At 29.5% G+C, this 72089-nt stretch overlaps 9 protein-coding genes across 11 annotated transcripts; 6 read left to right on the forward strand and 3 right to left on the reverse strand.

Moving 5' to 3' along the window:
• The first annotated feature begins 10006 nt into the window (after positions 1-10006).
• Positions 10007-20386, forward strand: LOC135961647 (hemicentin-2). 3 transcript variants are annotated; one of them, XM_065513177.1, is made up of 8 exons: positions 10007-10025; positions 10553-10656; positions 18392-18649; positions 18714-19036; positions 19154-19549; positions 19632-19793; positions 19858-20035; positions 20118-20386. In XM_065513177.1, the coding sequence occupies exons 2-8, from the start codon at positions 10593-10595 to the stop codon at positions 20258-20260; spliced, it is 1524 nt and encodes a 507-aa protein (XP_065369249.1). In that variant the 5' UTR covers positions 10007-10025; positions 10553-10592; the 3' UTR covers positions 20261-20386. The 3 variants fall into 3 exon arrangements, with proteins under 3 accessions (XP_065369249.1, XP_065369250.1, XP_065369248.1); XM_065513176.1 differs by lacking the exon at positions 10007-10025 and having other exon boundaries at positions 10515-10656; XM_065513178.1 differs by lacking the exons at positions 10007-10025; positions 20118-20386 and having other exon boundaries at positions 10506-10656; positions 19843-19976.
• Positions 20387-22612: 2226 nt separating this feature from the next.
• Ide (Insulin degrading metalloproteinase) lies at positions 22613-27170 on the forward strand. Its single transcript, XM_065511080.1, has 17 exons — positions 22613-22771; positions 22874-23050; positions 23118-23252; positions 23319-23589; positions 23666-23894; positions 23963-24165; positions 24239-24324; positions 24388-24502; positions 24578-24715; positions 24783-24989; positions 25072-25422; positions 25496-25727; positions 25805-26011; positions 26082-26239; positions 26314-26448; positions 26530-26739; positions 26799-27170. Exons 1-17 carry the CDS (start codon positions 22692-22694, stop codon positions 27039-27041), a joined length of 3177 nt encoding a protein of 1058 aa, XP_065367152.1. The 5' UTR covers positions 22613-22691; the 3' UTR covers positions 27042-27170.
• Positions 27171-28180: 1010 nt separating this feature from the next.
• LOC135959786 (cytoplasmic dynein 2 intermediate chain 1) lies at positions 28181-32095 on the forward strand. The gene is made up of 3 exons (XM_065510857.1): positions 28181-28186; positions 28628-30943; positions 31013-32095. The coding sequence occupies exons 1-3, from the start codon at positions 28181-28183 to the stop codon at positions 32093-32095; spliced, it is 3405 nt and encodes a 1134-aa protein (XP_065366929.1).
• Positions 32096-32864: 769 nt separating this feature from the next.
• Positions 32865-33401, reverse strand: LOC135960370 (lysozyme 2). Its single transcript, XM_065511645.1, has one exon. The coding sequence runs from the start codon at positions 33356-33358 to the stop codon at positions 32930-32932; it is 429 nt and encodes a 142-aa protein (XP_065367717.1). The 5' UTR covers positions 33359-33401; the 3' UTR covers positions 32865-32929.
• A 502-nt stretch (positions 33402-33903) lies between these two features.
• LOC135960273 (lysozyme 2-like) lies at positions 33904-34413 on the forward strand. The gene has a single exon (XM_065511517.1). It carries the CDS (start codon positions 33922-33924, stop codon positions 34348-34350), a length of 429 nt encoding a protein of 142 aa, XP_065367589.1. The 5' UTR covers positions 33904-33921; the 3' UTR covers positions 34351-34413.
• Positions 34414-35780: 1367 nt separating this feature from the next.
• Positions 35781-37267, reverse strand: LOC135961875 (uncharacterized). The gene is made up of 2 exons (XM_065513511.1): positions 37095-37267; positions 35781-37036 (listed from the first exon to the last, which is right to left on the reverse strand). Exons 1-2 carry the CDS (start codon positions 37179-37181, stop codon positions 36071-36073), a joined length of 1053 nt encoding a protein of 350 aa, XP_065369583.1. The 5' UTR covers positions 37182-37267; the 3' UTR covers positions 35781-36070.
• Positions 37268-37417: 150 nt separating this feature from the next.
• Positions 37418-40030, forward strand: LOC135961874 (mucin-2-like). Its single transcript, XM_065513510.1, has 3 exons — positions 37418-37502; positions 38192-39545; positions 39626-40030. Exons 1-3 carry the CDS (start codon positions 37461-37463, stop codon positions 39805-39807), a joined length of 1578 nt encoding a protein of 525 aa, XP_065369582.1. The 5' UTR covers positions 37418-37460; the 3' UTR covers positions 39808-40030.
• A 2962-nt stretch (positions 40031-42992) lies between these two features.
• LOC135962242 (uncharacterized) lies at positions 42993-45529 on the forward strand. Its single transcript, XM_065514062.1, has 2 exons — positions 42993-43097; positions 43158-45529. The coding sequence occupies exons 1-2, from the start codon at positions 43086-43088 to the stop codon at positions 44439-44441; spliced, it is 1296 nt and encodes a 431-aa protein (XP_065370134.1). The 5' UTR covers positions 42993-43085; the 3' UTR covers positions 44442-45529.
• Positions 45530-54156: 8627 nt separating this feature from the next.
• LOC135962496 (uncharacterized) lies at positions 54157-54844 on the reverse strand. The gene is made up of 2 exons (XM_065514453.1): positions 54582-54844; positions 54157-54516 (listed from the first exon to the last, which is right to left on the reverse strand). Exons 1-2 carry the CDS (start codon positions 54758-54760, stop codon positions 54282-54284), a joined length of 414 nt encoding a protein of 137 aa, XP_065370525.1. The 5' UTR covers positions 54761-54844; the 3' UTR covers positions 54157-54281.
• Between the last annotated feature and the right edge of the window lie 17245 nt (positions 54845-72089).

Genomic DNA, 72089 nt, shown 5'->3' on the forward strand with positions numbered 1-72089 from the left:
AAAGCTTTACATTTAATTTCATGTATACAATGTTAACATACGTTGTTTCATTTAAAAGTTATGCTCGTTTTAATCCATCCGGAATTTAAGTGGCCACTTCTTTATATTGAAAATACTGTTATACTGAAGATGTTTTATAGAAAATACTGTTATATACAAGATTTTTTTATAGAAAATACTGTTATGCTGAAGATTTTTATAAAAATACTGTTATACTTAAGATTTTCTATAGAAACTACTTTTATACTAAAGATTTTCTATAGAAAATGCTGTTATACTGAAGTTTTTCTATAAAATTTACCGTTATATACAAGATTTTCTATAATAAATACTGTTATACTAAAGATTTTCTATTGAAAATACATTTTTTTATTGAAGTTTTTTTTATATAAATACTGTTATACTGAAGTTTTTCTATAAAATATACTGTTATATGCAAGATTTTCTATTATAAATACTGTTATACTAAAGATTTTCTCTAGAAAATATTGTAAAAAACACAAGATATTTTTATAGAAAATGCTATTAATCATTCTTTGTCTATAGGAATTTGTAAAATACTGAAAGTTGTATACAAAGTATCAAATGAGTATAGGGAGGACCATGGTACTCTTATGAAATCGTATAAAAAAAGTACGATCGTATCAATTTTTCCCTCCCTGGTTAGGAGTTAACATGTTAACTTTTACAAGTTAACTTTAACGTGGATAAAAATGCTCCCAATTCTAATTGCGTTTTCTTTTCTGGCATAAATGATGACTTTATTCTGCCTTTTTGTGTATAACGTATTTTTTTCAAATAATGTTGCACTAAAAAACTGAAATGCTACATGTTTCACTTTTTAAACAGCAGTTCTCGTTATTGTTTTTGAAGTTCGTTTGTTTTAATGAAATAGTTTTTGTATTTTTTTGATTAAAAGTGTTAAATAAAAAAAACAAAAAGTGTAGTTTTTGAATATTTAGAAGCTTCATAAAAGAAAATTGCATAAATGGCAATGATTTTTTTTAAAGTTACCTTGTAACCGTTTTCAATCGGTAGCCAAATTTTTTTATTTCAAATCTAAGCCAAATACAATGAAATAAAACCTATTTGTAATAGATTTGAATTAAAGAAAAATGGAATCATCATTAATTAAATTTAATTAAGCTATTTTTTTAATGAATTTGAGTTAAAGAATACTTAAGTTATTAATTCTATAAAGATAGGTTTTGTGTAAAAATTAATTAAGCATATCAATTAATTCATAATTATTTAAATGAAATTGAATATAATTTTTATTAAAAATTAAGGCCCTAATTTTGTAAATCACGTCACCAAAGTGATATTTATATGGAAAACAAAACAAAATTTTAAAAATTTGTTTTTGTTTTATATACAAAATTTTCAAATTATGAAAGGCAAACCAACGCTTGAAATTTGGTGCGTTTGTTCTGTTAAGAATTTGTATATAAAACAAAAACAAATTTTTGAAATTTTGTTTTTGCTTTCCATATAAATTTTTTCAAAATCCAGACGGAAAACATAAAACGCTCTAGACGGACATAGCTAGAACGCCTTAGAATTTTATGAGGACCCAGAATACATATAATTGTTGGTTATACGACCAATATATCGATATGTTACAAACCGCCACCTAAATATGTGTTTTTACTGGCAATAACTTGAGAACCACTGACACCAAAACCGACAGCATGAAGAAAACAGCAAACAAACACACTTATACAAATATTTTTGCTCTAACGCATCTTAATGGGAACGATGATGAGTCATTTCAAGGAAGGATTTTTCATATTTCTCTGTTCATTAAACGTAAAAAATGTTTAATAATGTTTTATACAAGTTGTTTTCGGTTTTCTTGCTGTCTTTCTGTAAGGTTGAGTTTAATGTGTAGGAGTGCTGGCTGTCATAGGTTGGGCTCTGGGGATACATTTTAGGTATTTTGGCTTGTGTACAAAAAAAAAGCAAAAAAAAAAAAATAACAACAAAATGAAAGGAAGATAAATATTTATAAGATGACACATTATCAAAACTTACTTACGTATTTATGTACATACATACCTACATACATACATATGTACAATGTACGTACATTATATAGTGAAAAAGCTTAATACTTGTTCTTGTACATAGTATTGACATTGCGTTTGTAGTTGTAGTTGTAGCTGTATTCAACCATTTTTGTATATGTATAACGGAATTAGGTCAAGGACGGATAAACGATGTGTACAAAAATAAAACAAAAACAAAACTTGGATTTTTTTCTCTTTAAAAGGAATTGCTGTGTTTTGTATGTGTGTATGTATGTATGTCTGTATGTATACCTTCCTACCTACCTACCTACACAATGTTAATTATTTCCCATCCAAAAGCACAAGAAAAGTATCGACTGCAATGTTGTCTGTTTTCTGTTTTCTGCAATATGTACATAATTCCTAAACATTCAAAAGTTTAAACAAAATTTTGTATTTATTAAAGGTTGATTCCTAACCTCCGAATGTTTGAAATGTCTTATGTCAAAATTTTCTAATGAACACATGGTTTTTGGTTCAATCGTACAAAATTTAAACACGTACATACATATGTATTTATGTACATATTGTACGCACGGATATCGTATGTAAATTACAGAAATAATGGTATTTACAGACGACAATACCGTGTATTAATACATACTTTTAAAATTTCAAATACATATTATTAAATCGAATTGGTTTGGCAAATATTCATAATCATCATTCAAAAATCATTTGTATTTTTTGAAAATCTAATACAATTTTTGTTTAGACTATGAAATTGTATTATGATACTTGAGTTTTTGACAAATATTAATACTCAGTATTGCCGTCTATAAATACCTTTAGAATTGATATTTTTCTGCAAATTTTATTTTATATTTTCATTGCATTTTTTTTTGTTGTTTTGTTTATTTGTATTTATAAATACATATGAAAATAAAAATTTATTGAATTGTTTTAAAAACCTTCAAAATAATTTGTATTATTTGATAATCTACCACAATATGATACATAAGTTTTGGACAAATATTAATACTAAGTATTGTCGTCTGAAAATACCTTAAGTAAGAGCGGCTATACATACATACATTACATTTTTAAATTTTAGAAATTTCAAATATGACATACAAATAAATATTAATGTCTGTTTATATCAATATATTTAATGAAAAGTTTTTAAATGTTTATGTAAACACAAAATACACTTAAGTTCAGTCAATGTATTTACAATCAAAATAAACATTTAAATATAATTATTGATTTTTGTTGTATTTAATTATAAATTTTCTTTGCATATCTTGGTCATGCGAACAAGAAACAGACTTGATAATTTTTTTTATATTGACTATGATATCAAAAGCTTTTCAAGTGTTAAATATTTATACTTTTGCAGTGTATGTTTGTTATATTGGCAACACTTTTAACTTACAAGAAAACTATTATATTTATAGTTTTTTTTTTGCCACGCCTTTAAATAACGCCCGTTTGGGTTTTTATATACTGCATTGCCATTTAAAGTTTGATCATAAAATACCGCATGTCGTTTAATATGTTTTAATAACAGCTATATTTCTCTCTTTTTGAAAAATTTATAGAAAAATTGATAAGTAACAATAGTTTTTAGTAAGATTCAGTTTTAATTGATAAATTCACTGAAATTTATTGTTGGGGGATAAACATAGAAACATTTCACTTGGTTGCTTAGGCCATATCATCAGGAAACCTTTTCCCATAGGCTTTAGGAAACTAATGATATTATACAAATAAAACTATAGAGTGAATGAGAATTACAGACCCTAAAACTTAGAAAAAACACCAACAATAAACACTGATTTTATATTTTCCTACATTTGCTACGGAAATTGTCTATAATCAATATTAAAAAAATTCAATATTTTTATGGATTTAGGAGTTCTAAGAATCCGCCATTTTTCAAAGCTATATTTTTTACTTATATTTATCTTGACCCGGTTCGCTTCGCTACCACTCTAGTAATAAAATAAAAAATGTGAAAGGATTTTATTAAAAAAAATAAATGAATATAGTTTAGTTAATATCATAATTTCTTGAGTAGTGAAAAGGAGGTAGAGTTTAAATTCTATTCTATAGTTTAATTTCTACACTAACAAACAATAACATGTCAGAAATTACAAAAAAAACGTAGAGAAAGTAATTTACAATAATAGAGAGTCGGACTACTTGTTATACTTTGTTAAAGTTCATTGTAAAACGAAAAGCACTTTTAAACTTAATGTTAAGAAAGAGAGAGGCGAAGACGAATTCCCAAAAAACCAAGTGGTGAGAATGTATTAGTATTTTACACGTAATAGGATTTTCTTATAAACAACGATTTGTCTCTATGTGACATTTCGTCGATAAGACAACAACAAGAAGTCCTATGTGCTTTTGAAAAACTTTTCAGGGGATACAATGCCAATAATAGTTTGCAAAATAAATCAACAATAAAATATTAAATGGTAAAATGAAAATATTTTTGAAAAATTACTTAATTACACATTAATTTTATTTCAGTTTTTAATTGAAAAAATACTAAAAAAAAGTATCACTAAAACATAACTTGCAACTCTATCTTTTAATAACGAGCTTTTATATACATATGAATACATATAAGAATAAAACAAAATGTCAAAAAGCAAAAAAAAAAAAACATATTTTCAATATTTACAAAATATATTTGTGAAAGAAATAAATAAAATAAATATTTTTTGAAAAAAAATAAATAAATTTTAAGATGAATAAAAGCAATCTTTGTTTTACTAAATTTAAATGTATGAATGAATATGTAAGTATGTATAGTATATGTCAAGATAAGCCACACAAATTTTAGGTTTTAAAATTCGGTTTTCAAAAACCAACTAGTTTTTACTTCAATGTAAATCCACTAATAAATAGTTTGTTCAGATATATCTTATTTTGATTCTTTTATTTAAAATTAACCAAATAATCTAATTTCACGTCTAAACACACTACATTTTAAATAAATTTTATTTTTAAACACATAAAATGTCATGTTGTTATTGTTTCAATCATCATATTATTCATTTGCGATGGATAAACAAAAATAAAATACTTTCATGCATACATACGTATGCGTAATGTTTTTCTTTTTCATTCATTAATTTTCGTTTAAATTTTAGCTCAAATTTTGTTAAAATACCAGGCGCACAGAAACCGAAAAAAGCAGCAAGTGTTTTTCGTGAAAAAAAAATAAATTTAATATTTACAGCATACTTTAAGGATGAACAAAGTATTTGAGTCACCCGTTACATGTAAAGATGCAGGGTGACACACATTTAATACAGCCTAAAAGTATGTGCTAATATTGTTGACATTTTTAAAAACACAAAACGTAAACAACACCACCCACTCGTTTTACTGACCCATTTTTTTGTTATTTACAACCAGCCCTAAAAAAAGAACAACATGCACACTACAAATCGAAAATATGCATTAAAAACAAAAATAAATGCACTATAAAAGTAAATACTCACAATAATATGTATAAAGAGAGAATTATGCTTAATTTTTTTGTAAAATGTCTACTTTTTTTCTCATTTAAATTGTTATTTTCAAGAATATATTTTTTATTAGACATTATTAAATTTTCAAAAAGTAATTTCTTAAAACAGTGTAATATTACAATGGTTTTATAATATTTTGTTGAAACTTTTCTTGAGAAAAATGTTGACACTGATGGCTGGCTCTGACAAACAAGTACGACAAAACAAATAACGATAAATTATTTTAAATAAAACAACTGTTTTAAAATTGTGAAATGTTATTTATTATATTTGTATATTTTTTTAATTTTTGACTACTATTTTGTTTGTATGATATTTACATGGTAGAATTAGAAATTACTTTTAACTTATTTCCATCATGTACAAGTTAAAACTTTGAATTTTGGATTTGCAATATAACTCATCAAGAATTCGATGTATATTTTTATCTAAGCATTTTTATCCATGAATTTGTGATTTTTCCTACATTTGTGCTTTTAATATGTTCAATGAATTTTTATTTTAACACTTAATTCTGCTGTGAAATTATTAATATTTTATTATTATAAGTTCATTCATATATTTTTTTTAAATGTTTATTTAACAGTTTTGTATATACATATGAATGTATGTATGTATGTACATTAAATATTGATACATGAATTTATGTATTTCTTGTTGTTAGGGTTGTCAATTATTCGGGTATAATATTTAATCAAATGAAAGTTTAAGATGATGGGTAATGGATTATTTAAACCTATAATGAAAAAAATCAATATTCGATTACGTAAATTATTAGAATATAAATAAAAATGAAATGGTTTTTGAGTTTTAATAATTTTTCTAAAAACTGTTATTTAATTTTTTATGGTCAAGAAGTTAGTTCTCTTTAAGTTTGAAAATGCAAAGTTTTTAAAAAATCATTATATAAACATGGTTTTGAATTGATTTAGTTTTTCTAATTTATTTGAAAAGTTTTTCTAGTTTATTTGAAAAATATTGATAGAATAATTTATTTTATAATCTGAAAATTTAATTTATTCCAAAAATATTTTTGTTTTAACGATTATTCGAATAATTTTGTTTTCAAATGACAGACAGTACTATGTTTATAATAAACAATTTCAATGCTAATTAGATAATAATATAAAATGATAAAATTATAGCTACATAAAAATCATTTAGCAGCGATAAAACTAAATACATACCTACTATATGTCTTACAGGGTCAACTTAAAATGTGTGTTTCTGACTTAAATACTTGAAATTATTTTAGTTTTAAAATATTCCAAATTTTCTATCGTTGCAAACGAGATAGAACCTTTTAATTCTAGACCTAGGAAATATCCATAATATATTAAGAAAATCGGACAAAAATATTCCTTATGTTATTCGAAATATATGTAGGTATTTAATTTTCCTTGTTTCTTACAGCTTCATTATGAATATAATTTGATATAAATCTCTATACCGACAGAAACCGTTGACGACCTAATCCGAAACAAACCAAAACCTTTCAAAAGTACTATTAATTTCCAAAAAAAAAAAAAAAATATTTAAATTTTAGAGCATGTTTCAGCTCATTTTTAGGTGCCCTTTAGCACCCACTTTACCGCTTTTACAGGATGCTTAGAACTTTTAAAGCAAAATATAATAAGTTTTTGTTTTTTAAGGTATTTATAGACGGCAATACTGAGTATTAATATTTGTCACAAATTCAAGTGACAAATATTAATACAATTTCATCGTCTAAACAAAAATTGTATTAGATTTTCAAAAAATACAAATGATTTTTTTGATTTACAATTCAAAAACTTTTTATTTTCATAAAGTAGCCAATTGACTTCTCTCTGCACTACAAAAGGGCACAAGCGTGTCAAATCTCCAAAAATATATAAATTGAAGTCAACCAAATGATCAGACATTAGTGACAATTACTGTCTATAAGGGATGTCTCTATTTATGGTTCTCACTCAGATCACCTGCTATAAACGTTTAAATTTTTAACGCTTTTAAATTAAGTACAATAAGTAATAAATACACATTTTAAAATATAACAATAAGTATTCAATATTTCTTTAATAAACACAGAATATTCGTTTATTTACGTTAAAAGTCATACATTAAAATTTGAATCATTAAATGCGAAATATTTATGTGTGTAGGTGAGTGATATTAAATATTTATCAAATACAAACACGAACGAAAAATACCTCTACCCAGAGAACGTTAATGTTAAGTTGTTTAAACAAAATATTTAGATTAGGCTGGCTCCGTTTATATGGAAGCAACAAAAAGTTGCTGATGTTTCCAAAGTTTACTTTATTTCGTGATACCGTTTCTCATGGTACTTTTAAGCAATTTTAGGTATTATATTAAATATCTTTAAAATATACTAACGAAATGGTTGCTTTCCATTTTAGAAATTCTCTCCATATTCGATATACTTATATAAGTGTATATCAGGCCTGACACAAAATTCCATTCCATTTTCATTTAATTCCGTATTTCGCTTCTTCAGCAGTGTTTTCAAAGTGGAATTGATATTTCTTTGTAATTATTTGTTTTTCTAAAATGTTTAATCAATTACTGTATCAAAAACTTCACTTTTGTTTTAATCATAAATACAGAATTATCAGAGCTGTAAATGAATCACTCATTTTTGGATTAAATAGCGAATCATTCACACAAAAAAGTGAATTGAATGAAATTTGAATCAATTCAAATGAATATTGTAAACATTTGAATTGAATTAATTTTGAATTAATTCAAATTAATTTCGTTTCGTTTTCAATTCATTTGAATTGATTTTGAATTAATTCAAATGAATTAGAAATAAGAATTAGCAATTCATTTGAATTGAATTCATTTCCAACTCATTTGAATTGATTGAAATTGGAATTGATTTTGTAAGTAAATCTACAGTAAACATCACTGTCGTTATGTCATTCAACGAATTTTTTATGTAAAAGACAGCAAGCATTACATATGTACATTGTTATTTTTCTAGATTTTTGATTTTGTAAGAAAATCTACAGTAAGTATCACTCATTTGAATTGCTAATTCTTTTTTTTCTAATTCATTTGAATTAATTCAAAATCAATTCAATTCAAATGAATTCGTTTGAATTGATTCAAATTTCATTCAATTCATTTTTTCAATTCAATGAATTAATTCAAAATTTAATTCATAATGAATTAAAATCAAAAAAGAATGATTCATTTACAGCTCTGAGAATTATAAAATATTTTTGGAATTAAATTATGAACCTAAAACGAAATCGATCGGAATAAAAACTACGGAATTGAAACCATTCTGAACTAAATGTGTGACGGGCCTATATATGCCCGACCGTCTGTCTGTTGAAGGTACTAGTGGGAAGTACTAAGGGGAGTGAATTTTTGGGCAAAATCGGTCTAACCAAAATCAAAATTTATAACAATATGTGCGAGTTTGGGCCAAAATTGAATTTACTCCTGTCAGTTGACTCCTGACAAAATTTGAACAAGCTGCGTCATCTAGTTTGTGTTTAACAGCCATTGATAGCAAAATACATCGTGACTTGTGCAGAAATTGGATAAAAGTGAAGCTGAAAAAAACCACCATTCAAAAAAAGGCTAAGCTTGACAAATACTATGGGTATTCTGCACCATCTATTTCAATGTTAAAAAAGTGGTTTACGGAATTTCTTTTTCAGTGGCTTCAATTTTGAATGATCACTTGGTTATTGGAAAGCTTTCTCCAAGATGGCTGTCGCATTTGCTCACAATCAGGTGCACAAAAGGGTACACGCATGTGCAGTTTCCAATGCAAAAATCCACGAATTAGGCTACGAAATGCTCCCACTTCCGCCCTATTATCACTATTTCCATCATCACAAAAATTACCTATTTTGATTTAAGCGATACACCTATTTTGATCTCAATAACATTCAAATGTAAGACTTTAGCAATTTACCACTGATATTTTCTGGGAAAAGAACATATAAAATTACATATAACCAAATCGGGTGAACCAGAACCTCAGTCTAATGCTTATTATTAGGGCGCCGATTACGATACATTTATTATGGGAAAATATATTTATAATATAAATAAAATTGTCGTTCATGTTAGCCTTTCATGTCATAACGAAATTACATACATATACTATAGTTGGTAGCACCCTAATGTGACTATAAATGTTTGTACCTTTTTAAAAAAATATGCAGACAGAGGGTTTAGCAACATGTTGCTGGCAGCAAGTTGATAAATAATTAACAATATTGTAAAGCACGAGAATAAAAACAAGTATATGTACTCGTACAATACAATGTACATACATACGTACCTACGTTAGCAATAAATGATCTAGCTATAAGTACAATTGTATGTAGTATCGAATATAAGGTGGAATGCTCGAAATCGTCTTATTGGCGCAAATACGCTTTAGTTGAATTTTGATATTGCGACAAACTAGTAGTTAGTATTTGGGGTGCACTCTGCACATGTGAGTAGTAGTAATAATATTCAGATTGTACGATTACGCTCGATTTATTTAATGTTGTAACGAATAAAACAAAACAAAATAAGAATTTAAAAAAAAAAAAAAACAAATAAAGAGAATCTTACATGCTCATAGAATAAACGCTCAAATAGCACAATAAAATAAAATTTATATTTATTTCTAAATTAAATGGTATTTAAGAAACAAATAAGAAAAATTGCGGAACAATTGTAAAATGTGCAAATGCGAAAAAAATATAAACTCGCATTACAACTGAAATTTTGTGTAATAATGTAAATGTAATTGAAAAAAAGAAAAACAAAATAATTTAAATATAAAAAAATAATAATAATAAAGTGTTTGATTAAATTTATGTAAAACAGCTAAAATCCTTGATAATATAAAATATAATTTAGTACTTAAATTTACTACATATTTATATAATAATATAAAAATATACCTACAAATAAATAAATATATACATATATATGTATATATATTTACTATGTTTGTGTGTTTAACTGTTTTAGAAAAAAAAGAAGATAATATACAAATGATAATAGATTCAAAATGAGCACAACTACTAGAAATTGGTTTATAGTATTTTGCCTAGTTTTAGGATTAATTAGCAAAGGTAAGTGTTAAAATTAGCTCTTGTGTCATAATTAAAGAACAAAAAAAAAACAAAAGAAGAAAAATATTGCAAAAACTACAGCAAACATAAATATGTATTTTACACTGCAATCGTCGTCCTCGTCGTCTCATACAATTCAGAACATTTTCACACAAAACTAAACTACACTACAATTCATACATTAGAACTAAGTATTACACTCTTATACACTTTTACATACTTAAATATTATTAATTTTATCAGCGTTGTCAATTTTTGAATTTTGAAAAGCACTAAACTCAAGAAAAATCTGGTACTATTTATCGCAAAATAAACATCAAAAAGAAATAAAGGGTGCTTTTTAAGCCCGATAGAACTTGAAATTGGAATAACACAAATAAGTTAATTTTAATTTAAAAAAAAAATGTATTCGAAAGATCAATACATGGATGGCATTAACATTTGAAAATGATTTCGGGCATACGGCTTCTTGACGAAGCGCATTCTGGACTTAAAAGTTTGGGCCACTTTTTCGAGGCCTCCAAGCCTACAATTGCTGCTGGTTTATCTGCATAAACCAGTGACTTCACTTGTCCCCACAGGAAATAATCGAGAGGTGTCAAATCACATGACCTTGGAGGCCTATTAGAGTTATCATACGGTCTTGAATGAGCTTGATTATCACGTTATTTTAAGGCTTATCAAGATACAAGCTTTTGCTTTGCCGAAAACCGGTCAACCGGTTTTTTCATCTTTGTAAACTCCACCGGTTTCGGGTTATTGACAAACCGGTTTTTGTAAGACAATTAACCGGTTTTAATGAAATATATTTTCTAAAGCTCATTCGAACATATTTATGAAAAACTTTGATAACATTTTTAAAAATATTAATTTATTTTATAGAAAATTTTAGCATTTGACAATTGGGTATTCACACGGTTTCCTATTAGTCATATTGTCATAATGTCCTAATATATTATAATAGTTGTTGTTGTGTTTTAAACAAAAAAAAATATTATTTTATGACAAAACAATAAACATAGTTTGTCTTATTAGTTTAGAACTTTTTTGTTTGAAACACAACAAAAATTTTATTAAACTACCGTAATATATTAGGATATTATGACAATATGACCAAATAGTAGACCGTGTGAATACCCCTAATATTTCATAAAAGATATAAAATAATTGCATAAGCATAGAGCGAAGATTTAGTACACAATTTTTAACACATTTCCAATTAGCGTCCACAAATAAAAATAAATTTAAGGAGACCTTTTAACCTGTTTTTTTAAAAGACAATAATCAAAACCGGTTTTTCAAAAACACACTTTTTCGGTTAAACCGGAAACTGGTTTTCTGGACACTTTATATATTGATGTAATCTCTTACAAATCCATTACATACTCTATTGAAGTACCTTAGTTTCAGAATACTGTTTACCAGAAAGCGAATTTTGATGAAGCTCTTAAGTAAACCGCTCAATATTTGTTGCGTCCAGATTTTTAAAAATCACTAAAAACAGTGCTAAAAGCACTGAGTTGACAATGCTGAATATTAATTATTATTATTACATTTTCTAACATTCTATAATCTTTCGTCTGTTCTATATCATCAATTCACTCTCTCCCTCACTCTCATTTTCTATCTCTTCTACATTGTTTGTTCACTTATCTATCTGTGCATATTTGAAAACGAAAATGAAAATGAAAATAACATTAACATTATTTAGCCGATATTCATTTTCGACCAAAAAAAAATTAGTCAACAAAAACGTTCACAGAAGCCCTTTATTTGCTTGCCAACGTTGTGCTTGATAGCGCTGTTTATATGTTTCTTATCTTATCGAAAAGCTTATCCATTATTTGTGGATATACATACATACATTCATACGTATGCATGTACGTCAGCTTTTCAAAATTATGCTAGTTATTTGGGAAAATAAGTAGTTGAGGATGTAAATACACTGCAAAAATATAAAATTGTCAATAATAATAATGAGGGTAACCAAGAATACGTTCTAAAAACAGTGTGTGGCCTCATCGCTGAACACAATTTTGCGATAAAACAGTCGTCTATAAGTTGCGCGAATCGATAACTGATTTACAAAGAAAATTTAGTAGCGTTGTTCAAGCGTCTATCTATTCATGATGAGTATTCTGATCATAAATGTCATGTTAACCCTTTCTTAAGTTCTATCGGGCTTAAAAAAACCCTTTATTACTTTTCTTTATAATTTTTTAAATAACCAAAACACGACAAAAAGGTTTGGAACAATATAGTAAAATATAAGTATGCATTTAATAAAAACTGATTTCAGTTTCTATATAAGATTTGAAGTGTGAAGTTTTATGTGCTAAAACAAATATATTAGAAGTTATTTAGTTATGCAAACATTTGTTAGACATTTTTAAACAAAGAAATGAGCGAAGATTTGTTTAACTTCCCGCGCTTCTCTTATGAAAACAAAACAACCAATTAAAAAACTGTTTAACATTACAGCAGAGCAATAGCTATTATAAAAAATAAATTGTTGTCTCTTAATAACGACCTGAGTGATTTTAGATTTTTCATATAAAAATCAATATTTAGTGGGAAATATGAGTGATCACAGATTATTGTCCTTTTTCTTCTAGGACCTCTTATTAACGATTTATGAGTGATTTTAGATTTTTCATGTAAAAATCGATCTCTTGTGGAAATATGAGTGATATTTCCCACAAAATATTTAAGATTTTTACATAAAAATCTAAAAAAATCGTTAATAAGAGATCCTAAAGAAAAAAATACAAATAGCTGATATTTCCCACAAAATATTTAAGATTTTTACATAAAAATCTAAAAAAATCGTTAATAAGAGATCCTAAAGAAAAAAATACAAACAGCTATTTGTATTTTTTTCTTTAGGATCTCTTATTAACGATTTTTTTAGATTTTTATGTAAAAATCTTAAATATTTTGTGGGAAATATGAGTGATCACAGATTCTTGTCCTTTTTCTTCTAGGACCTCTTATTAACGATTTATGAGTGATTTTAGATTATTCATATAAAACTCGATATTTGGAGATTTTAGATTTTTCATGTAAAAATCGATATTTTGTGGAAATATGAGTGATCACAAATATTTGTATTTTTTCCTCTAGGATCTCTTATTAACGATTTATGAGTGATTTTATATTTTTCATATAAAAATCGATATTTGGTGGGAAATATGAGTGATCACAGATTATTGTTCTTTTTCCTCTAGGACCTCTTATTAACGATTTTAGAGTTTTCATATAAAAATCGATATTTGGTGGGAAATATGAGTGATCACAGAATGTTGTCCTTTTTCTTCTAGGACCTCTTTTTGTCAATCTATGAGTTATTTTAGATTTTTCATATAAAAATCGATATTTGGTGGGAAATATGAGTGATCACAGAATGTTGTCCTTTTTCTTCTATTACCGATTTATGAGTGATTTTAGATTTTTCATACAAAAATCGATATTTTCTGGGAAATATGAGTGATCACAGAATGTTGTCCTTTTTCTTCTAGGGCCTCTTATTGCCAATCTATGAGTGATTTTAGATTTTTCATGAGTGATCACAGAATGTTGACCTTTTCCTTCTAGGACCTCTTATTGTCAATCTATGAGTGATTTTAGATTTTTCATATAAAAATCGATATTTGGTGGGAAAGAGTGATCACAGAATGTTGTCCTTTTACTTCTAGGACAATCTATCTATTATCAATCTATAAGTGATTTTTGATTTTTCATATAAAAAACGATATTTGGTGGGAAATAAGAGTGATCACAGATTATTGTCCTTTTTCCTCTAGGACCTCTTATTATCAATCTATGAGTGTTTTTAAATTTTTCATATAAAAATCGATATTTAGTGGGAAATAAGAGTGATCGCAGATTATTGTCCTTTTTCTTCTAGGACCTCTTATTGTCAATCTATGAGTGATTTCAGATTTTTCATATAAAAATATGAGTGATCACAGATTATTGTCCTTTTTCCTCTAGGACCTCTTATTGTCAATCTATGAGTGATTTTAGATCTTTCATATAAAAATCGATATTTGTTGGGAAATTAGAGTGATCACAGATTATTGTCGTTTTTTCTCTAGGACCTCTTATTATCAATCTATGAGTGATTTTAGATTTTTCATGTAAAAATCGACATTTTGTGGAAAACATGAGTCCTTTTTTCTTATTATCGATTATGAGTGATTTTAGATATTTCATTAAAAATCGATATTTGGTGGGAAATAAGAGTGATCACAGATTGTTGTCCTTTTTCTTCTAGGACCTCTTATTAATGATTTATGAGTGATTTTAGATTTTTCATATAAAAATCGATATTTGGTGGGAAATATGAGTGATCACAGAATGTTGTAGATTTTTCATATAAAAATCGATATTTAGTGGGAAATAAGAGTGATCACAGATTGTTGTCCTTTTTCTTCTAGGACCTCTTATTAACGATTTATGAGTGATTTTAGATTTTTCATATAAAAATCGATATTTGGTGGGAAATAAGAGTGATCGCAGATTATTGTCCGTTTTCTTCGAGGACCTCTTATTATCAATCTATGAGTGTTTTTAAATTTTTCATAAAAAATCGATATTTGTTGTCCTTTTTCTTCCAGGATTTTTTCGTATAAAAATCGATATTTTTGGTGGGAAATATGAGTGATCGCAGAATGTTGTCCTTTTTCTTCTAGGACCTCTTATTGTCAATCTATGAGTGTTTTTAAATTTTTCATATAAAAATCGATATTTAGTGGGAAATAAGAGTGATCGCAGATTATTGTCCTTTTTCTTCTAGGACCTCTTATTGTCAATCTATGAGTGATTTTAGATTTTTTATATAAAAATCGATTTTTGGTGGGAAATAAGAGTGATCACAGATTATTGTCCTTTTTCCTCTAGGACCTCTTATTGTCAATCTATGAGTGATTTTAGATCTTTCATATAAAAATCGATATTTGTTGGGAAATTAGAGTGATCACAGATTGTTGTCCTTTTTCTTCTAGGACCTCTTATTAACGATTTATGAGTGATTTTAGATTTTTCATATAAAAATTGATATTTGGTGGGAAATAAGAGTGATCACAGATTATTGTCCATTTTCTTCGAGGACCTCTATTATCAATCTATGAGTGTTTTTAAATTTTTCATAAAAAATCGATATTTGTTGTCCTTTTTCTTCTAGGACCTCTTATTAACGATTTATGAGTGATTTTAGATTTTTCGTATAAAAATCGATATTTTTGGTGGGAAATAAGAGTGATCACAGATAATTGTCCTTTTTCCTCTAGGACCTCTTATTGTCAATCTATGAGTGATTTTAGATTTTTATGTAAAAATCAATATTTTGTGGGAAATATGAGTGATCACAGATTGTTGTCCTTTTTCTTCTAGGACCTCTTATTAACGATTTATGAGTGATTTTAGATTTTTCGTATAAAAATGGATATTTGGTGGGAAATATGAGTGATCACTGAATGTTGTCTTTTTTCTTCTAGGACCTCTTATTGTCAATCTATGAGTGATTTTAGATTTTTCATATAAAAATCGATATTTGGTGGGAAATAAGAGTGATCACAGATTATTGTCCTTTTTCCTCTTGGACCTCTTATTACCAATCTATGAGTGATTTTTCATATAAAAATCGATATTTGGTGGGAAATAAGAGTGATCACAGATTGTTGTCCTTTTTCCTCTAGGACCTCTTATTAATGATTTATGAGTGATTTTAGATTTTTCATATAAAAATCGATATTTGGTGGGAAATATGAGTGATCACAGATTATTGTCCTTTTTCCTCTAGGACCTCTTATTATGAATCTATGAGTGATTTTAGATTTTTTTAAAAATCGATATTTGGTGGGAAATAAGAGTGATCACAGATTGTTGTCCTTTTTCCTCTAGGACCTCTTATTATCAATCTATGAGTGATTTTAGATTTTTCATATAAAAATCGATATTTGGTGGGTGGGTGGTTGTCCTTTACCCTCTATTTTTCAACCTATTTTATTAATTTTGGACACGTAGGTTGCTATTATATATTATGACTATAAGTATACCAAATAATCAAGCAATTAAATATTCAGAAGAGTACATGATAACATATTTGTACAGTGGTAAAACATATAGGCTTTTATGAAATCAATGAATGAACTAAGTCATAATACTGATTAACTTCTACAATTATAAATTTTACCAATTTCAATAACAATTTCTGATCCACAAATATTGTTAGTGGGTATTTGCTTTTAGATTCTAAAGTATTTACAACAGTATGTGGCCAACATGTTGATATTTTGGTTGGTACAAGAATATAATAACAATTTTGTTCGTGGGCTTCGAAACAGAATTTAGCAAACAATGATAAGAAATATATACTTGTACTGTATCAGTTATTAAAAGCAACAAATTCTTCACGTACTGCACGTTGTTTGTACAGTAATGGATAATAATATAAGAAGAATAGAAACACCACAAAGCATATTAAGACAATTAAGATGTAAATATTTGTAGTAGTGAATCAGATATCTCACGCAAGAAGACCAAAATCAACACAAATAATCTATAATAAATAAATGTACAGAAATTGTATGTTCGCAAGATTTGTGACTTAAAATATAACGTTGAAATACATATTGTATGTGACTATTGTTTTAGCCACAACTGCACATAATTTTCTTTTTATCAGACACAAAAGCACATTTTATACATTTTATACATTTTAGCAAAATTTCTGAGTTGAAATAAATTTTCAAATTAAACACATAGTATGACAGATTCGGACGTCCTTATTTTTGATTGATCAAAAATATTACCACCCAGAAACATTTTTAGAAATTGTTCCAAAAACAGTAGTTCTAGAAAGAGTACCAGCAGAATCACTTCAGATACTTACATCTAAATATTATGATTTCTAAGTAATACTAAAGAGTTTTATAGGAACTATAGTTATTTAGAACTGGTGTAATTAATGAAAGAGACAATAAAATATCCCTAACTGTATCTCGGAACTAGTTCCATGTGTATCAGTTTAAAACAAACAAAAAATAATGGAAGAACTACTTCAAACCATTTTAAGGCTGGCTATTAGTTATTTGGTGCTTCCGTAGAACTATGTAGAGTGTAACTGGTTTCAAAACCGTTCCAGGGAATGGAACAAAATCCATTGATCGCAACGTCAAACTAGAACCAGTACTGCCTTTATACAAGCGTTCTGAAACTAGTTGTGGAACTGAAACAGTTTTACCTGGACAGTAATACATATGTTTAGAGAAATAATTGTCGTAATTCAAGGGCTTTTGAGGGATACATGAGGCTGTCAGCGCCTAAGTGGCCTAACCCTCAATTTTGCATATCATGGCTTATCTACAACAAATTATTTAAAACATGATAAAATTTAATACAAAACCGATCTATCACGTGTTGCACCAATCGTCAGATAGCGTTGCAACTAAACTCAACTCTCTAAAATATGTTCATGTACATTGAACCCCATTATTTTCATACTTCCTATCTTAAGTTTAGGCCACTTTTGCGATGACGTCCTCACATATGAATATGTGTTGTGCGCTGCTCAAAATAAAAGATTTCATTGAAATTATTTAACAATCATTTGTTTAAATCATTATTAATTCTCATTGTGCTTCGTATGTTATAAAGTAAACAAACCGTATTTATTTTTGAACAAGTTTCAGTTAAATATTAACCTCTAAACATATCCCTCGACTTCTTTAAGCACAATGTGTTGCCAAACGAGCATTAGAAACAGAGAAATTAGAGGATGATGATAACTATGATTACATCGACTATGACTACACTGGTAATGAGAATGATGACAGTGATAATGATAATGATAACAACGACAAGAATAGTTCAAAGTCGCTCACAGCATCCATAGGACATGATCCACCATATTTTGATCAAACGAATGTTCATGTATCCGCTTATCCGAATAACGATGTGATTTTAAATTGTGATGTTCGAAATTTTCATGGTGAGTAATGTCATGCGATAAATTTTTGACCGACTTTTATGTGTGTGTGTTTTCATTTTGACAGTGAATAATGTCGTCATCTGGTATAAAGATCAAACAGTTTACTCTCATGGACAATATACGGCAAATCCACGAGTAGAGACTTTAAAGAACAACTCAATATTATTGAAAAATATTCAACCCGATGATGCCGGCAGCTATTATTGTGAAGTCTTTCCCGAAAATATACGTTTGCATGTAGAGCTTGAAGTAAATAAATTGCTAAGCATTTTATGTGATGGTCGGGACGTTCTTGATCGAACAATAGTTTTCCGGCAGGGCGAGTCTCATATCTGTGAGTGTAAGACAAGAGGCTCGAGTGAAGCCAACATTAAATGGTCTCTTAATGTAGGTATTTTTGTATAAAACGATTTCAATTCCACACTTTCAAATGAAATGTTATTTTTTTATTATCCAATCAAAATCTAAATATATTATAAAAAAATCTCTCTTTAATTTATTTAGGGTAATCGTTTTGATGAAACCCTTGGTGAATTAATGCATGGTTCGATAATTCTGAGTGGCATCGAGGATCATCACAGTGGTATTTATCAGTGTCTGGATGATGACGGCAGTGAAAAGCCTAAACATGGCATGTTCAATATTGTTGTCCTGTTCCCACCAAAGGTAACAACACATCGACACCATATTAATACAGAAATAGGTGGAAATGCTGATCTATACTGCGACTACAAAGGAAATCCCATTGCTATTACCACTTGGTTCAAAAATAATCAACCCATTAAATATTCAGAAAAGTACATGATGACATATACAATGGAAACACATTTCAATCGAAGTACACTTACTGTCAAAGATGTCTCGGTCGAGGATTTGGGTGAATACGTATGCAGAGCAGAGGTATTTTTTTTTAGAATCAAAGGAACAATTGCATCTATGTACCTACATACATATATTTATGTTCTTTAATACGGTTATTTAGAATTCAATCGGTTGGAATGAACTTGGGACACACTTAATGCTAGAGCCCGAAAAAGGCCAATTGGAAGATGTTATAATCGATGGTAAAAAAGTTACATTACATTGGTTGGTACGCAGTCTTCAGCCATTATCGGAAGCAGTTTTGGATTACAAAATGTCAGGGGTTGGTTATCAATACCCAGTGTACAACAGTAAAAAATATGTGGATAAAGTAATTTTATTTTCAGGCCTACACATGGAGCTCAACCACGGTTATACATACACAACGTCATGAGAATGGCATCTGGAAAGTGACTCATGAAATGGAGTTAATAGAGGGTGAATGGCAAACTCGTATGAAAACTAAAAACATTATCGGATGGTCGAAATTTTCCGCTCCATTTATCTTCAAAATTGAAGACGAAGGTATTTACGAATTGCAAATCAAATTTACTGAACTTAACCTTTTGCAACATTTATTTTATTTTATTTCCAAATAATATACTAGATGAGATCAACAATGAGACAAGTAATGAAAAGATGGCAATGGCTGGATTTGGAGTTACAAGGAGTTCTTCTTCAACAGTTTATAATTCATTTCTTCAAAGTATTTTAATATTAGCATTGAGCATGCAAATTTACATGCTTTAGATTTTAGATTAATAAATATGTATATTGTCAATTATCTTCCAAAAAAATCCTATAGTCAGGAATACAGGTGCAATCCTATTTATTATGTATTATATAGACAAATTTTAAATAAATAATTAAAGAAAACATTTTTAATATTAATTTATGCCAATGTTACACATGCAGTAGAATTACAAATATTAGAAATACAAATCATAACCACATGGTATTAAAATACATATGTACATACTTTAATTAGAATAAGGTTGTAAGAATAGCGTCCAACATTTTTACATTCTCTGATGCCGTGTTGAGGCTTAAGAACTTTTACCCCCTCATTTTGTAAAACCTTGCTTTGAAAATATTTCCATAGAATTTTTTTGAAAAACAAACACAATTTAATAACCAATTAATATTATGGAGATATCAAAATCTAGATTAATTAAATCTAACTGATCACAAATAAAATATTGCGTTCGGTTTTAAGGGACAATACCGTATCAAACCATACAAAGTTTTGTAAATTTTTCCCTTGTACATAAAATTAGTTAGAGCAGTTATAGCGATCAAATTTAATGTAAACGCAACTTGCGAACCTGTCAAATATATACAGTAGCCCAATAAAGTCTACATACAGGAATTCAAATTAAATTTCTTTCGTTGAAACCTGTATTTGTAAGTTAAAAGTAGTGAAATATATTTGTAAAAAAAAAAATTCACACTAAAAAAGAAATTAAAACATCACTTAAGTCGGGTTTAGCAACATTTCCTATCACTTCCAAAATTTCACCGTTATTAAATTTTTTGATTCTGAGTCAATAAAATTAGTTAGAGCAGTTATAGCGATCAAATTTAATGTAAACGCAACTTGCGAACCTGTCAAATATATACAGTAGCCCAATAAAGTCTACATACAGGAATTCAAATTAAATTTCTTTCGTTGAAACCTGTATTTGTAAGTTAAAAGTAGTGAAATATATTTGTAAAAAAAAAAATTCACACTAAAAAAGAAATTAAAACAACATCACTTAAGTCGGGTTTAGCAACATTTCCTATCACTTCCAAAATTTCACCGTTATTAAATTTTTTGATTCTGAGTCAAATAACGAAATTTTTTTTTGGTTTTTTTGGCTTTAACGTTCAAAATATTATGGAACTTAATAGTCCCGCCCACCCAAAAGTAAGCGTGACCGAGAATAAATTTTCCGTTATTTTACTCAGAATCAATAACTCTAATAACGGTGAACTTTTGGGCGTTATTTGAATTTTTATTTGAAAATCGACATAAGACATTTATTATTATATATGTATCCCATAAAAACAAACTAAAAAAACTGCTTTAAATTAAAGTAATATAATAATGTTTCCTGTATGTAGACTTTCTTGGGCTACTGTACATATTTCCATAGTTTTATGTCGAATTCATCTTACACATTTGTAAAGTTTTAGAATCGCATTAAAATGTTAGGTTAAATAAACGGTTACGGTTACATACCATCAAGGGACGGCTAAAGCCTATTGGAAATATAATTTCCATATCGTTAGCTCAGTGAGCAATGTGCTAAATCCACATTTTAAGAAAATTGATTAAAACCGTTTACAATAATTTCGTTGTAATATTTTGGTAGTCAATTTTCTTCCCAAAGCGGACAGCAGTCGGTCGGATTTGTCATTTCCGATTATAACGAAATTTACTATAGTTATTATGCATTGCAAGTGTTTATTAAATCATAGAATTTTTCACTCGATCCAGGTCCAAAAATATGAAAAACACCTTAAAAATGATATAAACTTATTTTCTACAATTTGATTCTCAAAAACAACACTTTTTTTGTTTGTTTTTGTTTTGTTTGTTAAATATTTACGATGCAATTTCACTAATTTATGGCTCAAGTAGTCGACACGTAGTATGTCCGTTAAAATCAATTTTATAAAGCCCCTTAACAACATTATTGATACATCAATATATCGAGTATAGTCCTGGTTCGATTGTTATTTTTAATGGGGAAATCGACCCACAATAATCGATATGTTTTGACCAAAGACCAGACAAAAGAATACATAAATCGTTTATGCCCCAGATCTTTGTGACGGGACTTTTGTATACCCTTCATCATTGTGTTTGTTTTTTACTTTAAGTTTTCCCCAAAAAAATCGCCTATTCTTTAGTTTAGTTTGGTTAATATCAAACAAAATAATGAAACTATACGGATATTTTATTATTGGAGTTTTCAGGTTTTGGTCCCATTCGTTACTTTACGTTACGTGCGAGTAAGTGTACTTTCTGTGGAATAGTTGGCAACGACTCCATCAGCTGGTCATGTGTCTTGTTGTTGTCGATGTCATTGTGTTAGGTGCTTTATTAGCTTTTACTTTTCAACAATAAATTTAGAAGAGAATTAATTTTTTGTATTCATTATACAACTTAATTAAATTTCGTCATATTTTTTACATGTTTATTAAACAAGTTTCTTCAATAACTTTTTGTTGTAAATTTTTGCGCAAACCGCCTGTTCTACTGACACATCGCAGGTAAGTTCCACAACAGCAATGAAAGTTGGCCAAGTGAATTATAATTTGTGATTGTATTGAGTGACTAATAAATAGAATTGTTACTACAACTTTATGTTTTAGCAAAAGCCATTTAATTCAACTTTTGTCAACAAGCCATCTTCAGTCGGTAGGTTTCAACCAAAGCATCAGCAGAGGAATGAGTAGTAAAAGTACTGCCGAATTTGCAACTGCTGCAGGAGAGTCCAGGGCGAATAAGATGCCTTCTAAGAGCGCTTTGGATTTAGAGCCAATATTAAGGTACTCATTATGAATACATAATTGATCTCAAGGTAAACGCTATTCAATAATAATTTTTTGATTTTAGGCTAAACAACATAACAAAGAGTCAACAGGATACCCGCGACTATAGAGGATTACAATTGCAGAATGGGATTAAAGTGTTACTTATTAGTGATACTAAAACCGATGTTTCAGCTGCTGCCTTAGCAGTACAAGTCGGGTAATATTACAACACAAGTGCCGTATTATTTGCGTTCATATAAAATATAATTTCTAATAATTTTAGCCACATGTCGGATCCAGATAATTTGCCGGGCTTAGCTCATTTTTGTGAGCACATGCTTTTTCTGGGAACAGAAAAGTATCCTCACGAAAATGGCTATACAACGTATCTCTCTCAGAGTGGTGGCAGTAGTAATGCTGCTACTTATCCCCTCATGACTAAATATCATTTCTATGTGGCACCTGAAAAGTTGGATGAGGCTCTAGATCGTTTTGCACAATTTTTTATTGGACCACTTTTTACACCCAGTGCTACGGAACGAGAAATTAATGCGGTATATATCAATAATGATTATTTAAAACCATTAACAACTGATGATGAACATAATATTCTCTATGTCTTCTAACTAGGTTAATTCGGAGCATGAAAAAAACCTTTCAAGTGATGTGTGGCGCATTAAACAGGTTCAAAGGCATTTGGCAAAACCGGGTCATGCTTACAAGAAGTTCGGCAGTGGTAATAAGACAACACTTTACGAAATCCCAAAACAACACAATATTGAAGTACGAGATGAATTACTAAAGTTCCATAAGCAGTGGTATTCGTCCAACATTATGAGTTTGGCGGTTATTGGAAAAGGTATTTTTAAAGCTCTTTTTCTTTATCATAAACATTTCATATACATATGTATATTAATTTATTTGCAGAGACCTTAGATGAATTGGAAAATATGGTAATGGAAAAGTTTTCAGAAATTGAAAATAAAAATGTGGAAATTCCACATTGGCCCAGAGAGCCATACGATAGCGAACAATATGGACAAAAGGTTATGATTGTACCAGTTAAAGATCTGCGTTCACTTACAATTAGTTTCACCACAGACGACCTTACACAATTTTATAAATCTGCCGTGAGTAGATTAGTTTATTGATTTATTTATTTAATATAATGTTTATTTCATATTTTATTATTGAACATTGCAGCCGGACAGTTATTTATCACATTTGTTGGGACATGAAGGCAAGGGCAGCTTATTATCAGAATTGCGACGATTGGGATGGTGCAATGAGTAAGTTCAGGCAGTATTTTTAGCAATCAAGTTTTTGGTATTTTAATTTTACATTTCTACAAGTTTTCTAGCAGGTCACCAGAATACTTTAAATGGATTTGGTTTCTTTGAAATTTCCATAGATCTAACTCAGGAAGGAATTGATCATGTTGATGACATAACTGAAATAGTCTTTCAAGTAAGAAATAACTTGTGATTAAACTACGAGTATTCATATTAAACCTATTTTTTTAAAAAAAAATTTATACGTCAGTATCTAAGAATGTTACGTGAGCGTGGACCACAAAAATGGATATTTGATGAGTGTGTTAAGATTAATGAAATGCGCTTTGGCTTCAAGGAAAAAGAAAAACCGGAACGTTTAGTTACTGGTGTGGTATCATGTATGCAGGTATTAGGAAGGAGTACATATTTTTTTATATCCAACAAAATCTACAATATATGTTATGTCTGCTTAGGTATATCCCTTGGACCAAGTGCTAACTGCTCCATATCTAAATGATGAGTGGAGACCTGATCTGATTACTAAACTTCTTGATGAGTTGGTACCCTCTAAATGTCGTGTTGTAGTTGTTGGGCAGAACTATGAAAAAGAAGCCAATTTAACCGAGCCCCATTATAAAACTAAATATGGAACCTGTAAAATTGATAAAGACACCCTAAAGGTTTGTTGATTTCTCACACAATAAATATACATATATCGTAGTACTTGTTACCAATAGTTTGTCTTTATTTCCATTTTCTTAGAAATGGGAGAATTGTGAATTAAATGAAAACCTAAACTTGCCCTTGCCAAACGCCTTTATACCAGAAAATTTTGAATTGGCTCCATTTGATACGGATTTATCAAAGCACCCCGTGATTGTTATGGATACACCCATTTTAAGGGTGTGGCATAAACAGGATAATTTTTATTTGAAACCAAAAGCCTGTATGTCTTTTGATATGTCAAATCCAATCGCTTATTTGGACCCCTTGAATTGCAATTTAAATTATTTAATGGTTGCCCTAATAAGAGATCAATTGAATGAATATCTCTATGATGCAGACTTGGCAGACTTGAAACTTCAAGTTTCTCCCCGCTCGAATGGAATTGATGTGAGTATAAGTTGTAGAAGAGAATTAGTAAAGCATTTAAATAATTGGAAATAAAACTTATTTGTTCTTTTAGTTTACAATATCAGGTTACAACGACAAACAAGTCGTGCTATTGAAGAAACTTCTTGATCATTTGTTCGACTTCAACGTCGATGAAAAGCGTTTCCATATACTTAAAGATGAATACAAACGTTCTCTCAAAAATTTTAGTGCTGAACAACCCTACCAACATTCAATTTACTATTTGGCTCTGCTATTAACTGAGAATGCTTGGGCAAATAGTGAACTTCTCGATGCTATGGAACGTTAGTGTATTCCCTCATACTTTTTATGACAAAATTAATTGGAACAGCAATTTAAACAAGTTTTTTTTTTATTTCAGTTGTTACGTTTGATCGTGTTCTCAGCTATGCTAAAGAGTTTTTCTCCCGCCTACACACTGAATGTTTTATTTATGGAAATGTAACAAAACAACAAGCTCTGGATATATCTGGCATGGTAAATAAACGCTTGGAAGGAACAAATGCAATGGTGCTGCCTCTGCTTGCCCGACAGATGCTTGGCAAAAGAGAATACAAATTATGTGCCGGTGAGTTAAAGTTAAATTTCGTTCTTTTTGAGAATTTTATAAAAAAAAAAAATAAACAAAATTTATACAGGCGACAGTTATTTGTTCGAAAAGGATAACAATTACCACAAGAGTTCTTGTGCTCAATTGTACTTTCAATGTGGACCCCAAACAGATCGTAGCAATATTATGGTCAATTTAATAGCACAAATTTTAACGGAACCCTGCTATGACTGCTTGCGTACTAAGGTAATGTTATATTACAGTGTACAATGTACAGAATACTCTATATCGACAAATTATTATTTATTACTATTGTTTAGGAACAATTGGGCTATATTGTGTTTAGTGGCATGCGCAAGGTCAATGGAGCAAATGGTATACGCATTATTGTACAATCAACTAAACACCCATCCTATGTGGAGGGTCGTATTGAAACTTTTCTCGAAACATATTTGGTGCGTATTGTATTTAAATGACAATTCAGGCATATTCAATAATTTAAAATAAAAAAATACTTTAAATCATCTTGTTTACAGACAGCAATTGAGAAAATGTCCCAAGAGGAGTTTGATCGGCATAAAGAGGCATTGGTAGTGAAAAAACTGGAGAAACCAAAAACAGTAAATTCACAATTTAGTATGTTTTATAGTGAAATTGCATTGTCGCAATATCATTTCGAACGCAGTGAAGCTGAAGTTGATATTCTGCGTACTATAACAAAAGAGGAATTACTTGAATGCTATAAAGTAAGCAGTTTAATAAATATGCATACTTAACATAATAATACATTTATTTTGGCATTTAGACTTTTATAGGGCGTGACAGTCCGGAAAGACGCGTACTCGCTGTTCATATAGTCTCAAAGCAGAGTCCACAGGATGACAACAAGGACGTTGAAAAACCAACGGAAGATGACAATGTAATTGCCCTATTGGAACGACATGCTAAAATCACAGACTTGGTTGCATTCAAATCAAGCAAAGAACTTTATCCCTTATGTTCACCATTCCTTGACATAAGAGCCAAAGGAGCACGCAGCAAATTATAAATTAAGTACAATACGATGCTTTAAAAATATTTTAAAAATAGTAATATTTGTTAAAAAAAAAAATACAAAAAAAAAATTAATTAATTAACACTTTTCTTTAATAAAGAACATATTAAAGAAACATTTAAATTTTAGTCTAATTTTTCGAAACTTTTTATTCATTTTAATTATAATTAATTGAGCTGAGGTCAGATTTATAAAATATATTTGATATTCTTTCTGTGGTGGTGTCACTTATTGCTAAAATTCTATCTATAAGATTTTTACGCCTATTAAAAATAATTGTTTTAGGATGTTTTAATGATTCTGATTTTGGCACCAATTAGAGTGTCCAAAAAACCGGCAAATTTAAGAAACCGGTTTCCGGTTTAACCGAAAAAGTGTGGTTTTGAAAAAACCGGTTTTGATTATTGGCTTTTAAAAAAACCGGTCTTAAAAAAAAACCGGTTAACCGGTTTATAATAAATTTTTATTTAATATGAAAAAGGTATACTTAAATTTATTTTTATTTTTGGACGCTAATAGGAATGCGTTAAGAATTGTGTACTAAATCTTTGGAAATTTTGCATTTTTGAATTCTTAAAGCTCTATCTTTATGCAATTATTTTATATCTTTTAATTTTCTATCAAATAAATCAATATTTTTAAAAAAGTTTTTCATAAATATGTTTGAATGACCTTTAAAAAATATAGTTCATTAAATCCGGTTTGTCAAAAAATCGAAAACTTAAAAAAAACCGAAAACGGTGAAGTTTACAAAGATGAAATAACCGGTTGACCGGTTTTCTGTTATGAATACTCTAGTACCAATCTATTAATATCTATTTAAATAAGAAAGCATACATTTACATTCATTATATAAATGTCCATAAACAATTAATTATGATGTCAAATTGTGCTCGATCCGTCTTATAGTTTACGAGATATTCGTTTTGCCAATAGCGGATCCAAATCATTCAAATAGGTTCGAGAACAAAAATATTTCATAATTTGTAATTGTTTATACACCCAGGTACCCCACTTTGGAACCTTGAGACAACGAACAACACCCACAAATTCAATACTTGAACTTTAGAAGTTACAGATGAATTTCCCTTTTTTTAATTCCCCACTGTGCAATGTAGGGCAAAACAGTAAAAATGTCGGTAAAACAGTTTGGAATTGCGTGTGCAGCGCGTTGTATGGGAATTTTTAAAAGTCCGTTGCCATGGCACCTAATAAAACTAATGGCCACAAACATGATGTTTATAATAGGATTATTATTAAAATTTCATTGATTTGATAAAGCAACAAAACTAAGTAGGAATATTTGGATTAGTTTTACTACATTCCGAATTTTAACAACTTATAATTAAACATAAATGTCGAAATTTCAAAGAAGTGATAATCTAAAAACTAAAAAACAAGTAAGAAAATTAAATATTAAATCATATTCACGTTACAAAAAATATAATGTAAAACATTGTGGTTTTTATGTACATATACATACATACATACATATATTTACATATATTTCAACTTCTAAAAATCCAATTAATGTTCAAACTGTTTAATTAAATAAACAATTGTGGTGAAATATTTTTTAGGACACTAAAGTGTTACTACGATCTGATGTGGCAGCTAACAAAAAGACACTTTTAAAAAAACCAATTACAAAATCATCAACTCAGTTAAAAGAGAGCGCAGCTGCTGCCGAGGAAAAGGAAAAAGGCAAAACCATAAAACTAGCTAATGTTACAAGTACCACATTAAACAAAGCAAAGGTGGGGAGTGTAAATAAAACACAGCCACAAAGAAGTACAACAGGAAGTCAACAGACCAAAATACTGGTCCCTCGAAAGAGCGTCTCAACTTCACAACAGAAAGATTTACCATTACGTGCCAAACATGTGTCAACCTCAAAAGACATTAGAGCAACGCGTCAAAACTATACAACAACCAGAACAAACATTACAAAAATAGAGAAGAAACCTGTGAATAATAAACCGAATGCTGTTCTAGATACTCCCCATAATGTTACTGTATCCTCACCTCCTCCTCAAAGGAAGAATAACGACAGTGAAGAGATTGGAGAGAGCAATGATGAACCAAAAAATAATCAGAATAACAAGCTAATTCGGAAAGGAAGTAGAACTTTGGCTCCTGATGAAATTGTTATACTAAAAAGAGATTCGGCTAAAAAGAGAATTGAGGCAAACATTCAAAAAGAAAATATGCAAACAGAGCAAGTCTTAGCGACGAGTTTAAAAGAACCAGTAGCTTTCGAGGTAAAATTCGAAGAAAAGGAAAAAACTTCAAGGGAAAGATCAAGATCTCGTGTAAAAACAAATACGACTAATGCAATAGATAAAAACGATGAAGAACATCAGTATTCTGATGACTTTGAATCTTATGAATCGGATTTCGAAACTGAATCGTCTACACACTCTCTGGCCACCTCTGAACCGTCAAGTACGGAAAGTGAAAATGAATCGGAGGCATCAATAGACAATTATGATGAAATACCGAATCAAAGAGATTCTCCAAAGGAATTAACTGATGAAAGTGAAGATGAAGATGACTCGGAAGTAACCCAAAATCCAATAACGGTCATTCAGCAAGACAAGGAAAGAAAATTAGATTCTGGGCATTATGAAATGAATTCTCGCAAAACGCATGGCCCCCAATCATCATCAGATATTTCAATGCAATCTACCCAACCAATAACTGACAGCTTGGAAGCCTTTAGTTTCGGAATATCGGATCAGTTGGATTCTGGAATATCAACATACGGGACTTCTTCTCCTGCACAGCACAACAAAGTGAACATAACATACGGAGGCTATAAAGACTTTAATACCAAACCCATCATTAATCAAAGGGGATCTGATCTGATGTCTAAAATTCAATTTGATGTCTTAAGCTTTACATTTCTTGATCTGAAACCGATTTCTTATGACATATTTATGCAAACGTTTGGTAAACTTAATACAAATCAAAATTTTACACAAACTCAAGGTAATCTAATGCATGTAGAACAGCAGACAGAGTTGCACGAAACACGTTCTATTTGGACGCAACATCCACCTCAATATGATCTAGAAATAATTAAAACTCTAGATAAAAACGGTATATACAGTCAGAATTGTTGTGGTGAATTGATGAATGAGTGTCAAACACAGCTCAAGCCAGATTGTGAACTGGAGCAAAGTTTAGACACATTGAAACAACTTAATAACCAAAGTATCACACGCAACCACCAGAATTATCAAAAGCGACAAAGGAAGCCCATCAACTATGAACATCTAAATTCCTTCCTCCTGCGATCGTCTCTTGTTATTGATCAAATTCTTGGTTCCTCAAATACCACATCTAACCACGAACCACCACAAAATTCTCCGTATACAAATGATCAAGTCTTATCGCGAGTTACTGAACATTTTTATTATATAGAATCAAACTTGTTAAACACTTTACAAGTTCTAAAAGTATTCTCCAATAATAAATATAATTTACTTATAACGGTGCATGAATCTTTGCCCGACACAAACGTGTACAGCACTGACTTTTCGAATCTTCTGATGGTTTGGTGCACCAACACCCGCAATAAGCCACTACGTCTTTTAACAACTTGGAGTGAGGTTTCCAAAGTTGAAATATCTAACGATTCGTCAGATATAATAGTGGCGTCTTTAAGAGACGGGTCTATAGCATTATGGGATTTGAGAGAAACCTATTCATTTTGTTCGAAACTCGATGGGTATTTAACACATTTTGCTGCCACACAATCATTGGTACCATCTTGGTGTGGAGTTAAAAATAAATCCAAAATAATTATGGATTTGGGGGCCTGTTTGGATATAAAAAGTTTTAGAAGCCAATCCAATAACTTGCTAATACAAAAGACATTCCCGATAACTCAGGTACATACATCAACACATATACTACATAGCTAAAACAATTTTAATCAGTTTTTTTTTTATATATTTCAGTTTATTTCTTTGCATGACTCAGGCATTGTCACTGTTTGGACCTTAGTAGAAACTTCGGAAACATCTATTAACCTGTCACAAATGAAAAAACATGAAAAACTCAAAAACTCTTCAAAAAGGTCACAAACATTCGAGTATACTTCTCCATGGGCCCGAGTAAAACTTATGCAAAGTTGTATAGTCAATATCAAAGATTATTTGGAAACAAAAGCACATCACACTCAATCTCGATTTGACAAAACCAAAGCTTTATTTCAAAAGGACATCTATAGCGACGAAGCATTAAAAGAGCTCAACCAATGCAGCCCAGAAATGGGTCAACAAGGACTCCGTTTTACAAGCTTGGAATGTGGTTCGGAGAACGTATTCATCTGCACAAATCGAAACTATATATTGATGTGTTCCAAGACTCTTAAAATGGACAAACTAAAGCGAATAGTGATACATGAAAGTCGCTTCTTATTTCCTACAGCTCTAAAAGTTTTATCTAACGAGCATTTCTTGGCTGTTGGGCTTTCCAATGGTGCAGTCATGATTCTAAACTGTCAGTCAAACAAAGTTAAGCAAAATGATGACAAATCAACAAGTACATCAGCATTATCAGAATCTGAATCTGCATCCGTGCCTCCCAGCAGAGATTCAACTTTGGATATAAATTCCATAACAGGAAAATCTTGTGCCATACAGAACATATTATTAAATGCTCAAAAATCCTATGAAGATATGGACTTTGATCGAGAATATCGTCCGAACACTGCGGCATGTATAGCTTTAATTGACAGCAAACAAAAGCCATTTGAATTACGGATATTTGACCAACAGATTATTATGAGCGGATCGGTTTTAAGAAAAAATCTCATACAGTCCTTGGAACTATCCTCAGATGGTTGGCGTTTATTTGCCCTGTCAAATGGACACATACGAATATACGACTTTTACTTAGATCAAGAAATTGACTACCAAGAATCTCAAGAGACAGGCAAAATTATTGATATCGCAACTGGCAAATGCGGTTCCAAAGAAAATTGTTTAATGCTTCTTAAGCCGAGCACACAAGTCGAAGTGCATATATTAAATAAATAGATTCCATAGTGAAATTGATAAAACGTTATTTTCTAAATTTTCTTCAATTGTAGTATTTTTTTTTTACTTATTGTTAAACAAATCAATTTGTTCGAAATACATACTTGAAATCATAAATTATGTGGAGAAACATTTAAAAAAATTCACAATTTTAGATACAAATTTTTTTTTTAAAAAATCTATCCATAGAATTTAAAAATTTTACCATTTTTGTATTTAGGTAACCATGATACATCAAATCTATATAGTGGTTAGTGAAGCCTTTTTTGCTGTTGACCTGTGTTATTGACATTGAAATTTTGAAGATCGCTAAACAAAATTGACGCTAATTGATTAGTGAAAAACACAATCATTGGTTAAAGTCCGCCTAAAAATGCACCAGGTTTAACCACACTGTAAGGTAAGCTATGTTTAACTAACCAGTTAAAAACTAGCTCTTACCCCCAGTAACACGAAGTCTGGTTATGTTTTAACTAATAGTTATACTGACAGTTTTCATACAAAAATAATTTTAACCGACAGTATAACTATTAGTTAGCACCTAACCAGACTTCGTGTTAATGGGGGTTAGTGATTTTAATCACTATTAAAATATCAGGCCTCAAATCGGATCATCGTAAAGTTTATTTATTTATTCTTAACTTAAAGCTACATCGTCTGTTAAAATATTATTTTTTTAATAACTGTCAGTATAACTTTAGGTTATAAAATAACTAGACAGTGTGAAAATAATATGTTATAGAATTTAAATAAAAGTTTGCCATAGGAGTTTTGTTTAATAACCGGAGTTGTGAATCTTTATTTTTCGTAAATATTAACCACAAGCTTATTTATTTAGAAGCAATCATCAATGCTGTGCAATTTACCGTCACAGTATTTCCAGGTAGACCAGGCAGACCAACCTTGTTGTCTCAAAACCAAGCGGGCGCACTTAACAGCGGGTTCAATGCTATCAACGAGGAAATCTGCGCATTTGATCTTACATTCATCATAGGAGAAGGCACCAGAGGGGGGAGAACACCAGTAGTAGTTGTTGATTTGGAAGATGCCATAGTCCCGGGATCCATTAGAGTTCATAGTACCGACTGCCTTGGTGTTGTAAGATGATTCATGTTCAGCAATACAAGTCCAACGCGACAATTCGTCTTTTGGAACTCCAAGTCTGTGCATTTCCCTGGCCAAAGAACAACGGTTGTACACTTTGCCAAAGGCTGGTGCAACCAGTAGAAAAGCGGCCAAAATAACTATTGTAAACTTCAACATTTTGCTAAATTAGTAAGAGTTATTGATACCTACTATGAAAATACTGAAATTATTTCCAACTTATATACTTTGTTGTATTTGTTGTTGCTGAAGTACTAATTGTTATTAGTTATTGATAAAATAATTAATATAAATAAATTAATTGACATATGTACATTATGAGCTTTTAATCAAAGTTTTATTTGAAATTATTAAGTGCAAAAACAATTCAAGAAGTATTTTAGTCTGTGGTCTGGGGTTTACAGGTAGAAAGATATTCGAAATTTGTTTTGAAATCTTATAACAGATTGTTCCATTTCGGAAATATGTACTTGATTCACTGACATTAAATAACGATTACTCGCACAAGCCAACATTTCTATGTATATATCAATTGATTTGTTTATATTAATTGATCAAAAACAAATGAAGGTTCTTATCGAAGTACTCCAAGATATATGTATTTTTATATAAAATATATATGTTTGTACATACAACAACAACAACAAATATGTTTAACACTCTGTATAAATAAGCGGTAAATTTCAGAACTTCCATAGTATCACGCTTACTACTCTATCAAAATGTTCAAGTTTACATTCGTTATTTTGGCCGCTTTTCTCCTGGTTGCACCAGCCTTTGGCAAAGTGTACAACCGTTGTTCTTTGGCCAAGGAAATGTACAGACTTGGTGTTCCAAAGGACGAATTGGCTCGTTGGACTTGTATTGCTGAACATGAATCATCTTACAACACCAAGGCAGTCGGTACAATGAACTCTAATGGATCCCGGGACTATGGCATCTTCCAAATCAACAACTACTACTGGTGCTCTCCCCCCTCTGGTGCCTTCTCCTATGACGAATGTAAGATCAAATGCGCCGATTTCCTCGTTGATAGCATTGAACCCGCCGTTAAGTGCGCCCGCTTGGTTTTGAAACAACAAGGTTGGAAAGCCTGGTCTACCTGGAAATACTGTGACGGTAAATTGCACAGCATTGATGATTGCTTCTAAATATGCATGTGAAAATAATTATTAAAAATATTGTTTAATAAAACATTTCTGGCAAACTCCTAACTACTAAATGTGTTTTAAAAACTAAATTATTTATCAGTCGCAAATTAGGTCTAGGTTGATTAACAACTCGAGCGTCATTGTCATTCACCCAAAAGTTCTGAAAAGCTCATATCGCCAAACGAAACGCTAAAAAATTGGCGTTTTTCAAACCGTAAGCGATTTTAAAACGCGTTTTCCAGAACATGGGCGATTATTTCATAAGGGCACTATGCTCTCTGTTCCGTCTTTCCCATAGTCCTAATAAGCAAATAACCATCAAATGTTCGTTTTGAGATGTAACGTAGTATATCATCTCAGAAGGGGATAAGGGCCAAAATGCCGTTAGTATCCTCAAGATAGGTACCCATCGGAATACCTATTTTTTGGCCAATAAATACTGACAACGGTGTCACCACTTACCAGTTTGGAACTGGCTGATACTTTTCTGATATAAAAAGAAAAAAAGTCTTCGAAAAATATCTATTTCACTTAGAAAACTGAAAGTGGTCTGATTCTTAACATAATTTTCGTTTACTTGTTATTCTTTGTTTTATTATCAGGCCTGTCACAGATTTTCTACATTCCGATCGAAAGTGGAATTAATTCCGTATTTTGCTTCTTAAGAAAAAGTAAAGCGAAAATTACTTTCGGAATGCAACCACTTTCAGTTTTCAAAGTGGAACAGATAGTATTTCATTGTAATTATTTGGTTTTCTAAAATTTTTATTCAATTTCTGTACCAAAACCTTCACATTTATTTTAATATGAAAAACGCTGTCAAATTAAAATCAGAAATACAGAATTGTGAAATATTTTTGGAATTAATTAATTACACGAAATCTGAAGAACCTAAAACGAAATCGATCGGAATTGAAACCATTCCGAACAAAATATGTGGCAGGCCTGGTATATCTGTTAAAGAAAATACGTAATTTACTACCAAGGTATGTATATACAGTAGTCCAACTATTTGACAACAATACCTAACTCTATATATGTGTTAGTTAGAGTTAGGTACTTTGGTTACTAACACATTTAGACATGTGCCAACTGTTTGTACTTAAGGTCTGTTATTAGTTCGGTTGCAGCTTTTAAAGGATCCTTTTTGCTCTCGCGGATCAGTTTTTTGACGTGAAGCTGTGTCTGGACTCGTTTTCTTCCACGTCTATCTTTATAATTAATTGCGTTGTGAATCATTCGACCAACTTCATCCGATATTAGGTTTTTAATTATTTCGCATTTCTCCGCACTGCAATGTTTTCTATGACCCATTTTATTTAAAATATTTGCTTATCGTTAAACTTTATGATCGCAATAGTAAAAATAAAAATCAAATTAAAGCAATTTTGAGAAACATAACTGTTTTATATAAAAAAAAAATGTTTAACTGGTGCTATTTTATTTTATTTTATTTTTCGACATTTTTTACTTCAAATTCCAAGATAAGTACTATATTTTTAATATAATAATAATATATACTAAGCAATATTAAATACCAACACTAATTATATATTGTCATAGTGGTGCTATTATTTTTTTCCCAACTGTATATGTATGTAAATGTGTGATTAGACATTTTTTGAATTACAAACGAACATTTCTAAAGTATGTATGTATATGTATGTAGATTATTAGAAGATTGTAAACATCATAAATTAATAATTTAATTTAGTTGGATTCACGTCCCTTTGCACCAATTCCATAGACAGCCGTCTCTTGGCAAGCATCCGCTTTGTCCGGGATAATAACTGCAATATTCATTCAAATCCATAAAATCACATGCATTTGAACAAATGTATCTGTAACAATATGGAGAACAACTTTCAGAACGAAGAGTTGGACATCCCGAACAGTCAACATCTGATAAATTATTACGACAATCATCGGTTTCACAGACAGTCATTTGAGGATTGGGCGGCATTATAAGTACTGGAGGTTCGTGCTTAATTTCAGGAGCTTTTAGATATACAACTGGTGATGAGCAAATGCGGCTATCACAACGTTTATATTTTCGATTAAAGCATAGCCACTTCTTCTCTTTATATAATTTGCAAATTCGTGGAGTATACACTTCACAGCAGTCATCACTGATTTTGGTCGATGTTGTTATGAATGATGGCCTGGTAGTTTTGTTTAGATGCATTGGTCGAGTAGTGGAAGGCTTGTGAGTTGTCGTTGTCGTTGATGTGTGATATATAACCTCATTTGTGTGGCTCATTGCTAGGGCAATTGGTTTCTCATTCACTTCATTAACGAAATCATTATCGATTTCAACCACTGTTGTCAGATATCCAGGTTCTTGACATTTTTTACCACGCCATATCAATCCAGACGGACACACCGGGTTCAGACAAGTGCCCCTGTAGTATTCTCCCAAGGTGCAAATAATTTTACGGCATTTATTTTTAATCATAATTGAACCCTGAGGACAACTAAATTCGTTTAGTACAATAGCAGCAGAAATGGTTGTTGACATTGATCCCTGTGATTCATTGGCTTTAACAAACGGCTTCGTTTCTATTGGATAGCATAATTCATCCGAGTAAAGAATATATCCTTCTGGACATCTATTAATCAAACTTTCTTTTGGATAGCACAATCCGTCCGTGTAAAAAATATATCCCTCCGGACATCTTCCGATCGCCTAATGAAAATAAAACAAGTTTGTTATTTTGTTATACTTCGTATGCAAGAGTACTCACCGGGTCATTAGTTTTTGTCTGAATTAATTTAAAGTTCACAACCAAAATAATTACAACAAGAAAACACGACGGAAACATTCTTTCCATTACTCTAGTGTTTCTTAAAAAATCTCAATTCATACTAAATAACTAACATAAATAAAGCTTTTTGGGAGATTATGTTATGCTATATTATAATTAGAAATATTTTTAAATAGACAATAGCAAATGTCAGATAGTCGACTGATGATAACACCAATGACCCAATAGAAAAATAAATTCAATTTTGAAAACATTAATTTTTATGATTATGACAAATATGCATTTCTACTTTAGTTGTATTTTAAATTTGGACGAGGATGTTTAATTCGAAAACTCCTAAGAAAAATGAATATTCGATATTATTTGTTAATTGGACTTGTACTTACTGTAAGTTACTATTACTATTCGAGAAGATTTGGTCACAATATTGTTTAAGGTATTTATAGACGACAATACTGAGTATTAATATTTGTCAAAAACTCAAGTATCATAATACAATTTCATCGGCCATGGTCTAAACAAAATTTGTATTAGATTTTCAAAAAATACAAATTATTTTTTTGATTTACGGTCGGTATTGAAAATTTGTTTAAAACAATTCAAAAACTTTTGATTTTCATATGTATCGATTATGTATTTATAAAAACAAATAAGGCAAATAAAAATGTCAAGAAAATATAAAATAAAAATAAAATTTTCAGAAAAATATCAATCAACAAAGAAATAAAATATTTGTAATACTATCGTGTAAACAATAAATGTTTTTTCGAAACGATTTTTTGAAATACCTACTGATTTCAATAATATTTTAAATTTTAAAAGTGTTAATACTCAGCATTGCCGTCTATAAATACCTTAAAGCAAACAAAAATGTAAAGAAAATATAAAATAAAAATAAAGTTACCAGAAAAATATCAATGAACAAAGAAATAAAATATTTGTAATACTATCGTGTAAACAAGAAATATATTTTTCGAAACGATTTCTTGACATACCGAAAGATTTCAATATTTTAAATTTGAAAAGTGTTAATACTAAGTATTGCCGTCTATAAATACCTTTATTTTTATCATTAGGAATTGGGTATTTCAGTTTGTAGAGGGCCCGTTACACCATATCCAATACCAGGAACTACAGTAAATTGCCCAAATCAGCCTATCCCTGCGTATCATATTAAAACTGAAGCCCCACCGTTTGTTTCTTGTCCAACCAATCCTTGTCCTTTGCCAACATCGAATCCACCTCCAACTTATAATTGTATAAATCAACCTGGTTATGTCTGCTCAACAAATCCATGTAGTAGTTCAACAACTCCATGTGATTCAACGACTTCAAATTGTGGTACAACAAATAATTGTTGTGGTCAAGCCCCACCAATTGTTTCATGTCCAACGAATCCTTGTCCTTTGCCAACATCGAATCCACCTTGTTCATATCCCTGTCCTGTAATACAGACGAATCCTCCTCCAACTTATAATTGTATAAATCAACCTGGTTATGCCTGTTCGACAACTCCATGTGATTCAACGACTTCAAATTGTGGTTCAACAAATAATTGTTGTGGTCAAGCCCCACCAATTGTTTCATGTCCAACGAATCCTTGTCGTTTGCCAACATCAAATGCACCTTGTTCATATCCCTGTCCTGTGATACAGACGAATCCTCCTCCAACTTATAATTGTATAAATCAACCTGGTTATGCCTGTTCGACAACTCCATGTGATTCGACGACTTCAAATTGTGGTTCAACAAATAATTGTTGTGGTCAAAAACAATGTTGTCAAACAGAACATCCACATGAAACAACTCCACCTCCACCTCCAACTTACGAACCTCGCCCCACCATTCCTACACCACCACCTGAAACCCTTATTAAATGTCCCTCTGGAACGCAGCTAATTGGAAAGGAATGTCATTTGATATATTGTCCTCGTGGATCACAAATGGTGAATGATCGCTGTGTCGTTATTGAATGCCCTGAAGGTACAGTTTGGACCGGACATAGATGTTCAGTACCTGAACCCATTGTCCACAATCTAACATTTTACAATACCGTTATGACACAATTTAATCTAACTAAACCGGACATTATACTGAATAACACGTACAACATCCTTGTTAATACTTCTTTGACTATACCCGATGAAAACAACTACAGCAAAGAATGCAACAACGATTGTGAAGACGAAAATTCAACGACAACATCACCTACGACTGTAGAATGTTGTGAAGTCATGACGCCCCGCATTTGTAAGTATCATAATAATCGTTGGCGATGTTACAGTCGTCGGTCTCGTAGATGTGGTGATTTTTGTGTTGCACCCATAATTTACCTAAAAACATCCCGCGTATACGCTAGACCTCAATACGTCGTAATGCCACCTATTCAAAATGACTGCCAATCGTACGGAAATTGTGGTCCACTTAGAGGTACATATTTGTTTATTCGCAGAACCATTTAACATATACTATTTTTTATAAATTTTTGTTTTGTTTTTTTTCGTTTTAAGATGGTCATGATTGTTCCGGCTGTGCAATGAACTATATGGATCGCTGTTCCCACTACTGCTATCGTTATTCATGTCCAACTCGTAGGTGTGATTTTTATGATCAGAAAAAGTACTGTGCTCATAATACCGGCTCATATGGATGTCAAGAAGAGGATGGTTGTTTCGACGATTGGTGTCTATAGAACATATTCAAATTCAAATAATTTTTACAACTTTTCAAATACATACATATGTTATGAATACGTACAATAACAATTAATTTTATTAAAAAATTGTACTGTACTTAGTATTTAACGAATGTAAAAATGACGACTGCGGGAGCTATTCAATAGATTAGCGAACGATCGGTATTTATTATTATCTCAATAAACAAAATTTCATACATTTGCTTTGTTAAAGAATTAATATTTTTGTTTTCTTGTCTTGAAAAGCTGAAAAGGTGTCATCGACAAGCATGACGAGCGAGAAAATAAAATAAAGTGTATTTATTCCATTATTTTATCAACAATTCATTATAGATATTTAAAAATGTGCAAATATTTCTACACATAGAATTTGAACAAACTAAATTTTGTTTTTTTTTTACAAAAGCCGTTCCAAAGTATATACATACAAATAGTCCGACTCTTAGACAACAGTACCTAACTCTAAACATCCCTGTCAGCAATTGGGAGTTATATTTTCGAAATATTATATGGGGATTCATGTCAAGGGAACCAATTTTTAAAATCGATGTCTTCCGATCGGGATGAAATTTTTGAGTTAAAACATTTATTTTGTAATATATGTATCCCACTCGTATCCCACTTAGCGACTAAAACCCTCTTAAAGGAATGGACCTAAGTTTTCTTTTGAGCGAAAAAAAAAATTAAAAAAGTCCTCTTTTGGAAAAAAAATTAGATTTTGCAAAAAAAAAAATTAAAAAAATTGTATGTTTTGAGTTACAAAATATTTATTTGGATAGATATTCCACTCACATCCCACTAAGCGACTAAAAAGGTCTTCAAGGAAAAGACCTAAGCTTTCTTTTGAGCAAAAAAATAAAATAAGGCCCAGTTTGAAAAAAAATGTCAACAAAGTTTTAGATTTTGCAAAAAAAAAAGTCAAAAATATCTTGTTATGAGTTACAAAACATTTATTTTGATAGATATCGAACTCGCGACCACTAAGCGACCAAATAGGTCTTCCAGGAAAATATCTAAGCTTTCTTTTAAGAAAAAAAATAAAAGGGCCCATTTTGAAAAAAAAAGTTTTTGATTTCGGAAAAAAATATTAAAAACTTTTTTACTTTTTTTAAATATTTTGTTTCGAAAGAATGAAGAAATAGCTATCTAAACTATTTGGGACACATTTTGCTAAGAACAATAGGTAATAAGTTACAAGGATAAGAAAAATACATGTTTGGCCAAAATGTCAAATTTTGACCCCCTATAACTCAGAGAGTTCTTGACCGATCTTGTTGAAAAATTGTATCTGAATTTCATATCCAATAGGTCTAACCCGATCGGAAGACATCGATTTTAAAAATACCCCATATACTAAAATGTGTCTAAATCGTTACGAAAAAATTTTATTCAGTATAATTGTCAAAAAAAAAAAGTATTTTCTAGTGGTTCCATGAAGTTTATTCAGAACTAGTTTTTATTCTATACTAGAACTAGTCTATGAACAATGTATTACTAGTTCTGACCCGGCAAACGTTGTTCTGCCATACAAATTATTTTTAATATTTTAATATTTTGGTTGTTAAATAAAAAATATCGAATGTACTATAAGTGAATTTGGAATATATAGGAATTATATTCAGTTTTGTGAAACTGTACTTTTTAGTCTGGTCTTTTATTTTTAATAGAATGATCGATCTTTGACATACACACACAAGCAGGTAGTGAAATGTGCATTGTGTGTGGAAAAGATAAGATCAGAAAGTATTTTCCCTCTCACTAATGTTAAGTGTGGGTAAATACAAAATATAAATAGTTTTAGGCAAACACATTTCCAACATGTGTTTAGTCTAGTTTAGTTTTAAGAATTGTATAATTAGTACTTAAGAAAAATATTGTGTAAATAAATGAGTTCCCTAATAGACACGAAGATATCAAGTTGTCTTCTTTCTTTCTAAGCGGTTTCCGCCGTAGGCTGTGGATTCAACAGGTATTTTTAATGCCAAGTGAAGAGAAATAGAAATAAATTTTTTCCCAAAAAAAAAAAAAAATTAAACAAATTCTGGATAGGGACACCTAAATGACCTAGTGGTATTAGGTAATTTCATAAATTTCATAAATATAGGTTAAACCGTTTCGGAGGAGTTGAAACACAAACATTGTGACACGAGATTTTTATATATTAGAGAAGATAGAATTTCTTAAGAATCGCAATATCGTCACGGGTTATAGTAGTTGCGACATCACTAGTTCTATAGATGTTATCAATGAATCAAAATTGGTTCTGATTATAGTCGTTATAGATCTAATGATTTTGGAACATGATCTAAAATTATTCCTGGGATATTCACTTTGAATTGTTTTTTTTTTTGAAACAAATAAAAGTGAATTAATTAATAAAATTGTAATAATTGCATATTAACTGGAAAGAAAATGAATTGAAGAAAAAAATACATGTCTATAGGTAAAGATAAGTATAAATCCGGCCACTTTAAAGAATTGTAAGCCACTTTGTGAAACGTAATCACACTAAATTCGTTTGGCAAGTTTTTAATAAAATTATAGATAATAAAATCAATTTGTAAACATCAACTGGGGAAATAATTCGTGTAGATTGAATTTAATATTGCTACGAAATTGCATTATCAATTTGAATTTAACAGTCTACCAGTAGAAACTCTACTTATAAACAATGTTGATAACAAGCTGTTATTAACGTTGGCTGAGATATAAGGAAAAAATCAGGACAACCTCGATTTTTGATATACTATGTATATCTGGATTACTAAGTCATTAATATAGACAATATGGATATCTAATGATAGATATTGCAAATACCTTTGTGACGTATATATGAGGCCATAGTAAGTCGGGCCTACAATGGGTCAAAATCGGAAAAAAATATTTAACATTTTTATTTTAAAGTATAAATTGGTGAAGGGTATATAAGATTCGGTACATCATTTAATTATTTCCTAAATTTCATTATGTTACCTTTTAAATATAGCTGTAGTAAAAGCAAAGGGTCAATCCGATTTTTTCACGGTTACTGCTATCTCTAGCATTGTTTTTTTAAATACATACTACATAAATTGCATTAAACGAAACAAAACAAAACAGAAAACCTTATCTTGCGATAATGGTATGTATTAGTAATCGAGTATTTCGTTAAATTTTTTTTTTATAAATTAGAACAGTCGCAACAATGATTTAATATCGTTTAAATTTTTGTTCAAATAAGTTATATTTTGCTCGTCAATTGTATAGGCGAGTTTTTTTTTATCAAAATTTAAATAATGAAGGCCAAAGTAAACACAAAAACGTCCTTAATCTTTTCATATTTTATAATCAATGCTTTTTACTTTAAGGTTTTCGTACTTACATTCCTGTGCAATTTGTTTTTCTTAACGCAAGCAACGATCTCTAGTGAAAATAATGAAAATATCACAATACTAAATGAAACAGCTTCGAACTATACTATCAAACATGTTGTGGATGGTAAGCCCATTGTAATTCACACCCAACTTGAACATTATGACCAACCAACGTTGAAAGAGTACCAAGAGTGCCATGAGAATCTAGAAAAATGCAAAGAAGTGTGCGAAGGCGTCAAAGATCCAGCGATATGTGTTAAGGAGTGTCCAGTTTGTCCGTTTCTAGTAAAAGAGAAAATTGTAGTACAGGGCATTAACGATACTGACTTTACACCAATGTCAGCAACGCCCCTAAATACCACAAATATAATACGAGTGACTAATCAAATTCGGAATATTATTGAAAGTCGTCAAGGCAATATAACGCATCGTAATGAAAATATTGTCCATGTACATCAGAATATTTCGAGAGTAGGTGGTAAATATGGTCTGGGCTATAAAAACACCGATCCATGTTGCATAATTGTGAGATCATCGAAAAATTGTGAAAATAAGCCATTATCGACAGCAACCCGCTGCCATCACAAACGTCATCGGGTCTGTGGTAAACAATGTAAATCACGTGTGATGATAGCCAATCGTGTGACTTTATGTGAAAACCCAGATCCATTTGATGCAAATGATGACTATAGTGAAGAGAATTGTCGCGAAACTGTAAAATATGTTCCATATCAGTCCCGTAGGAAACATAAGGTTAGATCGCAAAATAAATGCACATACGTACCTTCTTGGCCATATGTTGTATGTGGCCAAAATGGAAACAGTTATGGACATTCCGTATGTAGGCGTTGTCAACGTTTAACATACAGCTATATCTTGCAACGAGGAATTCCAGCTCAGTGCAGCAGATGTTTCATGACATATTCCAGACCTAATTCCGAAATGTATCCGCCGTCATGGTATCCTCCTATGGGACCTCATATTGAAGACAATGATTTTGAGTTCGAAGATGATTTGGATTTGAATCAGGGTGATTGGCAACAAGATAAAACTAAGTGTAGATTACCTAATGGCATCATAAGTGAAAACTGCAATGACTTCGAAGGTAGCGATACAGATTCGCCTCCCACTACTGCCGGTTCTTTTGCACATTTGCCAGAGGCACAGGATGAATATATGGAATATGATAATTTCGACGACGTTGATTTTGAGGAAAACCCACGCAGACGTCGTCATATTTTTACCAGATCTAAGTACAGTCGTCGACATATGCAATAAATAGGTATCTGTCTGTTTTTAATTTTCGGAAAGTACAGAGTAGTGATTTAGTGGAGATTGGAATGAGCAATTCGCAAAAATCTATTATTTATAGCCCATTCACATACACCTGTTTATCATGATTATCACTCTACGGCAAAAAGGTGTTCACATAACTTTTGGCTCGACTTAATTGACATTATTTTGAAACACACACATACTTACACATTTATATACAGGTAGGCCTCCATTTACGCGATTTGTTGGGACCAAGAAGCGTGTAAATCAAATTCGCGTAAAACGAGGTTCTAATTTAGAACGAAATGCTTTTGTGGGGCCAATAATTTTTTATTTCGTTTAAAACAATACATAAGTCACATAACAAAAAATAAATTGGGACCTAAAAATCGCGTTAAATAGAAAACACATACATATGTACATACAATCACCTTTATGAAAGCGGACATTACTGCACAAAAATTCATAATCGAGTTTTTGATTGATTGAACAATTGCCAAGAATACTCTCTTATTATACGTTATAATATCCTGTAAAAACAATAAAAATGTTGTTACGTCCGTTTGCATTTAAGGCGACGATATATACTTTAAGGGTCATTATTACAACTTGCCTTTATTTGTACTTTTAAAAACTTACTTAAAACAAAAGTGAAGTAAAAAAACTCAACTAAAAAAATTATTTCTTATCGAAAATTAAGGAAAAAATTTCAATTAAAAAAATAAAATATTCAAAACATAACAAAAAATTCATAAAAATTAACAAAGTTTTCAAAAAAGAAATCTGTTATTCGCTTGTTTTTTTTTCGTTTCTTGTTGTTTGTTGCCGCGTTATTAAAAATCGTGTAAACAAAGTCGCGTATTTCAAAAAATGGTTGCTAATTTGAGTTTGCGTTATATAGAATTCGCGTAAATAAAGTACCGCGTAAATGGAGGCTTACCTGTATTTGAAAATTTGCACACAAAAAGACGTTAGACATAAGAAATATCTAAAAAAACATTATATTCAGCTATTAAATTACAATAAAATTTAAAATAACACACATATTGTTTACGAAGGTGAAGGGTATAATAAACATTTGAACATTTGAATCCATTTTGATTTTACTTTTTAAATAAAAATGTCCAACAAATTCAGACTTTTTGATTGGAACAGAATAGCGACCCTATAATTCTGAAAGGGCATGTTGAATAGATAATTTTTGTAGAATAAACTTATAGTCCAGGTTTTAGTTTTTTGATCGAAGGGAGCATTATACTAACCGATTTGGATTTTTAGCGATTTTTTATTAAAAATGTGTGTCGTGTAATTTTGCTAATTTAGCGTAAAGAGCTTTATTTACAACTTTTGTATGTTTGGTGACCCCCACTGAAATTTTCCAGCAAAAATTTTCGTAGAATATTTTAATCCTTAAATGTCCTTTTTGAAAGGACTTTTTTTTGAAAAAAGGGTCAAATTGACCCATAACTAGAGGAGATAGAGGGTTAAGATCTTCCACAAAAATTATACCCATAAAATATAACAATATAACTCTGACAATAACAATTCTCTCTGACATTACAACATTTGTTCAGTTAGTGTAATGCTACCTTCCAAGTGTACCAAATTTCAATAGTTTTAGTACAATGTTGCAATTAAATATATGTTTTTTAACAATATAAAAAGTCGACTTTTTCGACTTTTATCGACTATTCGACTTTTGAGATAACATAATCATCGATTGTATGACTTTTTCCGACCAAAAGGTCTATTTTGACTTTTCGACTTTTTTTCAGCAAAAAGTCGATTGTTCGTTACGATGTTATCGCGTATTTGTTTGACTACGCATGACCGCGCAATGAGTCTACATTAAAATTGTTAGTTTTGGTGGGAAAAATCCAAATAACACTCTTGACACATGCAATGAGAAAACGGATCCCAGAAGAAAAATATTGTAAGAGCGAATAACTTTTTTGTCCTGTTCAAATGCGAAAGCAACAGACAAACTGAAATTTTTGGTTGTTGGAAAATCGCCTTTAAATCCTAAAACTAAAACTAAAAAACTTCAATCTCAAAAATGCAGTTCAGATTCTAGCCATGTTCTGGGATAAAATATCAGTGTTTAATATCCGAAAATCCTGGATAACATCGATAAACATATGCATAGAATGGGCTTTGGAAAATGACAAGCCGACAACACACTATATGAACTACGTGATTCAGCTGTTTAAAAAATTTAAAAAATAATTTGCCAAAAAAGCAACTCAAAATCTCCAATTTCTTTAAAAATGTAAATACCTAAATCAATAAAAACAATTCCAATTTTAAAAATACCATAAAATTTTGGGTTCTATTATCGCGAAAATTCAGTTTTCGCCACAGGTCTGGTTTTTAATATGTCGCGAAAATCGAGCTTGCACTCTATAACGAAAATTTTAATCAAATTCTTGTAATGTGTGATACTTTAGAGCGATTAAAAAGCTGGAATATGCGCTAATTTTCTGATCATAAATGATATTTTTGTAGGGAGAAAATGATACCCTATCCGCAATTCGTCTAAATGAGCCCCTCTTCTGATCAGTTTCCACTCATTTTTGAGTAGTTTTTGAGTCGAATCACTCGTTAATCATTAATGGGATTCATTTTCGAATCATTTTTTAAGCGTTCAACTTATTTATCAGTTTTATTAGGTCTTCAAAACTAGTTGAAAAGGACTCAGTTTGGTGATTAGTCACCTAACAATCTTCCAAATGCCGAATGGGAATTTGTTTGAACACATTAAAGTGACTTCACATAAGGTTACATGGAAAGTAAGTATACTTAAGCAAAAAGAAAATAAACTGTATGAGAATTATAACAACACAATTTGTATAAAACCAGTTTGTACGAATTACTCACAAAAAATTTAAGTACAAAATAAACGTTTACAGCTTAAGAACAATTGTCTTCACGCTAAATTAATGGCATGTACAAAGTAACCAATTGACTTCTATCTGCACTACAAAGAGTACATACGCACGGTGGCTCAGAACTTTATTTCATCGGCCAAAAGTTCAACTTTTTGTCACTCCGATTTCAAAAATTTTAATGACATTCAATAGTAAGCATATTGAAACTAAGGTAGCCCAAAAAATTTGATAAAAATATTGGCAATTGTGGGCGTGGCATGCTGTTAAAGTAAAATATTTTATGTTATTTTATAAAAAACTGTGATTTTGTAAATTTAATCAGAAGTAAATTATCATTACTGGCAAACTGTTATCGATAATCACAGTGGTCCCAAAATATATAAATAAATTGGAGTGATTAGAGATTAGTGACAATTACTGTCTATAAGGGATACATTGACTTAACTGCTTGGATATTTTGGTACTTTTTTTTACTAACACCTACATATGTATATAGAGTTAGGTACTGTTGTCAAAGAGTCGGACTACTTGTGTATACTTTGATTATAATATAGTTTTCAATAATAAAATACATATGACAAAATTTACTATCATATCATTTACTGGTTTATTGCGATTTAATATTCTTCTAGATTTCATTTAATTTGCAGATAGTGATGAGAACAAAATCCGGTTATTTCACTAAATATTCATTAATTCAATGGTATTACTAAATTTTGAGTTAAATGTTTCTATTAAAATGCTGAATCCATCCATTCTTTTATTCTTGTTGAGTTTAACGTGAAAATGTACGAGTATTACAAATGTTTAACAACTAAAGTCATAAAAAATAATTGCTTACAACAACTTACAAATATCATGCTCGTATAAAATTATGCCACTAATGTTTTATTGTATTTTTCTGAACACATAATTCATTAGGGTCTCTACCACGAGACACAACTATTTGTGTCTAGTATTAGGGTGGTGTGGGCACAAATTTAAGCAAATTTGGTAAGTAACTTTGTCTAGATTCTTAGGAACAGTTTTGTTTTTTAGTTTCTAAAAATAATTTTGGCAATTTAACTTAATAAAGCTTTGAGTAAATAAGTCTTGTTTAGGCATTTTAAATAAATATTGTATTCCGCATAAAATTATTTTACCGAAACTTCAATATCGAATAAAAACTAATGCAGTTTTCAAGTTTTTTTTTTAATTTTAATTTTTAATAAAAATGCAAACAATATACATATGTATATGACCCTAATGTACGTTTAATTGTCACCAATATTGGTTATGATTCGCTTACCCCTGTTGACATTTTATGTGTTTTTTTTTTTGTTTTTTGTTCAACTTTGACAAAACTTACTAAAACTATAGTTTCTAATAGATTATTCTGCAATGATTAGTGGTGCAATAGAAAAAAAAATATAAAGTAAAGAACATAAATAACACCTGCTCCAAATCTCATGCGTGTTAGAATGTAGTGATGGGTTTTTGGTTTAAGGGTTAAGTGTGATTTGGGTTTTTATACACGAATAAATATCTATGACACCAAAGAATTGCTGCAATTAGCGATAATAAAATTACATTTACATATACAGATTTCTCATTTACATGTTATATTGTTTCAGTAATTTGTGATTTAATATTAATAGTACATCTATCTATCGAATTGAAATCGACTTTACTTGTTCGAATAATTCGATCACACGTTTAAAATTAATCGAATTATTCGAATAATTTAAATTTGTTTAAAAAAGTAAAGAATGAAGTTTTGATGTCGGTTTTTTAATATTTTATTGTTAAAGAAAAACAAAAAAAAAAACGTTAAAGTTAACAATTCAAGTATTGATAATGTTAAAGAGCATTTGAAAACAAAGTCCATCATTAAATTTTCAACAGATATATTCTGATCAGATTAACTCCCGAACAATCTACAAAACAATTGACTAGCAAACCCTTTAGTTTCAGTTTTGGAGCTATGCTTTAAAAAATGTGAGCTAGTTGGACATGATCCTGAATTCAAATACAATATAAACGTTTTTATGTCGTTCATTAATTCGGGTTTTAAATTGAGTAACTAATTCTTTAGTAAATTAATCATTCACTATTTCTAAATTATTTATAACAAATTGTATTATACATCAAGCTCTATCAATGCCGAATCTTTGCTTAATAAAGTGGTCTTGGGGAATTACACAATAAAGGGAATCTGTCCAAAGTTTGATATCATGTTAGTGAACGTGGCTAATTTGAAGTCAGACAGTTAATGATTGACGCCTTTACAAATACTCAAAAAGTTTATTACCATGTTAGACAAAGATGTTTGTTCAACGATGTTCAAAATCATGTATAAGACGAACTGCATGTTTTTCTTGCAACAAAACCTATAGTTTGCAATATTTGTGTTTATCATTCGATTTATTAAATATTTTGCAACACTTACGTACGCGGTTAATAACATCACTTATATACATATATTTTAAGATCACGGTCTTCATCTACATATTTCAATGTAATCATTATAAATGTCATCCTCAATATCACTTTCGATGACCGTTTCAAAATCACATTCTCCATCACATTCAACTCCACTTTAATCTAAGTTAATATTTTGATTGTTAATTGCAATTCTTTTTAGAATTGTAACTTCTTGCAGTAATATTTAAATATTTATAGAACGACCTATCGGAACACTCATCTACAGTGATCGAAAGTCCCTTTGTCTTTAGTTATTTGTCGAATTTCAGAAACAATACAATCTTTGTGAGTCATTATTACTTATTTAAATTGAAATTATGAACAATTTTAAGCAATTTAATAAATTTAAATATACATATATGAACATTTATTCGTTTTATTCGATTATTCTTCATAAAATTGTTCGAATTATTCGTTATTCGAAAATGGCCATTTTTAAATTGTTCGAATAATTATTCGTAAGAAATTATTCGATTAATCGAACGATCATTAGTCGAATGAATACCCTAATAAATATACATAGACATCCAGATAGAAACAAAAATCGATGTTTCATAATATTACAAACTGATCCAGCAATCTTTTTGAATTCGATCGGTTTCATCACATGTCAATTGGATAAAAATTAAAGTAAATTAGAAATGGTTGAAAAATTGATTTTCCAAATTTATGAAAATGAAAAAACGGAAAACTAAATTAAATGATAAAAGAACAAAATAATTTTCAAAGAGTTCAGAACTAATTAGATAGTAACATGTATAACAAAACTGAGCAATTTTTGAAAAGTGGAGTTGGGCCTTTTAACTTCTCGCACATCCAATTATCAAAAACATTAGACTACAATGTGTAGAACAGATATTTCAAGATGTCGATGTCGAGAGCATCGAAACTGTGTCCAACAGTATATATGTAGAATGGCATTCGAATCCATCATCACACAGTGCAATATTTATTAATATAATAAAACATTGTCATTGTAATGTTGCAGTAAAACAATGCTGCCCCCTATAACCTTTACTCTTCGCTGTCACATTTGACAGGGGAATAGTTTGCAGTTGATTTGCCAATGATATAATTTAATTTAAAATCGTGATAATCGCAATCGCAATAGGTACTTAGTATTTGATGAGAAGTATTACTACATAAATATTTTCTATATTACGGAAATAAGATCAAAAATTAAAGCATGTTTTGACGAATAATACAGAAGATATTAACTACTTTCGTATACGATAATATAAGATAATTTGTCATAGAGCCAACATAAAATAGTATTAAAAAACAAACGTTTTTGATTGTTTTTTTTTCAAATTTTCAAAACTAGGATTTTTTTTTATATCACCCCTTAACATCATTAATTTTCCCCCAAATATACAACACATGTCCAGTATTATTTAGCTACTAATTACACCTTTAAACAAAATATAAAACAAATTTACTCCTTTTTCGTTGTAGGGTTAAGTGTTAAAAAGGATGTTTCCTAATATCTCTTCCTCATGCGTCACATAATTTAACCTACAAAGTAAAACACAAAAACAAAAAAGGACTACCTTAAAAAAACACATGTTTAATTTCCAAAAATAAAGCACGATATTTAATGATGTCTGTCTGTCCGTCCGTCTGTCTGTCTGTCTGCCTGTGTTGGTTGCTTCACAGTCATCCCTTTTGGTGGACATGTAAAATCATAACCCTTGTAGCACTTGTATGTCCTTTAGCTTTTGCTCGTCAATAACACTTATTCTTGATAAGAATAAGAACCCGCATAATAATTATGTCCCGTATTGAAATATTACCATTAATTTGTTTAATATTCAAACATAGAGTGTAAAATATTGTAGCAATTAGTACCTGTTCGATTATTGCCTATTTAGTGTAGTAAATTGTTATTGTTCTTTTTTTGTCTACATATGTATTCAGTTCAGAAAGTGCAGGGATAATTTTATGGATTTTCTATTTGTTTTTGTACTTATTTATCATACAATATGTGTTAATGTGTGGTAATTGGAGCGTATTATTATGTCATAGTTCAAATATTAACTGTGTAGGAGGTTTTGAAAAGATCACATTATAATTAGCAATTGTCAGTTGCTCCAGCATGGCTTGTTATTTAATTTCGTGATAATTTTACTACAAGTAAATCAAATAGAAATCATAACCCAAGGCCGGTCGGTGGCGAATTCAGGCAAATACAAACAACTCTCTCATTTTTGCGAATGTCAAACTCCATACCACTTTTTTTAGAAATTGAGATTTTAATGCAAAGAAAAAAATTGGAGTTATCTCGTTTTTTGTTGTTGTTTTGAAGTGGTGAGCAAAAGCGCTTAGTTCAATTTATCACAAGAAAAAGCTCTAAGTCCCTATAAAAATTACAGTTTCACCATTTCTGTCAAATTGTTCAATGACATGTATTAAAACAAGTAAGAAAAAATGGTCGGACAAGCCCAACCATTTAATACCCTACACTAAGTAAATGAGCAAAATTATTGAATTTTATGTGTATATCAACATTTTTAAGAGATTTATGCTCGTTAAAGTGATTTTTGGAAGCAGGCCTTATATGGATGGGAGCTATGACTAATTATAGAAAGATCGGCATGATATTAGGTGACATGATTTCCATAGTATAAAGTATTTCGGGAGGATATTTGTATGGTAGGGGAAATAATGGACCGATTTCAGTCAGTTTTAATAGGCTTCGTCCTTGGGCCTAAAAAAGTGTATGTACACCACATTTTTATCGAAATATCTTCAAAAGTAATCCACTCATAAAGTGATTCTGAGTCTAATATTTTTAGGATTTTGTCTACTTTTCAAAAATATATATAACTTTTGACAATTAAAAAATTCATGGAATACTTTTTTGAAAAATATGACAAAAAATGCTTTTTATTGAATTTTGCATAGATACAAATTTTCAAATTGAAATAAAATTTTTATTTATGAATATTTTTTAATGAAATTTCACAGTTATGTAGATTTTTCTATTTTAAATGGAAAAATAAAAACAAATTTTGAAATATGTTATCAAGTATGCCGCAATTCCCAAAAAAATCTTGAAAAATCCCAAAAATGGGATTTTTTCGTTTTTTGGCTATAATATCCATAATAGGGGCGGGGTTATCGGAACCCTTTACAAGATAATTAAGAACTTATTGGGCCATCTAAAATAGGTTACTATATTTTGATATCGAGTATGCGATTTGAGAATTTTTGCCCTAAAGTTGAATTTTACATAAAAAATAGGCATTTTTTGAATGGACCTGATCCCGTCGGTAAAAATTATAAATGTTTTTTTCATTTAAAATATTTGGCGTATATACTTCCTCTTTGCGCATGTGAAATTTTATTCAAATCGGCGTAAGGGTTTAGAAGTTACAGATTTATTTCCCTCTTTTTTTTATTCTCATACCACTGTGCGATGTTGTCGATAGCAACCGAGCCGGAAAAATTCCCGATATATTGATGTATTAATCATGTATGTGAGTTATTTGGGGGCTACGGAAAGTTGATTTCAACATAGAGACTGACAGACGCACATGGCTATATCGACTTCGCTTTCTATAACGATCCAGAATATAAATTTTGTGATATTTTCAAAACCTCCTACACAGTTAATATTTTAACTATGACATAATAATATAAATTCGCCTCGTTATAGCCCATATTACATCAATGAATAATATTCTTCCACAAAACTTTTATTAGGACTCAGAGAGCATTAGAAAAACATTCAAAATAAAACTAGTAAGGAAGTATAGTCGTATTTTCTTTTAAAATTTCAATAATTTTTTTCCAGAATATTTTCGGAAGTGGGCCTTATATGGGAGTTATGACCAATTATGGACCGATGTCATGAAATTAGGTCGCGTGATTTCTTCCTATATGAAACTTAATTGTGTTGAATTTTATATAGATACCAAAATTTTTAGTAGATTTATGCTCGCTAAAGTGATTTTCAGAATTGAGACTTATTCAGAAAATGATTCTGAGTTGATCGGTATACTTTGAGGTGGGTTTTAGACTAATAAACACCCCACTATGATGGTGTAGGGTATAAAGAGACAGTGAAGTGTTTGCAACAAATTGCTTTGATGGGGAAGCGACCCCACCTTTCCCCCTCCTTCAAATATCATTTATACAATAGCATATTGTCTCGTATCTCCACTGTCTTTTATCACAATTTATTAATACAAAGTATGTACATATGTATGTGTATTTCAACTAGAGCTGTTGAAGTTTGCACATTTCACCACAAATATTATGTAAAAACAAATACCGCAAGTAAATGGTTTAGGTTTTGTGGTTAAATAAATTAAAAAAAATTGTAATATACATGTGTATATAATTGTATAAAATACGCAGCGCGTGCCATAATAGGTTACAATTTGATATATAATAAGGCGTTACTTGAATTGGTCTATTTACATTCATATGTATGTACATATGTATGTATGAATGTATATTTTTATTAGATACTAAATGCATTCATACATTAAGTGCAAGAGCGAGTACTGGAACACGAACCTAAATTAGAGCAATTAATTGTTTGCATTTTACTTAAACGTTCCCAAGCTACATTCTGTTGATGGGGTGTGCGAGCTAAAGCTAATTTCGCAAATGGTCCTATTGTGCGATATCCCTGAGAAACGAAACGCACAAATCCGCTGGAAGTTAATTCCTTTAATGCCATTTTTACTTGAGCTTCGACATCGCCCGTACCAATGTCCCTAAACAATGAACAGATGATCTTTCAAATTGCGAAATGTCTATTTATTAACCTTTAGTAACTTACTCTTTTTCCAATAAGGACACAATATCAATCTCTTTGAGTCCCCTAACATACTTGGGGTGGTCTTGAAATAAACGTATGACATCGAGCACAAACAGTGGTGTGTGTAAATGGTAATCATTTCGCCTTAAGCTGGAGGTGGTAGGTTCCATATCGCGTATATTACAGCTCAACATTGACATATTTACAAATTTTGATTATTATTAGCGTATAAATATATTTATATAAAAATATATATGTATGTTTGTATATGAAAGGTTCCCAAATAAAATTATACTATTTATGAATGACAAATAAATCATGAACATACATATGTATACATTAGGGTGGGTCGATTTTTTTCACGAAAAATCATAATTCTACGAAAATTCTAAGAAATTTTCCCCAAGAAACCATAGGTCTAAAATCAAATTCTATCTTGCACTTTTCGTCTTTTATCCAATGATATTTCAGTATTATTTTTTTATTGGATAAAAAACGAAATTCGCAAGATAGGATTTGATTTTAGACCTATGGTTTCTTAATGAAACTTTCTTAGAATTTTCCATAGATTACGTTTCAGCTATACGATTTTTTACATTTTCATCGTCCATACAAAGTGACCACATACATATGTACATACTAGGGTATTCAATTAATCTGGTTTCTGGTTTAATCGGTTAATCGAGCAAATAATTAATCGGGGTTTAGATTTAATCGGTTAATAATCGGTTAATTTTAAATTATTCGATTAACCGAATAAATTTATATTTAAATTTTAAACTGAATATAAAACCACGAATTAATAAAAATACTTATTTAGGTATTTTATTAATAAAAAGAACAAAAACATACAATAAGCAAAACATAACAATTCAACCAAAAAACAAGTAAGAGAGCTATATTCGGCTGTGCCGAATCTTATATACCCTTCACCAAATTATACTTAAAAATATTTTTATTTAAACAAAATCAAAATTTTTTTTTTAATGTTTTAAAAATTTTTTTTTTTTTCCAAATTGTTTTTTAATTTTTTTTAAAAAAAAGTTTTTTCAAATTTTTTTTTTTTAATTTCTTTAATTATTTTTTTTGGAAAAAGAATTTGATAAAAAAAAAATTTTGATGAAAAAAAAATTCGGGTTAAAAAATATTTTTTTCCGATTTTGACCCATTGTATGTCCAACTTACTAAGGTCTAATATACGTCGTTACAAAGGTCTTTGAAATATCTATCATTAGGTATCCATATTGTCTATATTAATGACTTAGTAATCCAGATATAGGTCAAAAATAGGTCAAAAATCGAGGTTGTCCTAGTTTTTCCTTATATCTCAGCCATTTGTGAACCGATTTTAAATAGCGACCGAGCCGGAAGAATTTCGGAGATATTGATGTATGAATCGTGTATGTAAGTTATTTGGGGGCTTCGGAAAGTAGATTTCAACACACAGACGGACAGACGGACATGGCTATATCGATTCCGCTATCTATAACGATCCAGAATATATATACTTTATGGGGTCGCAAATGAAAAATGTGGAAATTACAAACGGAATGACAAACTTATATATACCCTTGCCACACATGGTGAAGGGTATAATAAATAATATTTTTCAGTTTTAAAAAAACTGAAACCTAAAGTAAGGCATTATAAAGAATATCCAATATCTCAGTTATTTTTTCTAAGCATATAAAATACTCCATTATACTATGGGAGTCCTTTTTGATTTTTTTAGATTTTGAATACTTATAATAATTTCGATAAGTTCTGATAAGAGACACATTTCAGTAGTATCTCCAGTTTCGTCTATTATCGTGTTTTCATCCGAGAAATACATGTAAATTAAATATTTCAGTTGTAATACTCACTAAACATGTTTCTTGGATAATCGAAAAATTATGTAATTTTACTTTGAATTGAATTTTAATTTGAATTAAAACGGAGAAATAAATACAAAAAAATATGTTAAAGTACAAAAAAAAGAAATTTCGGTTAATCGGTTAATCGACACAAATTAATTGGTTTATTTGTTATTTGAAAATCGGTTAACCGATTAACGGTTAATCGATTGAATACCCTAGTACATACCTAATTGTTCAATAAAATAAAATATTTCTTGTTAATTTACAGAAGTTTATTCTTATGATCTATGTAATTGCACCTGACTAATGTCATCTAATTAAAGGTGTCATTAACAACTTGTTTTTATTTCCAAAACAATTGTTGTTTTCTAAATACAAATATTTGAAGAAATTACACCAGCCATACAATTCTTAAATACATAAAAGTTGTAACAATTACTACGCTTGTACGATTAGATTTATGTATACGATATACTACAAATGTATCTATAGTAAGTAAATATTTATATAAGTAAAATACTATATTAAATGTATGTATACAAACATACAAACATACATATGTATGTATCTACTTTTAAGGATATGTACATTATTATTTTCCAAATAAACATTTGGGAAAATTTCATTATTTACCAAATACACGCCTCTTACATTACTTAAAAATTTACGATAATTAGACGTGGATAACAATATAAAATATCAAAATTTGTATAAAAATGTATTTATGTAGATACTAAAGGGCTGCTCAAGCACATTCCCTGCAGCAACTCAACTAAATTTTAATGTATTATAAGTTAGCTTTTTCTCAGCTAGTTGTGGTTGACTCTTAGATTGCAAAAAAAAACAATTTTATCAACAAAAACGTTTAAAAGTTTTGGGAAATTCTGCATAACATTGTACATAGTTAGCTTATAATTTGTCGAAAAAAAATCATCAAAAGTCTGATCTTGTAAATGATAGAACAGAGAGAGAACAAATCTTACAAACAACAAGCTCTCAACAATAAATACACGTTTTGTATTTGGGGAAGTTCTGCATAACATTGTAGTTAGCTTATAGTTAGTCTAAAAAAGTTATCTAATAGTGTGTTATTTTCATATTGCAGTCAGCTTATAGTCAGTCTACAAATGTTAGCTAAAAGTGGATATTTTAGTAGTCGACTACAAAATTGCTTGCTTGAGGAACAATAACAAACAACGACAGAACAAAACAACAGAGTATTGAATGAGAGACAGTATATGACAATGAGAGTAAATATTAGGGTATTCATTCGACTAATGATCGTTCGATTAATCGAATAATTTCTTGCGAATAATTATTCGAACAATTTAAAAATGGCCATTTTCGAATAACGAATAATTCGAACAATTTTATGAAGAATAATCGAATAAAACGAATAAATGGTCATATATATTGAAATTTATTAAATTGCTTAAAATTTTTCATAATTTCAATTTAAATAAGTAATAATGACTCACAAAGATTGTATTGTTTCTGAAGTTCGACAAATAACTAAAGACAAAGGGTCTTTCGATCACTGTAGATGAGTGTTCCGATAGCTCGTTCTATAAATATTTAAATATTACTGCAAGAAGTTACAATTCGAAAAACAAATCTTTCAAAATTTTAAAAGAATCGCAATTAATAATCAAAATATTAACTTAGATTAAAGTGGAGTTGAATGTGATGGAGAATGTGATTTTGAAACGGTCGTCGAAAGTGATATTGAGGATGACATTTATAATGATTACATTGAAATAGATGAAGGACATGATCTTAAAATATATGTATATAAGTGATGTTATTAACCGCGTACGTAAGTGTTGCAAAATATTTAATTAAACGAATGATAAACACAAATATTGCAAACTATAGGTTTTGTTGCAAGAAAAACATGGAGTTCGTCTTAACTGCCTGACTTCAAATTAGCCACGTTCACTAACATGATATAAAACTTCGGACAGATTCCCTTTATTGTGTAATTCCCCAAGACCACTTTATTAAGCAAAGATTCGGCATTGATAGAGCTTGATGTATAATACAATTTGTTATAAATAATTTAGAAATAGTGAATAATTAATTTACTAAAGAATTAGTTACTCAATTTAAAACCCGAATTAATGAACGACATAAAAACGTTTATATTGTATTTGAATTCAGGATCATGTCCAACTAGCTCAAATTTTTTAAAGCATAGCTCCAATGATTCAATGATGGACTTTGTTTTCAAATGCTCTTTAACATTATCAATACTTGAATTGTTAACTTTAACGTTTTTTTTTGTTTTTCTTTTTTTTTATTATTAAATGTTCGTGTGTATAGGAATTTCTATATTCTAAGAATAGTTTTTATTGTTTAACAAAATAAAACAATCGTGTATACGTAGCTTAAGTCAATTGGCTACTTTATACATCCCATGTAATCTAGCGTGAAGACAAGTGTATACTTAGGTGTCTCTAAGTAATCTTTTGTACTGCACATTTTTGAGAGTTAGGCCTCTAATACACGGTTGTCATAATCTTACAAAGTTGTCAGAAGATGTTCAATAAATGGTTAACAACCATAAGTTGTGTTAACCATTTTCTAAGCATATTTCTGAAAATCTGACATTCGTACAAACTGCCCAGCAGTTAAGCAAGTAGTCAATGTATTCCTTATATACAGTAATTGTCATTAACGTCTGATCACTTGGCTGACTCCAATTTATATATTTAGGGATCTTCAACCTAATTTAAACTCATTACTTTACCGTTATTAAAAGTACACAGTCCAAAGACGATAAAAATCAATGGAAATACAATTTTAAAGACATTTTCAGTTACTAACTAATACTCGAACTACCAAAATAATTTTAAGGCTGGTTGGCAGGTTTATATTTTGAAAGCATTTCTATAAATTCTCTTCAAATTAACTTATCAGCTAAAATATTAAACACAAGGTACCATAGAATATAAAAAATAAACAAATTTGGATTCCAGTTTATCTATGAATTGATTGTGTGTAAACAAAACAATTTGGGTAAACAATTTTTGTATTAATACATTTTTATAATGATATTGTTATGGAGAATAATAGTATGCATATTGAAACGTATATAACAGATTTATAAAAAATTCTCGATTCGATAGAATCTACTAGAAAATATATTCAAAAAACATCGTTACATTTTGGTACTGTTTTACCATTGTATCTTTTAAACCAATAAACATAGAAATAAATCAATCCAAATCAATCTATGATCACGCATATTTTATACCAAAACATATTTTAAATCGTTAATAACTTCGTAAGTACTACGATTTTATGGAAAATAAGCTCAATCTGTGATCACACACATTTTATACTAAAAATAGTATAAAAAAAACTAAGAAATCTTAAATCGTAAATAACTTTGTAAATACATACTGCGATGTTGAGGAAAATAAGCTCAATCTATGATCACTCATATTTTATAAAAAAAGTCGACATTATTTATCTTAAAATCGCAGTATTTGCGATAAAAATTCAAAAATATTATTTTTTTTATACTAAAAATCGATTTTCAAGTATTTTAAATCGTTAGTAACTTCGTAAATACTGACATTTTAAGGAAAATAAGATCAATATTTTATACCAAAAATCGATTTTTAGTATAAAAAAAACTCAGATATCGTTAATAACTTTGTAAATATGATTTTGTGAAAAATATGCTTATCGACATAAAAATTAGCTAATGTTATTATCGGCCTTTATATTTAATATTACTTAAAAAAATCACACACATGAGTGTTGTTTTCATTTCCACTTTGTTTTGTTTTTTGCTAATACATTCTCACCACTTATATTTTTGACAACTGAGTTAGGCCTTTGACAGGACAGTTTCCGATCTATGTACATATATGTAATTATCTATGATCATATATGTATGTTTATAAACATATTAATTATTATCAGATAATCACAGCACATATAATTGCATTACAATTTAAAATAAGTAAAATATTTTTTTTTAAAAAATCCTTTTATAGTTTTACCATGATTGATGTAGCGAAGCTAACCTAGTAGGTTTGCTAGTATTAAAATATTTTGTTTGCGAAAAATAAGTATGAACAAAATCATAAAAAAGTAAAATTTTATCCTTTGATTTTGAGAAACGATACCTTAGAATAAACTAAACTTGTATTTTAGCAATACACAATATTATTTTTGGGGCCACCCTAATATGCATAAGTATTTGTCAATTATTGTGATAACAAAATTACGCAAACGCCTAATTTAAAAATGATTTGATAAAAAATATATTAAAATATCTTTTTGGTAAACAAGTATGTATGTACATTAATTACACTGTCCAACTGCATTTTTTGGAACATTATAGCGACCCTATAATTCTGAAAGAGCATGTTGACTAGATTATTTTTGTAGATTAAACATATAGTCCAGCTGGTCTGAAGTTTTTTTTTATTCTTTTCCAATCAAAAAATTTCAATTTGTTGGACAGTGTTATTTAATGTGATAAATAATATTGATTAAAACAAATTTATTGCAAAAATCATAAGACTTAAACAATGGGAAATTCCCTAAATATATATTTTTGAAATGGGTTTCATGAATTGCATAAGTTTTTGTTTATAAATAAATAAATAAATCAAATAAATTCTAACTCCAAATTGTACCTCAATTAGTTTTAGATAATCAATACATTTTATTTAAACATTTAAATGTTTATATGAAAATCTAGGCTTTTCCAATATACACACTTCTGAACCACACTAATGTTCATACAATTTAGAACACGGAAATAGCTGTAATACTAGTCAATTTTTATGAATAGTTTTAAATGAGAATTTTGTTTATTTCAATAATTTTACAAGTCTGTTCATTGTTTGTTATGTATTTTATTTTAACATGTACGAGTGCTAATTGACCTCAAATAGTCAGCTAAAAAGACATATCACAGACAGTAAAATAAACGATTGCTTATAAACAAAACTTCCTCCAACAACTCCATTGGAGGATTGCTTCTGGTGGGTAAAATAGCTATTTTCTAAAGTACAGTGCAAAATAAACGTTTAAAGTGACTTCACTATAGGTTACTAAGAGATACTAAAGTGACTATTGACTAAACGCTATGTTACATGTGAGTATACTTAAGCAAAAATAAACAGCTTGAGAATTATATCAACACAATTCGTAAACAAACAGTTTGTATGAATTACTCACAAAACGTTTAAAGTGAATACACTCTAGATTACTTAGAAACACATAAGTGAAAATTTGTCTTCACGCTAGATTACCTGGGATGTATAAAGTAAACAATTGTCACCTCTCTGCACTACAAACATCACATTGGAGTCAGCCAAGTGATAAGACATTTGTGACAATTACTGTCTATAAGGGATACATTGACTACTTGCTTAACTGATGGGCCAGTATCACGGAGTAAAAACAGTAAAAAAAAGATAAAAAAATATGAAAGTTTTTTGTGGTACTAATATTATCTTGTTCACAACTGTTACAATTTCAACTGTCTGTCTTTCGGACTGCTTTAATTTAAAGTGTAACAAAATTGAATTTGTTGACAATATTTACAACAATTCACCAAGTTTGATAACATGTGTCAACTTCCCACAATATCTATAATTTAAATTTTACCATAATTGTTTAGTTACATTTAAAAGTTGCATATTGTATATCGTCACCTAAAATGCAAAACAACGTATCATCAAAAAATTCGAAATTGATTTTATTATTGATTACGATCCACTACAACATATTACATATGTATGTGTACAAAATTTTAAAATTGAAACTAAAGTATCAACAAGTATATGATTTTCTTAAACAAAATAACGTATAAGCTTTGAGTAATTAATTAATAAATAGTTTTTACCTTATTCTAGGTAGTATCCTATTTTTATACCCTTCACCTTCGTGAGAAGGGTATATATAAGTTTGTCTTTCCGTTTGTAATTTCTACATTTTTCATTTCCGACCCTATAAAGTATATATATTCTGGATCCTTATAGATAGCGGAGTCGATTAAGCCATGTCCGTCTGTCTGTCTGTCGGGATCCAAATCTTCAATAATTCTGTCAGACATGCTTTCGAGAAGTTTGCTATTTAAAATCAGCAAAATCGGTCCATAAATAACGGAGATATGAGCAAAAAACCGGGACAACCTCGATTTTTGACCTATTTGTGATCTATATCTGGATATAATGACTTATGCCCAGTTTTTGACTTGTTATTTAAATACGTATTTACTTAATTTTTACTTAAAATTAAGTTGTATTTAAATACAGTTTGAGTTTTTCAGTGCTACATAATTTGTCTTATTTAAATAAGATAAAAGTATGGCAGCACTACTAAATATCAAAAAATTATCGATAGTTTTGCTTAAAACAGCTGTTCAACCAAAACAAAAATTGTTACATTTTGCCCAATAAGAAATGAAAGTTTATTAAACAATAAAATTATTGGTAGGAAAATGCACAAAAGAAGCTCCAATTGCCCCGCATCGGAATTGTAGTTTTTGCAAGACGCTTTTTTTTAGCAAAACGCTGCAGCGCGCTGCTGTTTGGTTTTTTTTCACTACAATAGAGTCGAAAAAAAACTAAACAACAAAAGTCAGCTGTCAAAAACATATGGTAGTTTATGAAACTTAAATAGAATTTAAATGGCCAACGTTGGCCATTTAAGTATCATTTAAAAAAGCACTGAGAAACTCATTTTCGTATTTAAATAGAACTTAAATATAATTCATATTTAAATACGAAGTCAAAAACTGGCTCTTAGTAATTAACATATACAATATGGATATCTAATAATAGATATTTCAAAGTCAATATGGATATCTAATAATAGATATTTCAAAGTCCATTGCAAAAAAGATAAGGCTATAGTAAGTTGGACCTACAATGGGTCAAAATCGGGAAAAATATTTTTTAACCCGAATTTTTTTTTTATCAAAAAATTTTTTTTGTCAAAAAAAAAATTAAAAAAATTAATTTTGTTTACCTAAAAATATTTAAACAAATTTATTTTAAAGTATAATTTGGTGAAGGGTATATAAGATTCGGCACAGCCGAATATAGCTCTCTTACTTCTTTTTAAATAAATTTGTTGCAATTTAATATTTTTTACAGTCTTAATGAAAATTTAATGAAGAAACTTTTTTAGTTTAAACAAGTAGTCGTTAGTAATTAAAATAAAAAAACATAATAAAATTTAAAAAGTACATATAAACTGCTTTTATTTAAAATAAAAAAAAAATATTTTTATTTAAGTTTTTATTTTTTCATACAAATTTATATTTATGATAAGTTTTTTGGTTTCAGAAAATAACAATTCAAAAAAACGAAGCCACATATCTTAAAGTGTGCTTTGAAAAAATTAATTTTTTTTTCATAAAATATATTTCTAGAGTCATTGTAATTCAAATTTGAAAATTTTGTTTCAATATCTCAAGTAGTTTTCATTTTATATCGTTTTTTGCTTCTCCTATAAACTTATGAAATGTGATGTTACGTTGTTTTGCATTTTAGGTGACGATATGCATAACAAAATATTGTATACGCATGCAAAATATGTTTAATTTTATAAAATAATTAACAACAACTATGTATGTTACTTTAATGATGTTACTAGATACTATTTAGATACATATCGACGAGCTATTGCTCATTTAACACAAATGTGTATTTGTTATTGTTGAATTTAAAATTTAATGAACGGGCAGGCTGAAGTTTTAAATTGAAATTTATGCTTTAGTTATATCGTCACCTAAAATACAAAATAACGTAACATCAATTTTCATAAGTTTTTAGGAGAAGCAAAAAACGATATAAAATGAAAACTACTTGAGATATTAGCTCTGTTCAATAACTAAAAGTTGTTACTAGTCAAAAAACTAGCAAGTAGAGAAAAAATCAAGAGCGTATAAATTTTATAAATTCTATTTTTTTACAATTTTATTTTTGTGGTGAAAAAATGTAAATAAAAAGAATTTTCAATAAAATTTAAGAAAATGTGAGTGATATATGTGATACATTTTAAAAGGAATAAAATAAGAAAATTGTGTGTATAAAACAATTGTTACTGGAAAAGCGTTCATTTACTTTTTACTATTTTTGAGAATTTAAGAGAGTAATTTTGTAAATTTTGATGCAAAAAATATTCAATTGCAACAAATTTATTAAAAAAAAAATGGGATACTACCTAAAATAAGGTAAAAACGATTAATTAATTAATTACTCAAAGCGTATACGTTATTTTGTTTAAGAAAATCATATACTTGATGATACTTTAGTTTCAATTTTGGTTATAACTTGGTTATTTTTGATAGTAAAAGTTTACAATTTTGTACACATATATAATATGATGTAGTGAATCGTTATCAATAATAAAATCAATTTCGAATTTTTTGATGATACGTTGTTTTGCAACGTGGGTGACGATATCGCACACCCAGTTCAAAACTGACACAACTCAAAATTTTAATTTTTCAGAAATCGAAAATAAATATACATATACCAATTGAAATATAATGAAAGACATTAGAATGCACTTATATTTTTTGTATAGATAAACAAGTGCAGACACTGTATCTCGTTATCCGATTTTCTTTACATTTTGCATTAGTTCGTTTTAGATACTAAAGTAAACCAATTTTTTTAAAGGCTTGTCTAATGTATATATTTGTTGGGAAAATTCAAATCATATTTTTTCTGCAAATCATTCACTTTGATGTCTTTTTTACATACATTTCTATAACTTTTACAAGAATATTAAAAAGTGTTTCATTATAAATTATACATACATACATACATATATATGTATATGTATATTAGAGTGACAGCCGATTTTTTTTTTTTAGATTTCAAAGAGTGCCGGGTGGAATATTGTGACACTAGGCCTAAATGTTAAGTGCTGAAAATTTGAGCCAAATCGGGCAACGTTTTCTGGACGCGCATCGAGGTCAAAGTTCAGATATATGCAAAATTTTACTGTTAATATGGAATAAATAGGTGAAACTCGTTAGCTTTCTGCATTGTTTTCTAGAAATATGTAGATTTATTTATATTAATGAATATTACATTAAAAAAAAAGTTTTGGAAATTAACCCTGTATCTCCTTTGGTTCAAAATGACCCAAAAACTGTATTATCGCCAAAATTAGAGAAAAATGCAAATTTTAAAAAATGTTAAAGTTATTACAAATTCGCCAGACCATTACCGTGTTTCAGACCACTTGAACAAAAAATTTAGAAAAAAAATTTAGATATTTCGAGAAAAATTAAAATAAAAGCTCATTTTTACTTAAAATATGTCCATATTTACTTGTATATGAGTTTTTGTCTTCGTAGGATACCGTTAACCTATTCGCAGGTATGGCCAAAAAAAATAATTTTTTTTAACGGCTGTTTCAAAACTCTATTTTCAAATTTTTAAAAATTTTGTTAAACAAATTTCAGATTTTTTCGATCATCACATTGGGGTTTATTGAGATCAAAATAGGGAATAAAAATATGAAAAAATTATGTCAATACCTCTTACAGTTTTTCCGTACCTGCGATTTAAATTTTGCGTTTTTCAAGAAAAACAAATTTTTTGTCCATATTTAGGCGAATGAGTCCAATTTCCTTACTGTTATAAATTTTAAGTAAAACCTATTCACAATATTATAGTCCTTGTAATTTTAAATATGTTCTGAAAGTTTTACTAAAATCGGAAAACGATAACCTTTGAATCGTGAAGGTCAAAGGTCAAATTTTTCAATGTTTTCCATCTGAAAATCACCACTTCTGAACCGCATATTTCGTGTTAAAACCGATGGAACACATTCACCATAAGCATTGGTGAGCAAAGAAGTAAAGCAAACATAGGATGAATTCATAAACGCAGTAATGCAAAGCAATTGCAAGGCTAAGCAATACTTTGTGACATTCATGAACGCATAAATGTTTTGTAAAGAATCATAAATAAAAACAGTTCACAAATTTGACAGATGTTGCGCATTGAAAAGCATTGGCATACAATAATGAACTTGCGATATTGCCAAAACAAAATCTATTGCGTTTATGAACACTATACATTGCAGTGTTGCTTTGCAAACTGCGTTTATGAAGTCAGCCATAATGTTCAATAACTAAGTGAGAATTAATGTCAGATATGTACACTTCAAAATAACATACCAGTTATTAACAAGTAAGAGAGATAATTTCGGCTGTGCCGAATCTTTTAGTATACCCCCTTCACCAAATTAAACTTCAAAATAAAAATTTGAAATATTTTTAAGTAAACAAAATTTATTTTTTTTTCCAGTTGTTTTTTAAATTTTTTGGAAAAATTTTTTTTTTTTTGTTTTTCAAATTTTTTTTTTAATATTCAGCGAAAAAAAATCCGGGTTAAAAAATATTTTTTCCGATTTTGACCCATTGTAGGTCCAACTTACTATAGTCTTATATACGTCGTTGCAAAGGTCTTTGAAATATCTACCATTATCCATATTGTCTATATTAATGACTTAGTAATCCAGATATAGGTCAAAAAAATCGCCATTTGTAGACCGATTTTCTCGATTTTAAATAGCAACCGAGCCGGAAGAATTCCGGAGATATTGATGTGTGAATCGTGTACACGCAGAGAAAAAATATAGTTGGACATGGTTACTGTAACCATTTCAATATTGTTACAAGTTTTTTAACTATATTATAGTCACAGTAACCAATTACATGATTGTGGTAACCATAATATGGTTAATTTACGATTCACATGATTGTATCAACCATATATATGGTTACAGTAAACAAATATATGTTTGTGACAACTATTTATATGATGAAGGACTTATCATATTATGGTGCTCTCGGCTTAAGGCTTATCATAATCTGAGAACAACATATTATGACAAAATTATTCATCATAAATATGGTTGCCACAAACATATATTTGTTTACTGTAACCATATATATGGTTGATACAATCATGTGAATCGTAAATTAACCATATTATGGTTACCAAAATCATGTAAATGGTTACTGTGACTATAATATTGTTAAAAATCTTATAACACTATATAAATGGTTACAGAAACCATGCCCAATTATATTTTTTCTCTGCGTGTATGTAATTTATTTGGGGGCTTCGGAAAATTGATTTCAACATACAGACAGACGGACGGGCAGACAGACGGACATGGCTTAATCGACTCCGCTATCTATAAGGATCCAGAATATATATAATTTATAGGGTAGGAAAATTATATTGTGGAAATTACAAACGGAATGACAAACTTATTTGGTGGTTTCGGAAAGTTGACGGTCAGATGGACTAGGGTATATTGACTCCGCTGTTTATACCGATGCAGAATATATATACTTTATGGGGTCGCGAATAAAAAATGTGAAAATTACAAAGGGAATGACGAACTTATATATATCCTTAACACTCATGAAGAAGAGTACTAATAACACTGTCCAACAAATTGGAACAGAACAGCGACCCTATAATTCTGAAAGGTCATGTTGAGTAGATCATTTTTGTAGAATAAACATATAGTTCAGCTGGTCTGAATTTTTTTTTTTCAGTGGGTCAGTTTTAATTTTTTGATTGAAGGTAGCATTATACTAACTAAAAAAAAGTTGTAAGTTAATATCTGAGAGAATTCTTATTGTTAGAGTTATATTGTGGAATTTTATGGGGATCACTTTTGTGGAAGATCTTAACCCCCCATCTCCTCTCTTTAGGGGTCAATTTGACCCCTTTTTTGAGATAATCGATAGAAGTCCTTTCAAAAAGGAGATTAAGGATTAAAATATTCTACGAAATTTTTTGCGGTAAAATTTCATTGGGGGTCACCAAAGACACAAAAGTTGTAAATAGAGCCCTTTACGCTTAATTAGCAAAATTACACGCCATATCGGGTCTCACATTTTTTAAAAATATCTACAAAAATCCAAGTATGATCCGAATGAGCTGAAATTTAAAATATAAATAGTCCATACGGAGATTTTCAAAATATATGTAAGTTATCTCTTTTAGTTCAAGAGATATTTATTATTTTTTTTAATTCTGCTCGATCTTTTTTGGTTTTTTAGATATGGCGGACCTACGAAGGTTCGGATTTTTTTAAATATTATCTATATTTGCTATAAAATTTCGATAACAATAAAAATAACATGCTAACAGTTATCTCAACCTTATAAAAAGTTACACGCATCCAAAGTTGGAACATGAATGGCCATATTTTTTACGTTTTTATTAAGATCTCCACAAAAATTATCCCCATAAAATTACACAATATAACGCTGACAATAAGAATTCTCTCAGATATTAACTTACAACATTTTTTTCAGTTAGTATAATGTAACATTCGATCAAAAAATAAAAACTTTGACCCACTGTAATAAAAAAATTCAGACCAGCTGGATTATAGGGTCGCTGGTCTGTTCCAAAAATGCTGTTGGACAGTGTAATCAAGGTTGGCTACAGTTACCTCTAAAATATCAAAATAAATTGAAAAAAGTAGTTTTTTTAAAAAAACTAGGTAACTCCAATTTTCCAAAAAACAAGTTAACTGAAATCGATTTTCGATTTTAATGTCCAAAAATGAGTTCAATGGAACCACAAATCATTAACATTATTTAAAATTAAGTTTTGTTTAATGCGTAAGTTTTTATAAAAAGTTTCCCTTTATTTTTTATTTTTGTTCGTAATTTTTCATATTCAACAATAGTTAATTTAATTTTTTTCTATGAAAACCTACTCTTTTTTAAGAGTGTTTTAAAGACAACTTTATATGGGAAGAAATGAGATATTACTTGTTAAAATCGGTTTATATTTGCAAAAGTTATTAAACTTTTTTGAAAAAAGTTCGAAAAAATTTACATTGTAAATTCAAAATTTTACAAATATTTTTTTTTCTACAGTTTTTTGAAAATACTAAAAATGGTGTTAATTAAAAGTTGAATAACTTTTAGAATTTTCACCCGATTTGAATAATTAAAACCATGTTTTGTTAAGAACTACATTTTCTATATACGTGGGTATAAATTTTTATAAACTTTCATATCAAAATAAGCAATGAAAAGCGACTAAAATCAAAAAAGTTGATAAATTTTGTTTTTCTTTTAGATATTCTTAACAAAAACAATACTTATAACTTAAAAATGTATCAAAAAATGCAAGTCATTTTAAAGCGTAATCAGTTTTCTTTCCAAACCCGTTAAAAAAATTTAAAGTCGGACAGAAACTGACTAAGCTACAGGTCGATAAGTCGACGAACATCACTGAAAACGGTTTTTTCAGAATAACTTCTGAAATTTTTAGAGACAATTTGTAGTGTACTCAGCAAGACCCTATAACCCACGCTAGGCCGTTTTCCAAGTTTTTTTTTCATCGTAGCACCGTGTAATTAGTGAAATATGTTTAAAACGTTAAGTGTGTTTTTTCCAAAAAATGGAGCTATCTAGTTTTTCCATACGAAACATTAAGAAATTATGTATTTACTAGGGTGATCGATTCTTCGACATTTTTTAGAAACCTGTTTCGGTTTCGGTGTCGGTTTTTTAATAATAACCGGTTAACCGTTTTTTTTTGGCAAAATATTACAAGGCATAGAAATAAGAAGAAAAATGTTTTATTTATTAAAATAATAGTTATTAAAACCAAAACAATTCATGAAAAAACATAACAAAATAAAAAAGAGATCATATAATTAAGATAAAGAAAAAACATATATTCTAATAACGAAATATAAGCCTTTAATTCTAATTTTGATTACTTTTTTAACCTTCACGAGGTCTTCGGGTCAAATTTGACACCTTTTGAAATTAAAATTGAATTTTTTCTAAAAGTGAGTGGTTGATATTTTTGATATTTTATGAATTTATTTCATTTCAAATGTCAACAACTACGTTAGGTTTTTAGAAAAACAAATTGGCATACATATCTATACATTTTTTTGGGGTCATATTTGACCTGGAGCAAAAATCTTGAATTTTTGTTATGCACAATTAAGTTAAATGTTTTCAGAGCTTTGTAGCACTAATATATATCTGTCTCTTTTCATCATACCAGCTGAACATTACACTTGTATGAAAACTTTGATTTTCCGGTTAGATACCAAAGCTATGTTTTTCTTATCCTTCATAAAGTCTTCGGGTCAAATTTGACCCATTTTTAAATTAAAATTGAATTTGTATGACCTTTATTTTATTTCAAATGTCAAAAATTACGTTAGGTTTTATAAAATAAAGTTGCCAAAAAATATATATATTTTCTATTTGGGTCCAATTTGACCCGAAGATCGTTAACGTCAGTAAATTTTAAACGCTTATGAAGGCTATAATACCTCTTAGGAATAAAACACAGTTTAAATCCTTTGGAGTATATCGATTTTTTTAAAGTTAGAGTTTTTAAACCGGCTATTCGAGGAAAAAACCCGGTTTCTTCGATATTCGAAATATGGGCTTTTCAAAAAAACCGAAACCGACTTAATCTAAAAAACCGGTTATAACCGGTTATTAAAAACCGGACCGATCACCCTAGTATTTACAGCAAATTTTAAGTTTTTCATATAAAAAGTGCGAATTTTGAATTGTTTAATAATGTTCTTATCTCAAATAGAAATGGGACCACAAAGCAAACTAAACTTTCAATTTAGTTAGCAGCACTAACAACTTTATTTGGGCCACAAATGAGACCATCTTAATGTCCATACATAGTCTCCTGTTGACATGTCATCGTAGGGACTAAATACAAATGATTTCATATGGAACAATATGTAATGTCTATAAGTATTTAAGAAGTATGTACACATATGTATGTATGTATGAAAAATAACTTGTATTGTTTTATGTATTTTTTATATTAGAATTATGTGATATTTAATGCTCCATTTTGATTGGTTATTACACATTTTGCTTTATTATTTTTTGTTATAAACCCCTCCTTATGAGTTTACAACAGTGATTTTTTTTTTTCAAATACTTTATATGAGAGTATTGTCATGCATAACAGTGTGTAATTATTACCCCCGATTGAAAGTGTAACAGACCAATCTACATACATATGTATGTATGTATGTATGTATACTGTAATAAAACCCTTATAAAATGTGAGAGAGAGTAGTAATTTTAAAATATGTAGTTAAAGTTCTAAACATTAGGGCGGCTCGATTAATATATTTTCGAAAAACCTTTGTCGATGTTCCAAACTAAAACCAAATACAATTTGAATAATAAACATTTGGCATCATTCTGGATGTCTAAATTATGAGCTGTCAACAAGTTATGTATAGATACATTTAGCTCATGTTTCCTCAGAATAACAATTAAATGCTAGAAGGACGGCTGCATTTTTAAAATAGTCGTATCTAAATTGAAAATATTCTAGAATATTTTCTCAACAAGTCCTACTAATCCTATTAAAAATTCCTTTACATGTCAAATGACTGACCGACCGACCGTCCACTATTACAAGTTACATTTTTGTGTTTATTATTTGTTTCTTTTATTTTTTGAACATTAAGGGGTGTACATAAATGATAATTTTTATTGTAACCAGTTATATGAAGTCCTTATAATCGCATATGCCCAATATACACACACTCAAATAGAGAAAATCAACTTATAAAACTCATGTCATTTTGAACGTATGTACGAGTATATACAGACAGACAGACATAT

This window comes from Calliphora vicina, chromosome 5 (genome assembly GCF_958450345.1).
Source record: "Calliphora vicina chromosome 5, idCalVici1.1, whole genome shotgun sequence".
Lineage (NCBI taxonomy): Eukaryota > Metazoa > Arthropoda > Insecta > Diptera > Calliphoridae > Calliphora > Calliphora vicina.

Bases quoted from the DNA above. Each gene is read 5' to 3' on its own strand.
- LOC135961647 (XM_065513177.1), top strand. From the start codon at position 10,593: ATGAGCACAACTACTAGAAATTGGTTTATAGTATTTTGCCTAGTTTTA. The intron at 19,550-19,631 runs GTATTTTTTTTT...ACGGTTATTTAG, and splicing joins AATACGTATGCAGAGCAGAG to AATTCAATCGGTTGGAATGA. The intron at 20,036-20,117 runs GTATTTACGAAT...ATAATATACTAG, and splicing joins CTTCAAAATTGAAGACGAAG to ATGAGATCAACAATGAGACA.
- Ide (XM_065511080.1), top strand. From the start codon at position 22,692: ATGTTTATTAAACAAGTTTCTTCAATAACTTTTTGTTGTAAATTTTTG. The intron at 23,253-23,318 runs GTAATATTACAA...TAATAATTTTAG, and splicing joins GCCTTAGCAGTACAAGTCGG to CCACATGTCGGATCCAGATA. The intron at 26,240-26,313 runs GTAATGTTATAT...ACTATTGTTTAG, and splicing joins ATGACTGCTTGCGTACTAAG to GAACAATTGGGCTATATTGT.
- LOC135959786 (XM_065510857.1), top strand. The intron at 30,944-31,012 runs GTACATACATCA...TATATATTTCAG, and splicing joins AGACATTCCCGATAACTCAG to TTTATTTCTTTGCATGACTC.
- LOC135960370 (XM_065511645.1), bottom strand. From the start codon at position 33,358: ATGTTGAAGTTTACAATAGTTATTTTGGCCGCTTTTCTACTGGTTGCA.
- LOC135960273 (XM_065511517.1), top strand. From the start codon at position 33,922: ATGTTCAAGTTTACATTCGTTATTTTGGCCGCTTTTCTCCTGGTTGCA.
- LOC135961875 (XM_065513511.1), bottom strand. From the start codon at position 37,181: ATGGAAAGAATGTTTCCGTCGTGTTTTCTTGTTGTAATTATTTTGGTT. The intron at 37,037-37,094 runs GTGAGTACTCTT...TATTTTCATTAG, and splicing joins AGACAAAAACTAATGACCCG to GCGATCGGAAGATGTCCGGA.
- LOC135961874 (XM_065513510.1), top strand. From the start codon at position 37,461: ATGAATATTCGATATTATTTGTTAATTGGACTTGTACTTACT. The intron at 37,503-38,191 runs GTAAGTTACTAT...TTTTATCATTAG, and splicing joins TAATTGGACTTGTACTTACT to GAATTGGGTATTTCAGTTTG. The intron at 39,546-39,625 runs GTACATATTTGT...TTTCGTTTTAAG, and splicing joins AAATTGTGGTCCACTTAGAG to ATGGTCATGATTGTTCCGGC.
- LOC135962496 (XM_065514453.1), bottom strand. From the start codon at position 54,760: ATGTCAATGTTGAGCTGTAATATACGCGATATGGAACCTACCACCTCC. The intron at 54,517-54,581 runs GTAAGTTACTAA...TTCATTGTTTAG, and splicing joins GTGTCCTTATTGGAAAAAGA to GGACATTGGTACGGGCGATG.